At 43.5% G+C, this 72,089-nt stretch overlaps 2 protein-coding genes across 3 annotated transcripts in view; both read right to left on the reverse strand.

Moving 5' to 3' along the window:
* Positions 1–41,517: 41,517 nt before the first annotated feature.
* On the reverse strand, positions 41,518–46,116 carry LOC117521586 (glutamine synthetase). The gene is made up of 7 exons (XM_034182914.1): positions 45,999–46,116; positions 44,840–45,024; positions 44,543–44,704; positions 43,553–43,699; positions 42,514–42,641; positions 42,216–42,415; positions 41,518–42,127 (listed from the first exon to the last, which is right to left on the reverse strand). Exons 2-7 carry the CDS (start codon positions 45,003–45,005, stop codon positions 41,815–41,817), a joined length of 1,116 nt encoding a protein of 371 aa, XP_034038805.1. The 5' UTR covers positions 45,006–45,024; positions 45,999–46,116; the 3' UTR covers positions 41,518–41,814.
* Positions 46,117–69,470: 23,354 nt separating this feature from the next.
* The window catches only part of LOC117522457 (glutamine synthetase), a 10,221-nt gene continuing 7,602 nt past the window's right edge, over positions 69,471–72,089 (reverse strand). For both annotated transcript variants that reach the window (XM_034183868.1, XM_034183866.1), the window contains 4 exons: positions 71,461–71,607; positions 70,422–70,549; positions 70,124–70,323; positions 69,471–70,035 (listed from right to left, as the gene is read on the reverse strand). In XM_034183868.1, coding sequence (XP_034039759.1) covers positions 69,723–70,035; positions 70,124–70,323; positions 70,422–70,549; positions 71,461–71,607 — 788 coding nt within the window. In that variant the 3' untranslated portion in view covers positions 69,471–69,722. The remainder of the gene's footprint in view (positions 70,036–70,123; positions 70,324–70,421; positions 70,550–71,460; positions 71,608–72,089) is intronic.

Below are 72,089 nucleotides of genomic sequence, written 5' to 3' on the forward strand. Positions count from 1 at the left end.
TGTGTGTGTGTGTGTGTGTGTGTGTGTGTGTGTGTGTGTGTGTGTGTGTGTGTGTGTGAAGTGGATCTTTGAACATCTGTCCAGCAAATGTTTTGAGATCTGCTGACGCTTGTGATGTCTGGGTCATGATCCAAACAAGCCGACACCTGAGAAAACACAATCCCCATTGGACAAGATAATAAACAAGTCAACAACGTGTAAACACAGTTACTTAACAGTTTAGAGCTTCCCATCAGTGGGAAGCATAAACAAAATATTGTTGGGAAAAAACATGAAAAAGTAAGTAGGGGGCGTTATAATCACCATTTGTGATTTTGAGGGTATTCGAAGTGACTATAACAGAAAATATTTTATCATTATGTAACAGAGGTGATAAAACTGAAGAACTGATATGATTACGTGGAGGTCAGAGTTGCATGTTCCCGTCTCCTTCACCTGTTACTTGACGTGGTAAAAGGCAAACATCTATGAGAAAGGTCACACTCCGTCTGCCCGCTCTGTAATCTGAGGTATTTCTCCGTTTTGCTGACGGCGCTCTCACACAGACAGCTGCTCTGTGCGTTACTTCACAACCGACATTATCAATGTTGTGCGCACTTTATTTACTTTGTATTGACTTGCCACAAATAAGTCGTACAGCACGTTCAGAAGCCACATCAAGGTTAATGTTTCACTTCAGAGGAGAGTCCGAGCAGCTCAAAGGCAACTTTTAAACATCTGCAACCATGTTGATAATGAGGAGGAGGATTCGGTTTGTGCAGCCTTCAGTTTGTTAAAGAAGAAATTCTACTCGTTATCAGGGGACCACAGTTATTATCAAATTTACATGAACTGTACATTTTTTTGGTTGGCCTTGAAACGCAAACAATAATGTGAAGCGGCGCCAAGGTTACTGCAGAGTCCTAAAATGCAGAAAGAGGAGGTTATGTTTTACAACAAAATGAATACAGTTGTGGAATAAAAAACATCACATAAAGTCGGAAATGGGCAGCAAGAAGGTTGTGGGATTGCTTCCCAATTTGTCCAGTCAGTGTGGAGTTTGCATGTTCTCCCCGTGTTTCTGTGGGTTCCCCCCGCGTGCTCCGGCTTTCTTTCTCCCACTTCCAAAGACATGCAGGTTAGGTGAAATGTGAACTTTAAATTGACTGTAGATGTGCATGTGTTTGTCTCCCTTTAAGGCGTCCTCTGTTCATGGTATACCCTGCCTCACACACTATGACAGCTGGGATAGGCTCCAGCTCTCCCATGACCCTTGACTGGAGTAAACAGGTGTAGAAAATGAATGAATTAAATCAGAAATTTAAGGATTCTATCTTGATGATCCATAGCATACAGGTTAAAGTCCATGTGCCAAAATCTCAGAACTTCAAGGGTTTTATCTTGATGATCTATAATGTACAATCTGAAGCACACAGTGCCAAAAACTGAGAACTTCAAGGTATCAATCTTAACGATCCACATTGTACAGTCTAATGTGTGTAGTGCCAGAAACTCAGAATTTCAAGGGTTCTATCGTCACAAGCTGAATCGCATAGTGCCAGAAACTTAGAACTTCAAGGGATCTATCTTAACAACCCACAGCGTACAGTCTAATGTGCATAGTGCCAAAAACTCAGAACTTCAAGGGTTCTGTCTTGATGGTCCATAGTGTACAGTCTAAAGTGTATAGTGTCAAAAACTCAGAACTTCAAAGGTTTAATTGTAATGATCCACAGCTTAGTCTAAAGGACATAGTGCAAGTGAAATTGGGGCATGACCAATGGCACTGTGCTATTAACATAGTGTGTAATGTGAACACAAAATGAGGTGCAAGGCATGAAGTGGTTGTATTTAGTGTTTTTATTAGTCATGGGTGAGTTTTGGGTGTAACATGGATTAGATTGTCCTAGTCCAGTTGTTCATTTTTGATTAAGTTGGCCTGGTTCTCCAACTCCAACTCCAGCAGATCTTGCTAACCTGGGCAATGGCTGAACTGGTACAGCTTTAGATTTATGAAGGTTTGCAAAACATTAGGAGTCTTAAATAAGGACTCTTAACTGGAGACTCATCCTGTCTGGTATTCAAACTGGGATATAGACCAAAGGATGTATAGAAGATGTGACAATTCCAAGTAACTGTAACATCAGAAAGAAAGAACATGAGAAGATGGAGATGTACCAAGAGCTAAAGGAAGAACTAGAAAATATATGAAGGCCACAGTGGTTCCAGTGGTAACAGGAGCTGCTGGTGCTGTGACCCCCCCCCCCCCCCCCCCCAAAAAAAAAAAAACTGGGAGAAAGGATCCAGCAGATTCCAGGTCCAACTTGTGAGGTCTCTCTCTAGAAGAGTGCAGTTGTACAAACAGCTAACATACTACGCAAGACCCTCAAAATCCCATCTCTCTGGTAGAAGATCCAAGCTTGAGGGAAGCACACAAGCTAGATAGATAGATAGATAAACATGCTGTCAGCTTCAAAGATGACAGGAAATGCATCTGTCTAGTGGCTACTGCACCCCCACTTTTCTCTGACCTCACTAAAATCCTCACCCTCCCGCGTAGCGATCTTAACTGCAAACAGGTCACACATGGACATCAAGAACAGAGCCTTATGGGAAAATACGTCACTCCCTGCTGTTGTGCATCACAGTGTTTTCATTACCAGCTGTGGATTAGAAGAAAGCTGGATTGCCGTGAAGACAATCCTCGAGAAACAACATAACGGTTGTTTCGTTTTGCAGTTTTTTTCCCCCTCCGTGTCATTGACCTTATTCGCCTTTATTCTTGTTGTTGTTGTAGTACCTTGATTTGACTAGTGTTTGTGTGTTGGGTTTCCTGAGGACAATAACAGATTTTCTGGGATTAGTTCCTTGAAACAGACTAATGACAGAAGGAAATTTACTGCGGCTCCATCAGATACGCGATCAGCGTTTAATCTTATCGGAGCTCAAAGGGGTCGGCGCACTTTTGTGCAGTCACGTTCGAATCTCTTCATTAGATAAAGGCTTCAAACATTTGCTGGAGTGATTAATCCATTGTTGCTGACGTCATTCTGACATTTGCAGCAAATACAGCAAATAATATCGTCTTGAACTGAACGATGTTGGCAGACTGCAGCGTGTAGGCAAAAGATTTACAATCGTGCATGGCAGCATGCAACAGTGAGCACTTCGGGGTGTGTGTATAAGCATGTGTGTGCATGCAAGTGTGGGTTCAGCGTTTGTCTGTCTGAAATGGTTCGCTGACACGGCCACACTGTTGGCGATTACGTAAGAACAGCAACCCGTCTGTGTAGTTTGAGTCATCTGCTGATGGGAACAAAGATTGGCAAGATTAGCAGTATTTGTTTGCAGCAAATACTGATTCTGTCTTCTATTTAGACACCATCAAGGAAAGTCAAGTTGGGTCAGGTCTAGGTGCTGGAGCTGGCATGAGTACTGCTGCATCGTGCCATCAAACACAACACATCACAAGCACCCAAGGTCCTGGTTGGTCACCACACAGATTTGTTTGGCAGCTGACTATCAAGCACAACCAGGTGATATATATGTGTGTGTTCTGGGCCATTTCCAGTTATTAAAAGTATAGTCAAGTCAAGTTTATTTATATAGCACATTGACAACAAGCAAAGCTGCCCAAAGTGCTTCACAGGTACAGAATAAAATATATAAAGAATACAAAATCCAAACATGAATAAATGCAATAAAAATTCAATGCAAAAGTGCAACTCTGCCTAGGTAATGAAGGTGCAAAGAGATGAGTTTTCAGTGATGAATTAAAAACATTTAAGGAGGACGCAGCTCTAATATTAAAAGGAAGGCTATTCCACAATTTGGGAGCAGCTACAGAGAAGGCCCTGTCTCCTCTGGTTTTTAAACGTGCTCTTGGCACGTTTAGAAGCAGCTGATGCTTCTAAACGCTTTTCCACAAAATTGACTTTTCTCTTGGTGTCTAGTTTGTTAGTTTGTTGAGTCATAAAATGCCTTCATTTATATTGTGTATCACAAAATTACAGCTAATTTGAATTCAATTCAATTTACTCAACTTATAAAGCGCCAAATCGCAACAAAAGCCGCCTCAAGGCGCCTCACATAGAACAGTTCAATATAAAATTTTAAATAAATAAGTAAAATAAAAAAAATCAAATACATAATTAAAAACAAAAGTAAAAGAATAAAACAGATTTAAAAAAAAATCAAAGCAAGTTTTAAGTCTTGACTTAAAAATGTCCACGGACTCCGACTGCCTCACGGTCGCAGGAAGACTGTTCCACAGAGCAGGTGCATGATAATTAAAAGCTCTTTGACCTGCTGACTTCTTCTTCACACTGGGAACACAGAGTAGTCCCTCATCCTGCGACTGCAAAACTTGGGCCAGCACATAGGGCTTCAGCATATCGGCCAGATAAGACGGCGCCAGACCATGAACAACTTTATAAGTCAATAACAAAACCTTAAAATCTGTCTGGCTCCCTGTCAGGGAGCCAGTTACTGCTGGTATTTATTTTGGGAGGACTCCACAGCAAATACAGTGAGTTCACTCCATGAGAACTTACAGACAACATGAAGGAGGAAGTGCATGTGTGATTAAATATCAGAATTATACTACGGCACAAGACTCCCGGAGTTGTGCAAAATCATGGTTCAGAATAGGAAGTATGATTCAACTTTCCAAACGTCTTATGCATTAAAAAAAATTAAACTATAAAACCTGTTGTGAAGGTGTCGTAGCACGGACCCACAACAGGGGGCGCAAATGAACGGACAATGAGTAAGCCAAAAAGTAACAATTTAATGTTGTGATAATACACAACTAAATTCACAGAATTTGCACAGTCAATTAACACCAGGTGACGTGTGGGCAGGCTCGAAGATAGAAGACCCCCGACGAGAGAGAAGCCGCGTCCCACACGGCTTCCACCACCAACGGTCTGAAGAACACCGGAGCCGCCAAGTCCCGAGTCCCCAGGTGGCCTCTGTCTTCGGCTGTCGACCCTGGTACTGCTTTCCAATGGTAGTTGATTTCTCGGCGGGGAGGTGGAGTTGCCGTCCGGCTTATGTACTGGTGTAGATGAGTGACAGCTGGTGCGATGAGTGACAGCTGTCACTTCCTCTGGGTCTGGCGCCCTCTCGTGCTTGGAGCCCGCACTCCAAGCAGGACGCCCTCTGGTGGTGGTGGGCCAGCAGTACCTCCTCTTCAGCGGCCCACATAACAAAACCAAACCTTATTGTAATGGAAACTGTATATCACAAACTATTGAAGGTAAAATCCTTTATAAAGCTCCTCAGAAATCCAAAATAAATTCAAACGTCACCCAGTTGTTATAGAAAAGGGAAGGTTCTCTCACTTCTGCCACCCACAACAATCCGGTGCAATCCTGTGCACTAAACAATCACTGATAATAACCCCCCTGCTAAAGCCCAACCGATATATCGGCCGGCTGATATTATCGGCCTTTTCAAAGTACTCACTATTGGCCGAAATTTTGTCGATAGAACACCGATAATTTCTCACAGTTACTGAACAGTTACTGAAGTAATGTTTGTGTCGGCAATGTAAAATGTCCTTGCACCGTTTGTCCAGTAGATGCAGCTCTAACTCCATTCAACTGAGAGCTGGTTACACCCCTGCTTAAATGTGTTCATCACCGGCCCCCGTAGTTCGCTGTCATACTGCACTGATTGGCTGACAAATGCATACAAGTAAGTTTATAAGGATGTTGTTTGTAATAGCTTTGCGATTACATTCACCCCACATTTCTCCCATTTCAGTTCAACTCAGTTTGATTAACTCAGTTTATGTAGTAATGTGTCAAATGTGCTTCATTGCGTCAGCCACGTTTTTTATTAAGCCCACGTTGTGTAGACCTTATTTCTAGCATGAAAAACTTTCGTTTACTGCTAAGAGGTTGAAACATTCAGATTCACTGGTCGTCCGGAAGGGTTCTGGGAATTACTGCCATTTGCCATTAACCCTCTGGGGCCGATGCCGTTGTATACGACGGCTGGGACCAAGCATCACTAAATTGTAAATAACTTTTTAATGATATGAGAAAGAAACATACTTTTTTTTTTTTGCTGAAAAGTTAACTCAGCTGACTTTCGATCCACCATTGGCCATCTTGATACTCCTCATAGATGTTGTGTGATGACGTGCGCAGTGTGAGTGTCCAATCGGAATTGGTTCTCCATCACATGGTTCTCCGTCACAAAATCCAATTGTACAGCAGATTTACCGTATGGCAAAGATCATTTTCAGGAGTGATATCTTACTAGTTGGCCCGTTTGAATAGCCCCCTAACTGCGCCAATTGCATTTTTGCATTTTTTGAACTTGAAAATTCTTCTCTGTTATAACATTAATCAATATGAGGACAAAGCTTCAGCTTTTAGCTCATACCTTTTTTGTTAAGGGTCCAAAAAAGAACATTTTATTCATTTAAAAAAATAATAATAATAATATCAGCTGATTCATCAGCTATCGGCAAATCAGCCGATTTATCGATTATCGGCATTTTTTTCATCCAAATATCGTTATCGGAATCAGCCTCAAAAACTCCATATCGGTCGGGCTCTACCCCCTTCCTTTCCTGCTGCCTTCCTCTGTATGTTTAGTTGCACGTTTACCTGGTTGCACTGCACTTTATACTTATTTATACATATTTTAAATTGTTGTAAGTGTATTTTTTTTATGAAACTTTTTGTATTTTATGAGTATCTACTGGAGTTGCAAACCTAATTTTGTTGTTCTGTAATCAGTTCAGTGACAATAAAGGCTTTCTTTTCACTTCAGTTCAATCCGGTCAGGACGAAATGTGTACAGTAACCACTGTTAAACCGAACGCTCCATTTTAATACAATAATTAATTTATTGTAACTCAAACTTTGAAAAAAGTTAAAGTCACTCATTTCTATTAATTAAGCTAAATCAAAAATGAACTGTTGTCATAACAACTCAGTTCCTTTAAGTGCATTAAACGTTTTGGGGCATTTAAGTGTCGGTGATGTATTTCCAGTGCATTCCATTCACTCATTTTAATTGAGTTTATGTAACGGAGGCCAGCAGGTGTCGCTGTGCATATGTAGTTAGTAAACCTCACTCCCAACAGCACAAAAGGATTCTCTGCTCACAAGGCCAGAGCCCTGGGTTTTAGCCTTCTGGTTAGAGAGTCCGACTTCCATGATTGTTAGTTCACATCCCAAGGGGAGCGAATGGTCAGAGTCATAACAACACAACGCAGAGTCAACAAGTAAACCAAAGAATGCATCAAAAAATCTAATCCAAAATGTAATGCACATTTTTAGGCAGAAATTTGACACTTTTTTATTGAAAAACATAAACTAGATTTACATAAGTTTAATTAACTATAAATTGTTAAGTGACTAAAACTTTAACAATTAAATTTTTGAAAATTATTTTATTTAAGTTGACAAACTCAAATGGTTTAAGACAATCGGTTTCCTCAAATGGTTTGAGTTCAACTAACTCATTGAGTTTTACACGGTCCCGGTGCCACTTGGGGGCGTTTGGGGGCGACGCCCCCTCACGTCATCAACCTTGCCCCCTCGGATGTGAGAGTTATCAAAAATAAAAATAAAAAAGAAAGAAAAAGAAATACTGGAAAATATAGCACCTCGCAGTTTCGCTGATTTTTTTTAGTCCAATTTTGCATGTTTTTTTTTTTTTGTTTTTTTTTTACAGTGCATTGTGCTCTGCGTCCTCATCAAGCAGGCCGGTGTTCTGTCGAGATGACGGGACACCTGTTGCGGCACCGCGAAGGGAGAGTACGCGCATTGTGTTCTGAGTGTGTGCTTATAAGAATCTTCTCGCCCAGAAGAAAAAAGAGCGCCAACAACTACCCATAACTGTGTTCTTCACTAGCGAGGCCTTCAGCGGAGCGGCACCACGATGAAGAGGCGCGATCAGAGGAACTGTGAAATACTGGTCAGTCACTATTAATAATTTCTTATGTGTCCAACCTTGTAAGTTGATCATTAAAATTAAATTCATTAGTTGTAAAAGCCATCATAATTATTTATAGGAAAACGTTCTATTTTTATTTCTCAAACAAATGTTTGGGCCTGAAAACAGGTTGGTCTTATTTTTCTACTAAGGTTTGAACTTTGAGAGTGTTTACACACGAGAGAAAAGTGAGAAAATGTTAATGCCTGTTTGAGAAAAGTGTATAACGTGTGTAGTGAGGGGTTTTACAGCCTTAAAACGTCCATAATAATTGTAAAAAATAACGCTGTCTACTTCGCGGATTTCGCCTATTGCGGGCTATTTTCAGAACATAACTCCTGCGATAAACAAGGGACCACTGTATATCTACATGAAAGGTTTATCTTTGACCCGCTGTGTGACTGTCATGCCCAATTGCGCTGTGTTTGCACTTGTGATGGAGGGCTGTATGTGGGGTTAATCTACTGTCTCGTGTCGTTTCTCAGATCAGTTGTTAGTTTGGTTTTGTGGTATTCAGGAGATCACTTGACCGAGGGTCTATACGTTCAAATAATAATTAAAAAAATACTGTCATCACTCTTTACTCTTACTCAGTCAGTCTCTTACAATGGTGTAGCCTAAATACACGAGCTTTCTAGGAATGCACCCAATTCATCACGCACGCTCAGAGGCACGTCCCCTCCGGTGCACACTTTTTTTGGGGGGGGGGTGACCCCGCCCCCTGTGATAAGCTCATCGCCCCCTTAATATTTTTTTCTGGAGCCGGGCCTGGTTTTACAGTGATGGAACACCGGTGAAACACAGGTTTCTACGTAATTAAATTATTTCATTAAAGGTGCATAACAAAGGCTGGTGACTTACATCTTCATCAGAGTCCTTGGAAAGAATGGGTGGTGAAGCCCTTAATAAAAATCATCAACAGGTGTAATTGTACGTAAAGGGGGCGTTATGCTTGGTTTTTAATCTCTTCTCTCTTGTGTGTGGGCGGTTTTCCTCTAATGACGGATGTAAGGAGTGTAGCACCTTGGTAGATATGGGCGGATCATTAGATAGTCAAAGATGGGACGAAGCAGCTGTCAAGTCATTCTCAAGTTATCAATCTGCAAGTCCCAGGTCAAGTCTCAAGTCAGCTTGCAAACAATTGGTGGTCATTATGACTTGAGACTTGACTTGACACTTGCTGATTCATGACATGAGAGTGACTTGATGGTGACTTTGTCCCACCTCTGCAGGTAGTCAAGGTCCCCTTCACATAAAATCGCACATGTTGGTGATTTTTATTAAGGGCTTTTTCTTCAGGGTTTTTGAGATATACCTTTAAAAGGTATTTTTGGACCATGCTTTTCTTTACCTTTGACCTTTGATCAAATTACTCCAAAATCTAATCACCTCTAGATACACAGGGTAAACACTGTGACTGTAATTGGATATAACACAGCAGACCTGAGTGAGTTTTAGCTTTCCTGTCTAGCAGATATCCAGCAAAACTTCCATACCTTCCTGGTTCTTTCAAATAGGTTCTCTGGTGGTCCATGTTTACTAGCTGCACGTCACTGTGTTTCTTTTCCCAATTTATGCTTTTGTTTCAGTTTCACTCATATTTGAAGGCTGGCCATGCTTCTTTGGATTCATAAAGCTCACTCACTCACTCACTCACTCATCTTCAACTGCTTACTCCAATCGAGGGTCACGGGGGGGGGGGGCTACTGGAGCCGGGGTACACCCTGGACAGGACACCAGTCTGTCACAGGGTCACATATAGACAAACAAACACAGTCACACCCACGCACACATCTACGGACAACTTAAAGTTTCCAATCCTCCTAACCTGCATGTCTTTTGATGTGGGAGGAAGCCAGACTATCCGGAGGGAACTCATGCAAATTTGTTCCCATGACCTTCTTCCTATAAGTCAACAGCGCTAACCTCTAAGCCACACTGCTGCCCCTTCATGAAGCTTACACTAGCATATGTGTTATAGCAGCGCCCTTTGACTCTCAAATGGAATGATGGGAAACTGAGTTTCCCGTCATGCCAAAGAAGTCAATATTTGGACCCACAGTGTTATTTTTAAGTGTCTGCATTGGCTCATAAGCCACCATGGTAGCCATATGGTTACCACACAGAAGGCTCCCGTTTCAAGACCCGCTGTTCCTGTATGCCGTGTAATATGGAGTTGTGTCAGGAAAGGCAGCTGTTGTAAAACCTCTGCCAAATCAACAGGCAGATCCATTTCAGCTCTGCTGTAGTGACCCCAAGCAAAAGGGAGAACCTGAAAGATTCACTCTTTGTGACAACACTAACTTTTGAAAAAGTTAAATTTTTAACACCCTGATAGTGTTATGTGGATGATGTTTACAGTACATCTTGGGAAAAAGTAGTTTGAACAGTATATTTTATATGGCGCTCCAGAGGGAATGCTGTTGCTTTTAGTTAGAAGGTTACAGATTTGTTTCTCTTCATATCCAAGATCTGGATCAGTTGACCTGCCACTCTGGAGACCTGGGTTTGAATTCTGCTCATGCTACATGCTTTTGTCTTAGGACAAGACGTTTCACCTCATTACTGTTACTTTATAAGAGTTATGTGAAATATGGCAGTATTGATTTAATGACACTAGTGGACAGTATTAGTAAGACTGTTCAGTGTTAATTTTACAACATGAAAAGAACTCTAGGTGAGTGTTACACAATTAAGGCTTTCAAAAGTGTTTACGCTGAAAAGAATGGACACATACACTCAGTGGCCACTTTATTAGGTGCAGCTGTTCATTCACAAATGGCTAATCAGCCAATCACATGGTAGCAACTCAGTGCATTAAGGCATCTAGACGTGGTGAAGACGAGTTGCTAAAGTTCAAATCGGCCATCAGAATGGAGAAGAAAGGGGATTTAAGTGACTTTGAAGGTGGCGTGGTTATTGTTGCCAGATGGGCTGGTTTGTGTATTTCAGAAACTGCTGATCTACTGGGATTTTCACACACAACCATCTCTAGAGTTTAAAGCGAATGATCCAGAAAAGATAAGATATCCAGTGAGTGGTAGGTGTGTAGATGAAAATGCCTTGTTGATGTCAGAGGTCAGAGGGGAATGGGCAGACTGGTTGAATGGGTGACTGCGTGAGCCATCATGTCAGTGTGGACCAACATCTCTGAGGAGTGTTTCCAACACCTTGTTGAATCTATGCCACAAAGAATTACGGCGTTAATCGATGTAACACTGGAGATTTTGCTATGTAGTGATGTGAATCAACTCTGGTCTGGTCATCAGTGAGAAACCACTCTAACACTGTACAGTGTTAACGTAACACTGTGATAGCTGAAAATAACTGAAATATTTGACTCTGCGGTTCACGGCAAGGTCTCAAAGGACTGTCCTCTCTAGCAAGCAGTTGATGAGGTTCAGGCATCCGAATATGATGCCTGCTGTGTGCCTCCCCACTTCTGGGAGGAGACTCTGGGACAGACTCAGAACAAGCTGCAGGTATTACACATCTAATCTGGTAAAGCTTTAAACTCCCCCAGGAGGAATTGGAGTTACGTCACTTAGCGTGTCGCCATGGTGACTTCGCCCCAAATCAAAAACAGGCTCATCTTCAAGTCCCACATTACCTGAGCTCACAGGTTCCCAGTGCCGTCTGCAGGGATCAACATCACTGGATCATTTCCACCTCTACCTACCCGACCAACAGCTGATCAGGTACACCTGGGCTCTGTCAGCTGTTGATTAGCTGAACACACCTGAGGATGGTGACCAGGTGTGGGTGGAGCAAGAAGATATGTAAAAGCAACAGCGCTGTAGGATCCTGACCAGGGATACATCTGGATAATTGCTTCGGAAGGTTCCTAACTGAATGAAATGACAGCAGAGCTCTCAAGTCTCACTCATTCGGAGTGAGACTCACACTTAAAAGCGGTCCTGTCAGGTCTCATGCATTCGGCATGAGCCTCAACATGTTGTCAGTGCTCTCATGCTAATGCATGACATTTTAGAACATTTCACCACTATGACCTGCAAGATAAGATTCGGCGGAAAATTCCTTGAGCGTATCTCAACTTGAGAGCTCTGTGACATGGAAAACTGTGTGAAAAGTAGCAACCATGATAACAGTTAAGGCCCCCTGACACGAACATGTCTTCATTCACGCACAAGCACACACGTAGCCGTGATGATCCCACCCGCTGTGTTCACAGCTGGACGCCGTTCTTTGTTCTACCGGCTGCCACGCGCGCTGCGCTGGACGCTGTGTATATAAAATAATTATTTTGTGTCGGATTAATCATTTTCTCTGCAAACTGGCTGTTGAAAATGGCTGTAATCACTTCCTAAATCACAGTGGACCGCTCTGGCTTCAGCTGTTCACGCGCGTGCATGTACACACCTAACAAGCTGCAGAGAACATTTGAGCCATCTAAAAAGGTCATTATTTGTCATGTTTACATTGTCATGGCTTGGTAAAGCCCCTGTCACGGTGGCGTATTCATAGAGCTGCTCATTACAGCGTATCTAATCTACACTGTAATGAGCAGTTCTGCCCACTTCACGTGGAGTTTTTTCTCAATACGCAGCAGTATGTTGAGGGCCCACGTATAACGGAAGAAATTAAATATGTTTAATTTTCTTCAGTGTACAGCACAGCATGGAGCCTTCACGCGAGTACACGCAGCGCCATGCTACTGTCGCTATTGTGAGCCCGCCCACGCTTCAATCGGTACTGTACGCCATTTCACATCTCCCCCCCAAACCTCTTAAATCATTCTAAAATCAGTTTTAAGCAGAAACAAGGCCGTTTTAAGCAGAAACGAGGTGAAATTCTGTGACGCTTTGAAATGTCTGACGCGCAGTGAATGCATCAGCTAGCAGCTCATTTAGCAGCAGCACTCTGATCACTTCCACCGCCTTTTATGATGAAGTAATGCTGAATTTATGATATGATTGTTGTGTACAAAAGCTTCAGATATCTGTTGCTGAGATAGATGATGACTGGAGTGCAGTTTGAAGCAGAAACAACGTTTTGTTCCATGAACCGCATCATCAGGGGGACAGATTTTTGGGGGGACCAATCGATCTGCGACACCAGCTCATCAGACATTTCTTTGAAATATTCAAACAAGCAAACAAAAAATGCTGATTTTATTCTGCTCAAGAATGCCTGATATTCTTTCTTTCTGTTTTATCTTGGGAAAAGCTCAGCTACATACATGCGTGTGCGCACATGCAGGCACGCACAGCAGAGCCTGTTTACACAGATTAAAACCAATCAGCCTGGATAGTGAGTGGGTTCTAAAGCCCTCCAGCACCAAGAGTTTGCAGACTACAGTCCATTACTACAAACGTTATTTCAGTGCTTCCCACTCCATCTCCCTCCAGCATGCTCTCTCTCTCTCTCTCTCTCTCTCTCTCTCTCTCTCTCTCTCTCTCTCTCTCTCTCTCTCTCTCTCTCTCTCATCATTTCTTACACAGTGGTTGCTCATGCTCACCCAAGTGGAGTAGACTGAATTTAAGATGGGAAGTGAAATTTTAGTGCACTGATAAAATAAACATCTCAAAATAGGACTCAGATCGCTTCATTCATAAGAAAGATGCGCTGAAAAGAATGGTTTTGCTCAAGAAGAACGACACAACGCCAGTAACAGCTCAAATTCAAATAAGATGCAGAATTCTCTAAATGCTTCTAAAAGGTTCTTCAGTGCTTCCCTTCAAGCCTCCTATAGCAAAGGGTAAGTGTGACCATCTTTTATGAAAGCAAAGAGATGATGAAGCCCCATAATTCCTTGCAGCAGCAGCAGCAGCATGCAAAGTGATAAAGCATTTCCAAACTCAAACAATTAAACCAGAGGAAAATGAAGAACCCTATGGAAATAGACCATTGTTACATTCTGATTATGCATGTTGGAGAACAACCCAGGCAGAAAACAGGTCCATCACCGCCTCTTGAAGTTAACCATTTATCTGCTGGAGCCTGATCAAAGGGGGGTGGCTCTGGGAAGAGTCCTGGTGGATCTGAACTTCTTCCATTTGGAGATGATGGAGGCCAATGTACTCATTGGAATCTTCAAAGCAGCAAAAATGGTTCTGTACCCTTCCCCATCCCCTTTGTGCTTCGAGACAATCCTGTCTCGAAGGTCAACATACAATTCCTTTGACTTCATGCTTGGTTTGTGCTCTGACATGCGCTGTCAACTGTGGGACCTTATATGTAGACAGGTGTGTGCCTTTCCATATCATTAAGCTGTAGAAACATCTCAAGGATGATCGGTGGAAACAGGAGGCACCTGAGCTCAATTTTGAGCTTCATGGCAAAGACTGTGAATACTTGTGAATGTACATGTGATTTCTTTGTTGTTTTTTTAACAAATTTGTAAAAATTCATCTTCAGTTAAAAATCTTCTCAAGTGCTGTAAATGTGGTACCTACTAGCCACAAACTCCCATTTACAGGTACCTACTCCCATTTACTCTCTTTACCACACTCTCCGTTACTTTGAACAGTTGACCCCAAATATTTAAACTCATCTACTTTCTCCACTTCTACTCCTTGTAACTGCACTATTCCACTGGCCTCCCTCCCATTCACACACATGTACTCAGTCTTGCTTCTACTGACTTTCATTACCCTGCTCTCCAGAGCATATCTCCACCTGTCCAGACTAGACTCAACCTGCTCTCTACTCTCACTACAGATCACAATGTCATCTGCAAACATCATAGTGCATGAGGACTCCTGTCTGATCTCATCCGTCAACCTGTCCATCACCACTGCGAACAAGAAAGGACTCAGAGCTGATCCTTGGTGTAATCCCACCTCCACCTTGAATACGTCTGTCATTCTTACTGCGCATCTCACCACTGTCACACTATTCTTATACATGTCCTGCACTACTCTAACATACTTCTCTGCCACTCCAGACTTCCTCATACAATACCACAGCTCTTCTCTTGACACCCTATCATAAGTTTTTTCTAAGTCCACAAACACACAATGTAACTCTTTCTGGACTTCTCTATACTTCTCCAACAGTATTCTCAGAGCAAACATTGCATCTGTAGTGCTCTTTCTCAGCATGAAACCATATTGCTGCTCACAGAGCTTCACCTGTTTTCTAAGCCTAGCTTCTGCTACTCGTACCCATAACTTCATGCTGTGGCTGATCAACTTGATGCCTCTGTATTTACTGCAGCTCTGCACATCACCCTTATTCTTGAAAATAGGAACCAGCACGCTTTGTCTCCACTCCTCAGGCGTCCTTTCACTTTCCAAGATTTTATTAAACAATCTGGTTAGAAACTCCACTGCCATTTCTCCTGGACATTTCCATTCCTCCATTGGAATGTCATCTGGACCAACTGCCTTTCCACTCTTCATCCTCTTCATAGCAGCCCTCACTTCTTCCTTACTAATCTCTTGTACTTCCTGACTTACTCTCACCACACCATCCAGCCTATTCTTTCTGTAATTTTCTTCATTCATCAGCTCTTCAAAATATTCCCTCCACCTTCTCAGCACACACTCCTCACTTGTCAGTACATTACCATGTGCATCTTTTACCACCCTAACCTGCTGCACATCCTTTCCAGCTCTGTCCCTTTGTCTGGCCAATTGGTACAAGTCCTTTTCTCCTTCCTTACTATTCAACTTCTTGTACAGCTCGCAATATGCCTTTTCCTTTGCTTTGCCACTTCTCTTTTTGCCTTACGCCGCATCTCATTGTACTCCTGTCTACTTTCTTCATCTCTCTGAGAAGATCATGGGTTCAGATCCCTGCTTGACTGGAAAATCACTAAGGGTCCATGGGCAAGGCCTTTAATCCCCTGTTGCTCCCAGTGTGTAGTGAGCGCCTTGTATGGCAGCACCCTGACATTGGGGTGAATGTGAGACATAATTGTAAAGCGCTTTGAGCATCTGATGCAGATGGAAAAGCGCTATATAAATGCAGTCCATTTACAATTTACCATCTGTCCTTCCCCATTCCTGTCCTTGATACCATATCTACCCATTACTTCCTTATCACCTCTGTTCCCTTCACCAACTTGCCCATTGAAGTCCGCTCCTATCACCACTCTTTCGTGCTTGGGCACACTCTCCACCACCTCATCTAACACACTCCAGAAATCTTCTTTCTCCTTCATCTCACAACCTACCTGTGGGGCATATGCACTGATGATATTCATCATCACCCCTTCAATTTCCAACTTCACACACACATCACCCTGTCAGACACTCGCTTAACCTCCAACACACTTTTAACATACTCTTCCTTTAAAATGAAAATTTGTGTATTTAAGTAATTAGTGCAAACAAATAATTATGCACAGAAACAAGTTTTTTCTCAGTAATTTCTTTAATAATTTTTAGCACTAAATTGTTAGTCTGGACTCCTAATTTAAAAAAATGTATTTAAATTGGTGTCTAAGCCTTAATTAGTGGATTCGGGCCTCCCCAGCACCCCCTGTAATTTGAACCATGGTTCAGTCATGAAAGTGTGAATGCAGCAGAAAAACTGTCAATCAGATTGTGGTGTTTTTTCCATGCTCCCCTTTAAGCTGATTAGAAAACAGAAATTTCCACATAAAGCAGACTTGTGGGTGTGTGTGGCAACAGTTGTTTGCTGTGCGAAATAAATGACTTTCCCTGCAAATAAATCAGCAGGAAGTGAGCTTTGGGGGAGGGGCAGGGGTCAACTTTAAATTTTGGAGCCCTTCTGATATCTGTCCATTGTACGAAAGTTCTGTCAGCTGTTTTAGGCAGCACAAGTGTGAACAGCACCATGCTGTTTTCTCCAGCCAGAAGAGTTTGTTCAGAACAGGGTCGATAAGCCTTGACACTTGCACAAATTTGATTGTTGCACTGCCGCACAATTCATTGTGCCAATGCGTTCCGTTTTGTTCCACTTGATGCCACGCTAAAATAAAGTCTGTGCCATATCATTTCATAGCCGATTACACACTCTCAGGACTTGGCTAATGAAACCATTCTCTCATCGCTCCAAAAACCACAGAGAAATCTGCAAGTTATCTTGTGCATGTCATGTGGTGGAAAACGCATTTGTAAGCTTGTTTCAAAGGTAATTATTTAGAATATATATATATATATATATATATATATACGAGGTCTGTCCATAAAGTATAGGTCCTTTTTATTTTTTTAAAAACTATATGGATTTCATTCATATGTTTTTACGTCAGACATGCTTGAACCCTCGTGCGCATGCGTGAGTTTTTCCACGCCTGTCGGTGACGTCATTCGCCTGTGAGCACGCCTTGTGGGAGGAGTCGTCCAGCCCCTCGTCGGAATTCCTTTGTCTGAGAAGTTGCTGAGAGACTGGCGCTTTGTTTGATCAAAATTTTTTCTAAACCTGTGAGACACATCAAAGTGGACACGGTTCGAAAAATTAAGCTGGTTTTCAGTGAAAATTTTAAAGGCTGATGAGAGATTTTGAGGTGATACTGTCGCTTTAAAGACTTCCCACGGTGCTAGACGTCGCGCAGCGCTCTCAGGCGGCGTCATCAGCCTGTTTCAAGCTGAAAACCTCCACATTTCAGGCTCTATTGATCCAGGACGTCGTGGGAGAACAGAGAAGTTTCAGAAGAAGTCGGTTTCAGCATTTTATCCGGATATTCCACTGTTAAAGGAGATTTTTTTTAATGAAAGACGTGCGGACGGGTCCGCGCGTCGGCTCGCAGCCGCCGCGATGCTCCGCCACAGGAAAAACACCTCTGTTGGAAGCCTTAAGGACAAGTTGGAACATGTCCAGGTGTTAAACAATTTCTCCACTGAAAGCCATCAAAAGCCGCCTGGATTTTACAAATGGTTATCAACACGGAGGTGTTTTTCCTGTGCCGCCGCACCGCGCCGGCTGCGTCCCGACGCGCGGACCCGTCCGCACGTCTTTCATTAAAAAAATCTCCTTTAACAGTGGAATATCCGGATAAAATGCTGAAACCGACTTCTTCTGAAACTTCTCTGTTCTCTCACGACGTCCTGGATCAATAGAGCCTGAAATGTGGAGGTTTTCAGCTTGAAACAGGCTGATGACGCCGCCTGAGAGCGCAGCGCGACGTCTCGCACCGTGGGAAGTCCTTAAAGCGACAGTGTCACCTCAAAATCTCTCATCAGCCGTTAAAATTTTCACTGAAAACCAGCTTAATTTTTCGAACCATGTCCACTTCGATGTGTCTCACAGGTTTAGAAAAAAATTTGATCAAACAAAGCGCCAGTCTCTCAGCAACTTCTCAGACAAAGGAATTCCGACGAGGGGCTGGACGACTCCTCCCACAAGGAGTGCTCACAGGCGAATGACGTCACCGACAGGCATGGAAAAACTCACGCATGCGCACGAGGGTTCAAGCATGACTGACGTAAAAACATATGAATGAAATCCATATAGTTTTTGAAAAAAATAAAAAAGACCTATACTTTATGGACAGCCCTCGTATATATATATATATAGTAATGGATTAGTAAAACAGTTGCATTTTCATTCCTTATGAGTTTTATGAGTTAGATAATGTATCTGTAATGTTATGCTTATTATAGATGTAGCATCTCTTCATAATATAATTTCAGGTTCAGATGCCCTGCGCACGACAGGCAGTGACACGCAGTGTTTTCAAATAGGTTGTGCAATGTTCACAACTAGTTCACGCAAGTGGCACAAAATTATTGTGTGCCAGAAATTTTGAACATTTAAAAAAATTTTTTTGAAAATTTTCTTTTCGCACAGCCGTGCACTGTTCACGCACGTTTTACAACAGTTTACAACAAGTTTACTCAATGGCACGTAAATTAAAGGCACCTTGACACTTGCACAAATTTGATCTAAAAGTATCAAGATCAAAAAGTATTTTGACAGCATCAGGTTTTTTTTTGTTTTGTTTTTTTTTGCAATTTTGTTTCTGTTTACTAGCACAATAAGTACAGTGGGGTAAAAAAGTATTTAGTCAGGTCAGTCCCTGATTGTGCAAGTTCTCCTACTTAGAAAGATGAGAGAGGTCTGTAATTTTCATCATAGGTACACTTCAACTATGAGAGACAAAATGAGCAAAAAAAAAAATTCCAGGAAACCACATTGTAAGATTTTTAAAGAAAATAAGTATTTGGTCACCCACAAACAAGCAAGATTTCTGGCTCTCACAGATCTCTAACTTATTCTTTATGAAGCTCTTCCTGTTGTGAAAGTGTAGTGACACGGACCCACAACAGGGGGCGCAAATGAACGGACAATGGAAGAAGTCAAATATGAACACTTTACTGTTGTGAATGCCACAACTACACACAGCAGATTTTAGAATGAATACAAAGTCAATCAATCAAGGTGTCGTGTGGGCAGGCTCGACGATAGGAGACGTCCGTCTGGAGAAGAACTGGAACCACACGATTTCCTCCGCCACCGAACCAGGAGAATACTGGAGCCGCCAAGTCCCGAGTTCCCCAGGTGGCCACCATCTCCATGTGTCGGATCTGGTACTGCTGGCGAAGAGTAAAAACAGTCAGCAAGTTTGTCTTCTACTGGTCAGGTGGGAAAAACACCTCCAGCTTAACACCAGAAAACACAGTTCGTGAAGAGCCTGAAAAGTACTACTTAGCCGGTTTGGAGTGAGGGGTGAAGACGTCACGCCTCCATTAACCACAAACCCAGCTCCCAGCTGGCAGTAGTAGACAGGAACTCCTACAACACTCAGAAAAGAGAGAACTTGTGCGTACAGCACAGTCAAAAACGGCTGAGAATATTACCTCCTTGGTAGGACGATATCTCGGCGACGTGGTGGAGGTGTCATCCTGCTTTTATTAGGGGTGAGGAGCAGATGATTGGTGACAGCTGTCATAGCCGATGAGTGACAGCTGTCACCCCGGCCGCTCTTGTGGGGCGGCAGCGCCCTCTCGTGCTTGAAGCCCGCACTTCAGGCAGGGCGCCCTCTGGTGGTGGGCCAGCAGTACCTCCTCTTCTGGCGGCCCACACAACAGGACCCCCCCTCAACGGGCGCCTCCTGGCGCCCGACCAGGCTTGCCCGGGTGGCGACGGTAAAAATCGGCCAGGAGGGCCGGGTCCAGGATGAAGCTCCTCTTCACCCAGGAGCGTTCTTCGGGTCCATACCCCTCCCAGTCCACCAAATACTGGACCCCGGCCCATTCGACGGACATCCAGGAGCCGGCGTACAGTCCAAGCCGGCTCCCCGTCGATGATACGGGCAGGAGGCGGCGCCGGGCCGGGTGTACAGAGGGGTGAGGTGTGATGTGGTTTTAGTCTTGACACATGAAATACCGGATGGATCCGCAGTGAGGCCGGGAGTTGGAGCCTCAATGCGGTGGGACTGAGGACCTTGAGGATTTTATAGGGCCCAATGTACCTGTCCTTGAGTTTGGGGGAATCGACCTGGAGAGGGATGTCCCTCGTAGATAGCCACAACTCCTGCCCGGGCTGATATGCGGGGGCCGGGGACCGTCGACGGTCTGCATGGGTCTTCGCCCTCGTCCGGGCCCTCAACAAGGCCGAACGGGCGGTGCGCCACACCCAACGGCATCTCCGCAGGTGGGCCTGGACCGAGGGCACACCGACCTCTCCCTCCACCACAGGAAACAAAGGGGGCTGGTACCCCAGACACACCTCGAATGGGGAGAGGCCGGTGGCAGAGGACACTTGGCTGTTATGCGCATACTCGATCCAGGCCAGGTGTTCACTCCAAGCCGTCGGGTGTGCAGATGTAGTACAGCGCAGGGCCTGCTCCAGCTCTTGGTTAGCCCGTTCTGCCTGTCCGTTGGTCTGTGGGTGATACCCAGACGAGAGGCTCACGGTGGCCCCCAGCTCCTGGCAGCAACTCCTCCAAACCTGCGAGGAAAACTGGGGACCACGATCTGAGACGATGTCTGTTGGTATCCCATGCAGACGTACGGCATGGTGGACCAGGAGGTCCGCTGTCTCCTGGGCCGACGGGAGCTTCGAGAGGGCCACGAAGTGGTCCGCCTTGGAGAACCGGCCCACTATCGTGAGGATGGTGGTGTGCCCCCGGGACGGCGGGAGGCCCGTGACGAAATCCAGACCGATGTGGGACCAGGGGCGATGAGGCACAGGAAGCGGCTGAAGGAGTCCCTGTGCCTTTTGGTGGTCCGCTTTGCCCCTGGTGCAGGTTGTGCAGGCCTGGATGTATTCCCGGACGTCAGCCTCCAGGGACGCCCACCAGAAGCGCTGCCGGACCACTGCCACGGTCCTTGGCACCCCTGGGTGGCAGGAGAGCTTGGAACCGTGACAGAAGTCCAGGACGGCAGCCCTGGCCTCTGGTGGGACGTACAGTTTGTTCTTTGGCCCTGTTCCAGGGTCCGGGCTCTGTGCCAGGGCCTCCTGGACGGTCTTCTCCACGTCCCAGGTAAGGGTGGCCACGACAGCGGACTCCGGTACGATGGGTTCCGGTGGATCCGACAGCTCGGTTTTGACTTCATTTTCATGCACCCGGGACAAGGCATCCGACCTCTGGTTCTTGGTCCCGGGGCGGTAGGTGATCCGGAAGTCAAAACGGCCGAAGAACAGTGACCAGCAGGCTTGCCTGGGGTTCAGCCGCTTGGCGGTCCTGATATACTCCAGGTTCCAGTGGTCAGTAAAAACCGTGAATGGCACTGACGCTCCCTCCAACAGATGTCTCCACTCCTCAAGAGCCTCTTTCACCGCAAGGAGTTCTCGGTTGCCCACGTCATAGTTCCGTTCTGCTGGGATCAACCTGCAGGAAAAATAGGCACACGGATGAAGAACCTTATCGTTCTTTCCGCTCTGGGATAGCACGGCTCCTATCCCTGAGTCAGAGGCATCCACTTCAACCACAAACTGGCGACTGGGATCGGGCTGCACCAAGACGGGTGCAGTCGAGAAGCGCTGTTTCAACTCCCTGAACGGGGCATCGCACCGATCCGACCAGGTGAAGGGAATCTTTGGTGAGGTCAGGGCTGTCAGGGGGCTAACTACCTGACTATAGCCCTTAATGAACCTCCTGTAAAAATTTGCAAAGCCGAGGAACTGTTGCAGCTTCCTCCGGCTCGTAGGTTGGGGCCAGTCTCTCACCGCCGCGACCTTGGCCGGATCCGGGCCGACGGAGTTGGAGGAGATGATAAACCCCAGGAAGGACAAAGAGGTGCAGTGAAACTCACACTTCTCACCCTTCATAAACAGCCGGTTCTCCAACAACCGCTGCAGGACCTGACGTACATGCCGTACATGAGTCTCAGGGTCCGGAGAAAAAATGAGTATATCGTTCAGATATACGAAGACGAATCGGTGCAGGAAGTCCCGCAAGACGTCATTTACCAAAGCTTGGAACGTCGCGGGGGCGTTAGTGAGGCCGAACGGCATGACCAGGTACTCAAAATGACCTAACGGGGTGTTGAATGCCGTCTTCCACTCGTCTCCCTTCCGGACCCGAACCAGGTGATATGCGTTCCTAAGATTCAGCTTCGTGAATATTTTGGCTCCATGCAGGGGGGTAAACACTGAATCTAACAAAGGCAACGGGTATCGGTTGCAAACCGTGATCTCGTTCAGCCCCCGATAATCAATGCATGGATGAAGACCGCCATCTTTCTTGCCCACAAAAAAGAAACCTGCTCCCATCGGGGAGGTGGAGTTCCGGATCAGCCCGGCAGCTAAGGAGTCCCGGATGTAGGTCTCCATCGATTCGCGCTCAGGTCGTGAGAGGTTGTACAGCCTGCTGGATGGGAACTCCACGCCTGGAATCAAATCGATGGCACAATTGTACGGACGGTGCGGGGGAAGGGTGAGTGCCAGATCCTTGCTGAAAACGTCAGCAAGATCGTGGTACTCAACCGGCACCGCCGACAGATTGGGAGGGACTTTGACCTGCTCCTTAGCCTGGGAACTGGGAGGAACCAAGGATCCTAAACACACCCGATGGCAGGTCTCGCTCCACTGAACCACCATCCCGGATGGCCAATCAATCCGGGGATTGTGTTTTAACATCCATGGGAACCCCAGAATCACACGGGAGGTAGAGGGAGTCACAAAAAACTCTATCTCCTCCCGATGATTCCCTGACAACACCAGAGTTACTGGTAGTGTCCTGTGTGTGATTAAAGGGAGTAGGGTGCCATCCAGTGCTCGTACCTGCAATGGCGAAGGAAGCGCCACCAGAGGGAGCCCTACCTCCCTGGCCCATCTGCTGTCTAGCAGATTCCCTTCTGACCCTGTGTCTACCAGTGCTGGGGCCTGAAGGGTTAAATCCCCGCTAAGGATTGTAACTGGGAGTCATGTGGAAATATGTGTGTGTCCCACGTGAATTTCTTGGCCCACCCTAAGCCCAGTTTCTAGGGGCGGGCGTTGGTGTTTAACCGTTCGGGGCAGTCTCTCAATTGATGCTCAATTGAGCCACAGACAAAGCACGCCCCGCGGGGGAGCCTCCTCTGTCTATTCAGTGGTCTGAATGTGGCCCTGCTCGTGTCCATAGCTTCGTCAGCAGGGGGAGCTGTAGCCACACGGGGCGTAAAGGCCGTGGAGCGTGGGAAGGGCGGACCTTTTTCGGACCCGGAAGGAAGAGGGACGGCGCGTGCCCGGCCACGCCCCTCGTCTCGTTCCCGACGGCGTTCCTCCAACCGATTGTCTAACCGTATAACGAGGTCGATAAGCCCATCTAATTCCCGCGGTTAGTCCTTGGCCACCAGGTGCTCCTTCAGGACTGACGACAGTCCGTTTACGAAGGCAGTGTGGAGCGCAGCGTCATTCCAGCCGGACCTCGCAGCCGCAATGCGGAAGTCGACTGCATAAGCGGCTGCGCTGCGGCGTCCCTGTCTCATTGACAGCAGCACAGTTGAAGCGGTCTCTCCCCTGTTAGGGTGGTCAAACACGGTTTTGAACTCCCTCACAAACCCAGTGTACGTATGAAGGAGCCGTGAATTTTGCTCCCAAAGCGCCATAGCCCAAGTGCATGCCTCTCCTCGAAGCAGATTAATCACATAAGCTGCTTTACTAGCATCAGATGCGTACATGACGGGACGTTGTGCAAAGACGAGCGAACACTGCATAAGAAAGTCCGCGCATGTCTCTACACAACCCCCGTACAGCTCTGGGGGGCTTATGTATGCTTCAGGGGATGGTGGGAGGGGTCGTTGAACGACCAGTGGAACGTTTATATCCTGAACAGGGTCGGCAGGAGGAGGAGCTGCAGCAGTGCCCTGAGCGCTTGCTGCCACCTGTGCGGAGAGAGCCTCCACCCTGCGGTTCAGGAGGATGTTTTGCTCGGTCATCTGATCCAACCGAGCAGTAAAGGCGGTGAGGATGTGCTGCAACTCAGCAATCACGCCTCCTGTAGACGCCTGTGCACCCTGCTCTCCCATTGGCTGTTCAACTGCTGGGTGACGCCCCTCAGAGTCCATGACGCTGGCCGAGATATCCTGTTGTGAAAGTGTAGTGACACGGATCCACAACAGGGGGCGCAAATGAACGGACAATGGAAGAAGTCAAATATGAACACTTTACTGTTGTGAAAGCCACAACTACACAGCAGATTTTAGAATGAATACAAAGTCAAACAATCAAGGTGTCGTGTGGGCAGGCTCGACGATAGGAGACGTCCGTCTGGAGAAGAACCGGAACCACACGATTTCCTCCGCCACCGAACCAGGAGAATACTGGAGCCGCCAAGTCCCGAGTTCCCCAGGTGGCCACCGTCTCCGTGTGTCGGATCTGGTACTGCTGGCGAAGAGCAAAAACAGTCAGCAAGTTCGTCTTCTACTGGTCAGGTGGGAAAAACACCTCCACCTTAACACCAGAAAACACAGTTCGTGAAGAGCCTGAAAAGTACTACTTAGCCGGTTTGGAGTGAGGGGTGAAGACGTCACTCCTCCATTAACCACAAACCCAGCTCCCAGCTGGCAGTAGTAGACAGGAACTCCTACAACACTCAGAAAAGGGAGAACTTGTGCGTACGGCACAGTCAAAAACGGCTGAGAATATTACCTCCTTGGTAGGACGATATCTCGGCGACGTGGTGGAGGTGTCGTCCTGCTTTTATTAGGGGTGAGGAGCAGATGATTGGTGACAGCTGTCATAGCCGATGAGTGACAGCTGTCACCCCGGCCGCTCTTGTGGGGCGGCAGCGCCCTCTCGTGCCTGAAGCCCGCACTTCAGGCAGGGCGCCCTCTGGTGGTGGGCCAGCAGTACCTCCTCTTCTGGCGGCCCTCACAACACTTCTGTCCTCCACCTGTTACCTGTATTAATAGCATCTGTTGGAACTCGTTATCTGTATAAAAGACACCTGTCCACATCCTCAAACAGTCAGACTCCAAACTCAACCATGGTCAAGACCAAAGAGCGGTCAAAGGACACCAGGAAGAAAATTGTAGATGTGCACCAGGCTGGGAAGAGTCAATCTACAATAGTCAAGCAGGTTGGTGTGAATAAATCAACTGTGGGAGCAATTGTAATAAAATGGAAGACATACAAGACCATTGATAATCTCCCTCGATCTGGGGCTCCACACAAGATGTCATCCCGTGGGGTCAAAATGATCATGAGAACGGTGAACAAAAAACCCAGAACTACACGGAGGGACCTGATGAATGACCTGCAGAGAGCTGGGACCAAAGTAACAAAGGCTACACACTACGCAGAGAGGGACTCAAATCCTGCAGTGCCAGGCGTGTCCCCCTGCTTAAGCCAGTACATGTCCAGGCCCGTCTGAAGTTTGCCAGAGAGCATATGGATGATCCAGAAGAGGATTGGGAGAATATCATATGGACAGATGAAACCAAAATAGAACTTTTTAGTAAAAACTCAACCAGTCATGTTTGCAGGAAGAAGAATGCTGAGTTGCATCCCAAGAACACCATTCCTACTGTGAAGCATGGGGGTGGAAACATCATGCTTTGGGACTGTTTTTCTGCAAAGGGCACAGGACGACTGATCTGTGTTAACGAAAGAATGAACGGGGCCATGCATCATGAGATATTAAGCCAGAACCTCTTTCCTTCAGTTAGAGCATTGAAGATACAACATGGCTGGGTCTTCCAACATGACAATGATCCCAAACACACAGCTTGGGCAACAAAGAAGTGGCTCCATAAAAAGCATTTCAAGGTCCTGGAGTGGCCAAGCCAGTCTCCAGACCTCAACCCCATAGAAAATTTGTGAAGGGAGTTGAAAGTCCATGTTGGCCAGTGACAACCCCAAAGATCACTGCTACGGAGGAGATCTGCATGGAAGAATGGACCAAAATACCGCCTACAGTGTGTCTAAACCTGGTGAAGTCTTACAGGAAACATTTGACCTTTGTCATTGCCAACAAAGATTATGTTACAAAGTACTGAGTTGAACTTTTGTTATTGACCAAATACTTTTCCACCATAATTTACAAATAAATTCTTTAAAAATCCTACAATGTGATTTCCTGGGTTTTTTTTTCTCATTTTGTCTCTCATAGTTGAAGTGTACCTATGATGAAAATTACAGACCTCTCTCATCATTCTAAGTAGGAGAACTTGCACAATCAGGGACTGACTAAATACTTTTTTACCCCACTGTATGCAAACATAGTGTTGCACATTTGCGTTTTTAAACTTTAACATTTCTACAGCAACTCTCAGGGGTCAGGCAGTTGCATGTTTTGCTCTGCACAAGCACTTCCAGACTGGAGTTAATGCATTTTTGGCTTTTATCTGGATTAGTCAAATCCAATAAACCAATTTTAGCAAAACTTAATTAAAGTGTTGTTTCTAATAAGCAAAGAACCGACTTGGTTTTGCTTAAAAAATAAGGATCACAGGGAAGCTGAGTTTGATCTAAAAGTTATGTCATCTCTTTAATGAATACAAGGTCTATTAGAAAAGTATCCGACCTTATTATTTTTTTCAAAAACCATATGGATTTGAATCACGTGTAATTGTGTCAGACAAGCTTGAACCCTCGTGCACATGCGTGAGTTTTTCCACGCCTGTCGGATGCGTCATTCGCCTGTGAGCAGGCTTTGAGTGAGGAGTGGTCCACCCCCTCGGCGGATTTTCATTGTCAGGAAATGGCGGAATGATTTGGGCTTTTTTTCCATCAGAATGTTTTCAGAAACTGTTAGAGACTGGCAGCTGGAAACCATTAGAAAAATTTATCTGGCTTTCTGTGAAAATTTTACGGGCTTCACAGAGAATAAGGATTCTTACTACAGCTTTAAGGACAGCTTTAAGGACGGCTTTAAGGACGCTCGGCGCGCCGCGCTCCGTGCAGCCATCGAGAGCCACAAACCACCGGATCATTTCTAAACGGATGGCTCTGTGGAGCCGGACCGTCGTGTGCACTTTCTCTGGTTATCACAAGAGCTGGACATCAACCATTTTCCGGCAGATTTCACTTTTAACAAGAGATTTTGTCATGGAAAGCCAAGCGGAGGCTTCGCGCGTCACGACCGATTTGCTGATGGAGCGAGACAAAGGAACACCTCCGTTTTGGTCTCACAGGACGGCTTTGAGATGGCGTTCAGACAGCTGTCGGTGGTTTTTCCATCGAGTGATTATCCGAGAAATTGTGGATGTGCCTGGACATGCCAGAACATGTCCTGTGAGGCTTCATCACAGCGTTGCTTTGCGCCATGTGGCACCGCCGCGACGCGCGGAATTCCTCCGCACGTCTGCCTCAATGTGCCGAAAAAGTGTTGATGTCCATGTCTTTTCACAATTCCTGTGCTAGTCAGACGACGTCCCGGATAAAACACAGCGTCCAGTTTGGAAATGAACGGCACATTCCACTGTTACAGGAGTTTTTGTCATGGAAAGAGGAGCGGAGGCTTCGCGCGTCGCGGCGTTGCCGCATGGCGCACAGCAACGCCGTGATGAACCCCCCCCCCATACCTGGACATCACACAATCTGACATCAACATGGCATTTTTGTCCACACAACTGCTGCTCACTGGATATCTTCTCTTTTACAGACCATTCTCTGTAAACCCAAGAGAAGTTTCTGCATGAAAATCCCAGTAGATCGAAGTCACTTAAATCACCTTACTTAACCAATCTAATGCTCAATTTGAACTTCACCAAGTCTAAATGCCTGAGTTGCTGCCATGTGATTGGCTGATTAGCTGTTTGTGTTAACAAGCAATTGAACTGGTGTACCTAATAAAGTGGCCGGTGGTAACATGCTGGATTTTTACCATGTGGCATGCAAAAAGAACTATAACTTGCATACAGAAATTTTTCCTTTTTTTTTTTTGGGCTGCCAAATAAATAAATAAATATTTCCAGTTTATATCTGCCTGCAAGAAGTAAAGCTCAGCTAACAGTGCTTGTGGTGCAGCTGTGCATTCAGAACTGTGTCACTGTGTCACATGTAATGGAGTGACCAATCACAGTGCAAGAGTCAACAAACGATCAAGCATCAGTCTGAACACAGCAGAGCGCTCAGACAATCAAGATACTAGAGGTGGGCGATACCGGGAATTTTGGTATTGATCCGATACCAAGTAAATATTGGCCCAGTATCGCCGATATCGATACCGATATCGATACAGATATCGATACTTTTTCATATTTAAGCTTCGTAGATCCAAAGGATCCAAAAGACCAAGGATAGAATTTCGCCAAACATTATACGTGACAACAAAATACTTTATTATCGCAATCAACTTTTTTGTTGAAAAAATATCACTCAACACAACTTAAAACAAAATCTCCTGAGGTAGAGGGCTGACAAACCACAATACAGGGGTGCGCTGCTCTGTGTTGTGTGACACAGTGCAGTGCTGCTCTTACAGAGAGTAGACTTTGATGAATCTGCATGCACAGCAGTCAGTGCATGCGGGAGAAAAAAAAGCTTGAGTATCGATCTTTTTACACAAGGATCCTTCAATATCAATACCAGCGCTGGTATCGATATTATCGATATTAGGATCGATCCGCCCACCTCTACAAGATACTTCTAGTCACAACGCTGTAACAGCCTGCAAGAAAGTGTGCAAATGTGCAGCTGATGGAAAAGTGCAGCAGCTTGTTGGTCTCTATGGACACGACTATGTGCACACATGCAGGCCAGAGAGCGACGGTGCGCAAACATGATCGATAAGCGCACGTGAGAGTTACTTACAGAATCCATGCTCCAAGGTCGCATCTGTGTAAACATTATCACAAACACAAAGGTCTGGAGGCGAAAACCATTTCTATGATTTTCTCGCTTCTCACGTTCATGATCTTTTTCAGGGTTTTAGTTTGTTTGAAGGTTTTCATAAATGAGCTCTTAGCATTTTCTGCATGAGTGCATTAAAACTTCCAAGCAAAAAATCTGTTTCATCCAACATCATCACATTTTTTGTTGTATTTCTGTTTACCAGCACTATGGCGTTCCAGTGAAACAAACAAGACGCATATGTAGCGTAGAATGTTAGCTTCAATTTAAGGGGTTCACTAGAAGGGTGTGGTCACAGATATGAGGCATTACTGCGCAGTAATGCGCCACTCGCCAGCGCATCTGGATCATTTTTCCATACTTCCAGTAATTCCCCTTTTAAGGTACAGTACTTGCATGTAGTATCATGTGTTACATATCAAAATGTTCAGAACAAACTTATCCTTTAAAATGTAAGACATATATCATTCTTGAACACTGTGTCAAAGAAATGATTTGGCTCTAAAAGTGAAAATGATAAATAAATAAATACATTTTAAAAAGCTGAAAAATTCTGCCACCTCTGACTATGACTGTGGCAACTGTGTGCTGTGATGGAAGTTGTAGTTAAAAGTTAAAAATTTTCAACTTTTGCTTCTTAACCATACAGTGAGAAGGACAAATCGGATGTTTTATCTTTAATGATGAGGAAAGACACAGCGAGACATGGATTATCTGGTTTTAATCAGGTAAATGTGTCTAATTTGTGTGATATTACAGAGAGGAATTAATCTATAACTTCAGAAAAAGTAATGTTTTCAAGTTGCCATCAGGGCTTCTTGCTTTAATTATGATGCTGTGTAAAATGCTAAAACTGTTGTATTTTTCCATTAAGTAAATTATTGTCCATGTCGATAGTCATTAAAAATGACGGCTCCTTACGTTGTCGCCTACAGTCAGCTGCTGCAGACGACAGGAATAATGACAGTTCTGTCTGTTTTTCTTCCACCAACATGTGAACGCAGAATAAAACAAATAAAACTCCATTAATTTTTTTTTTTAGGTGATCTGGATCAGGATTTCACTTTGTGGACTTTTAAGGATTACGTCAAATCTACTGCACTGATTCTTATGAAATTTTCACCACAGATAGATATTAGGTCATGGAAGACTCTATTCAATTTTGGAGGTGATCCGTATTCAGGTTCTGGATCAAGATTTCACTTTATATACATTTTGAAGGATTATGTCAAAACTATTTCACAGGTTCTCACCAAATTTTCATCACAGATAGATATTAAGCCACAGAAGACTCCACTGAATTTGGGAGGTGATCCGGATCCGGATTGACAGACATCAGAAACATCAGTAATCTCAGATTGCTATTGTTTTTGCTGTCACTCATCACTGCCCACTTCTTGAAATATTATTATTATTATTATTATTATTATTATTATTTTGCATGGTTTTTTGTACATTCATGCATGTAGTAGGCTCACAGTTTCCATCACTCTGTCATACTTCCTCTGGTGTTGCATCAAAGCAAAATTCCCTTCTGTAAAATGAAGAACCAGATCCGGTTTCACAACAGCAGAGGCCAAGAGAGGAGATTCACGTGCCCTGGAGGCAAACCCACAACCTTCACAAATGTTGCTCACTTTGCTTCTATCCAGTCAAGAATTTTCTTCAAAAAAAGTGAAAATTTTCCGCAGTAACTGCACAATCTAAGCTTATGACTGCGTGTAGGCACAGCATGATTGCGCAGTACCATTTCAGAAACCCCATTTCATAATTGTTTTTTTTTTTATCCCTCCTTACATAACATGAATCAGCCTTTTTTGTCACTTGCTGTTCTCCCACTCGGCACAAGAACGATCAAGCTTGTACATTCCGGTGGTTGTTATGGCAACAGAGAGCAGTATTCCTCTCCATCCGGTGTGTCGTCGCTGCTGGGAGTTTTCTGAGGCAGGAGGTTATTCGAATTCTGCATGCAAATCACCCTCCTCAGCTCCCAGGCGAGTGGGGAGAGAGCGAAGAAGTGTCGTTTTCAAACTCTGTATCCCCGACATTGTTAAGAAGGAGATGAAAAACAAAGAAGCCACAATTCAAAACAGACTCAGAATGTGACTCAACTCAGAGTGTGTTGTGCATTACATTTATTTTATTTTCATGTTAGCTGCTTGTGTAGCCAAAAAGATCTGCAAGACGATAATAGATAACAGATGATAATATTTAAACTGAAAAAATAACAACGAACACATTGTTCTGTCCTTTTGAAACTTGTCCACCATAATATGACCACAGTTAGCGTGCTGGGGATCATTTTGATCTTTGGGCAAAGTTTGAGTTGGTGTTTGAGTACATTCTTTTCCTTCGGTGTTTGTACTTGTGGTTTTGTGACGTTGTTACATGGGTATGTGAGGAAATTTAATTTTGTTTGTTTTTCCATACCACTGCCAAGGACTTCGTGTTTGGTTAAGGCCCTGTCACATCTTGAAGATTTAGCCAGCATATGTTAACCGTATAAAAAAACACTGGCATAAGTCCAATAAGTTAAGGGTAAGTTTTTTCTAAGTTAAAAGCAAGTTGACACACATTGAAACAAGTATATATACATAAGTTGAGCTCCTCAAAAAATTTTGGGCATGCTGAAAATTTTCACCGAGTATCAGCGTGTGACTCACACGTCCAGCACATGTGGGACATAAATTGTAGGTAAGTTATGTGATTGTTGGCAAACATTTCTTGGAATTTTCTCTTAAGTCTAAATCCATCCACTATCCGTCCACCGATTGGTTGAAAGCTGCAGTCCGTATGCAGAACAACTGTTTCATTCACACACGGAGTATCTGACCTGTTCATTTCAGTCCAGTTCACCATCACAGACAGACATGAATCCACATAAAGCTCCTCATTTTTTAAAATGACCTCGGAAAATCCTTTAATTCGTGGCTGGAAACGCAGCGTTTTAAAGCAAGTCTCTCTGTGGTTTTTCCTGCTGCAGATGCGTTTCTCATGCTGGTGTCACACTCTGAACACACGGAAGCACTGAGATGATTTAAACTTTTAAAGCACCGTCGCTGTGGTGTGATCATCAGATGACCTGATCGATCGATCAGGGTGATCACGCCTGATTAATGCGCTGCTTAAACATGTTGCTACCTGGGATCTGTCTACATTGGTGAGATATATATATCGGGATCTGTTACTATACAAGTAATGAATGCTTTTTCATTCGTGCAATGGAAAGAATATTTCATTCGGTGAAAGATGATATATTTCATTGAAGGAGGGGTATTTGTTTTATATAATGCCTAAAATAGATCCTTGTCATTTGATATTTTATTAATTTATAAACAACAGAAAAGGGACATTTTAGTGTGCGTCAATGGTACTTTGAGGTCAAGCGGTTCCAAACAGTCCAACTCAAACTTTAAATAGCAATCCAGTCCAAAATTGTTCGTGGACAGACTGCCGTCTGCTTTCCTCAGTCCTGCGAAAAGTTGCAACAGAAATTTGTCGAGCTCTTCATCCGACAGCGGTTCAACTTCAGCTAAAGACATTCCAGCGAATACTGCAAAGGCCTCCAGATGGCTTACTGGATTTGTTTTTTTTTTGTGTGTGTGTGTGTGTGTGTGTGTGTGTGTGTGTGTGTGTGTGTGTGTGTGTGTGTGTGTGTGTGTGTGTGTTAGAAGAATGAGCACCGCCAATAAGCTAATTCAAATCTTCGTCTGTCACCAAAACAAACTCCACCATGTTTGTTTTTAAACTAAGCACCGTCACTGTGTCAAGGTGGTTGTGGCGTGCAATGGTGAAAAACGTATGGAACCAAAATTGCACAGCAAATGGAACAAAATGGCAAATGGGATGAATGATCCATGTCATAGAAATTAGACATACAAACCACCAATCAAATGACAAGGATCTATTTAGGCGTTATATAAAGTGGAATATACATTCAGGCAGAAGTGACATGAACTAATTTGTTGGCATACATACAATAATGTTACCGAGCCTTGGTGGAGGAATTATGGTTTTATGGTCAAAATGAAATACAAAAATAAATGAATTAAAAAAAGGGTGTACGAGTATGAGAAAACAAAAAGGCAAAAGCAGACGTGTGTCCCCTTTACATCAGTGTGTTTTGCAAAACAACCTGGATGTAATTAAACAGCTCTGTGTTCTGCACTACATGTCTGTTTCTTCAAAGAGTAACATGAGTTAATTTAAGGTGAATAATAGTCTAAACATGAAGTAAGAGTATCAGCTCAGACTGGGACATAACTTTCCTGCAGAACAGGATAGAAACAGGATCCTCTTTTATTATATTGGGTGGCTAGTTTTGTCAGTAAACCAATCAGTGAGTTGAATAACTTCAGTTGGAAAAGCAGCATGAATGTAGGTGAAAGGTCTCAGAGAGAACACCAAGCGCGCTCCCCCCCGAAGGTCAGCAAGTGCGCCAGAAGATAAATGTTTATGTCCCATGGGATGTGTTTTGACGCTCTGGCTGACAAACCTGTCCTGAAAAACACATTTTGTATCAGTGCTAATTATAGTCTCTTTGCTGTTATTTGGAGGTTTACACCTTTTTGTGACAGTTTTGTACTTATTATTTCAACAATGCACATTTTGTATTATTGTTACTTTACAAACATATGCCTTTTCTAATTTAATGTTGTGTGTTACCTACGACCTGGTTAGCTCTGTGGCCTTGGCCACATGAAAACGCAACTTTCCTTGTACAATCTTTGTCTTTGTCATTTTCAAAAAGTGTCTGACCTTGAGAACTTTTTTCCATTGTGGTCCTGATTTGTAAGAAAAAAGATAACCCCAGCTACTGTGGACAGGTGTGTCCAGCTCATTAACCATGCGTGCACGCAGGTCAGCAGTTGAGCCACAGCTTCTGGAATCCCTCGGCTGCTTCCAGAAGTGTGGTCTCTCTCTGATCATTTCTGTGATCTTGGCGTGCTCTCAGAGCTGAATGTCAGATCCTCATTTTGTCTCCAATCACTCGCAATATAGCTTCATCCCTCGTCAACCCTTCACAAAGCTATCTTATGATTCTCGCACCTTATGAGTTGCAGTGACTATATTCAGAGGGCTTTGCAATGGCCACAATGGCTCTGGGAGTATTTGGCGAGGACTTTTGTCACCTCACCAACATCTAACTGTTCAAAATTCAGGTGACATGCGAGTGACACCCTGCGACTCATGCGAGAGGATGGCGCCACCATGCGAAATCTCGCTAAATCCCTCACAACTGCCGTTCGTAAGCTGTCACAGCCCAGTGAGGGACCCTAAGTCATGATGGAGGATGCCACGAGTGTAACTTATGTCATCATTTTGGATCAATCAGAGCACTGAATTTCAACACAAGTTTCCAAACAAATTTTTACAAAATTGTGTACCAAAATGGCGGCACACTCAGATGCACCAGCTCATGGCTCTTCCTTTCAGTACTTTCTTTTGTATTTTATTTTTGTTTGTTTGCGGACCCTATGTGCGTTTGCTTTAGCGTTCCACCACTACAACCGCCAGGACCTTGTGGACATCGGTTACTGACACAAGGTGGCAGTTTCGAGAGACTTGCACTACAACCACAACATCCCAGATGAACCTGCGAGCTCACTAGGTTCCCCGTGGATTGTTATCAGGTCTGGAAGGTGGCGCAAGCGGTGGAAGGAAAGGAAGCAAGAGCGTGGCTGCAGGTCCGGCCTTCTGCTAATGCTTAGGAACCACCTGTACAAGCCACCTCTGCCGAGCCAGTATTTTACCAACGCCAGATCCATCGCTCACAAAATGGATGACCTGAAATTACAACTTGCGGGAAATCACTACGTTTGAGACTGTTGTGTCCTAATCATCACGGAGACCTGGCTTACCCAAGGATCCCTGATGCTAGCATGCAGCTAGCTGGCCGCTCTCTGCACTGCTGGTCACACTAAGGACTCGGGTAAGAGCAGAGGTGGAGGGCTCTGTATTTACATGAGTGAGGATTGATGCAACAATACCATGATCATCGAGAAGCACTATTCCCCCGACACAGAGTGCATGTTTGTTAGATGCCGGCCTTGTTTTCTCCCAAGAGAGCTAACAGTTGTGATCGTCACCCCTGTTTACATCCCACCGGATAATAATGCTAACAAGGCACACTCTCTCCTGCTGAAGGCCATAAATGAACAGGTCCGCCCTGATGGCGTTCACATTATTGCCGGGGACTTTAACAAAACCAATTTAAAGACGTCTTTTTTGGACTGCGTTTAAAAAATGTGACAACATCTTGAATGGATGCTATGAATTGAAAACCCATACTTTAAAGGGACCAAGTGTGGGAGGGGACCAAGTGTGGACCAAACCCATGCCTAAACGTGCACCGTCGCGTTACATGCGCGACATGGATCATATGCGGCTTGACGTGGATCATATGTGGTGACACAAGTCATTCGAGGCTGGATGGGGCTCAAATGACAGGTTGGTCGTGGCTCACTAGAGGCTGATACCTGGCACATGTGAGGTATAGAGAAGCACATAGAGGCGCCTTAGTAACGGATACGTGATGGCTTAAAACGTGGATTAATTCTTCAAATAATCGCTGACACACCATTGCGTTTCTCATTATTCATGGCTTATTATTCGGTGGGACCGAGGCTTAACATTAAGCACAGTTACAGAGCCATGCCTCTCCTCCACTTTGGCCAGTCAGGAAATCTCTCCCTGCTGTTCACCCCTGCATAGACCCCCCACAGATGCACATCCAGGTCCATCACAAACACTATAACAACTTGGCCTGAGAATGCACTCCGTGAACTTCAGGACTGCCTCCAACACACGGGCTGGGACCTATTTGAACACCAGGACCTGGAAACATTCACAGCAACAGTACTGGACTACAAGTTCTGTATGGGAACTGTATCTGTGGACAAAATCATCTGGGTTTTTGCAAACCAGAAGCCCTGGATCCAGGTCCGCTCACTCCTCAAAGCCTGTGACTCTGCCTTCAGGTCAGGCAACGGAGCTCTTTACAGTGAGGTTTGAGCTGACCTGGAAAAAAAAAAGGAATTAAAAAACCCAAAGCGGACTAAGAGGAGCAAGAGTTCCCCTTCACCAGTAACAGACCATGGGAGGTGTAGCAGGGTCTACAAAGTTTCTGTGTAGGCTATCAGTTGTCCAGGTGGTTTCCATAGTAGAGAAGCTTGAATCTTCGACTGGACTGGGTTGCTTGACGCGAGGACGTTTCGCTTCAAATCGCAGAAGCTTCCTCAGCTAAAATTCTTGCTCTGGTGGTCTGACTTGTGTCTTGACTCTTGTAGAGAAGAATAATCAAGAAGTCACAAAAGCTGGAGTTTTAAACCTAACCAGAGCCCTCCTACCGAGAGGCAGACTGCTATAGGCTAGTGACTAAACAATAGCTCTAATTAGCACCTATTGTGCTCTAGTTGTAGCAGGGTCTACAAAGCATCACCAGTTTCATAGGCTGTGATGTGACTTCAGGAGACCTGAGTATGTCACTAGCAGAGGAGCTCAACTGCTTCTTTGTTCAGTTTGATTCAACACAGTGACACTTATCTGCTCACACCCCCACTAGGTTCCACACACACACACACACAGACACACACCCCACTTACTGCAGGGGAGTACAATGTGAGGAAGGCTGCTGGCCCAGACGGAGTACCTGGCAAAGCGCTCAGAGAATGTGCCCACCAGCTGTCCGGCATCATCCCTGTACCTAAAAAGTCACCCACAACCAGCCTCAGTGACTACCACCCTGTAGCTCTCACACCTGTAATAATGAAGCACTTTGAGAGACTGGTTCTCCAGCACATCAAAGACCCCCCCACTCGACTCCTACCAGTTTGCATACCAGGCAAACAGATCCACAGAGGACGCAATTGCCATAGCTCTGCATGTTGTGCTTGGCCACCTGGAACAACAGCAGAGCAGACCAGCAATTTTGGAATACTAAATAATTACTAAATACTAAATAAATTGGACAACTCAAGTGTAATCTGTGACAATGACATTACATTAAAAACAATGCAAATCAGAAATTTTATGGAAATTTAAGTCCCACTGTATTCTGCACTTTTTGTGCTCCGTTATAAAACAAAGTGCCAGGCTCATAAGAAACCTGTTTGAAGTTTAGGGCTTGAGCCATTGTCCTAATTACTGCTTTTCTGTGTTTAGCCAGTATGATCCAGACAGAACAGTTTTGTTGAATGTGAAGGGGAAAAAAAGTATGCTGTTATGATGTAGCACTTTTGGGAACATTATCCTCAGACTACTGCTACAAAACACCAACAGTCTGACAATCACAAGTTTCCAGTAACCTCCCACTGGGAACCATAATTGCTGCTTTTATCTGTGTCAGGCTGAAAGACTGGTTGGTGAGAGGAAAGCAGGGCCACAGGGACTAGACTTTGACCCCCTTTCAGACTGGGGTTGGCAATCTGGCTGGAGCCAGATAATTTATTTTTTTTTCTGAATCTGAAGGGCACATATCAAAGTTAAGCGAGATTGCTTTCCATATGACCAGGATCTGCCAAGGTCTGAACACAAAAATGTGGCTAGACTCTGGCTAGCTTGTAGATCATGTCAAACTTCTTCACTACGTTTGTGTGTCCACAGCATCCTCTCCGCTGTGGTGGTTCTCAGTTCGGCTGCAACAGTGATGACAGCAAACAACCTTCTTTCTCTCTGGTGTCTTCTCGCCAAGAAAATCCACCAGGTGGTGTTCGCTTCTATGTGTCACACACGTCCAGATCACACCCTCGCACTGGCATGTCCACATCCAGATGCAAACACCGCCACACTCTCACTGCCACACACATCTCTTTCAGCTTGAGCCGGATTGAGTTTGGTCACATGTGTAAAATGAGCCGGATCTGAAAAACAGGTCTGAACACTATCTGGCTAGAAGGTGAGCCAGAATTGCCAACCCAGTCTGAACAGGGCTCTAGAGGAATTAGAATTTTAGTGTACTTAGTATGGCCAACTTAGTGAACGAATTAGGGGTGCAATGAGCCATAACTAAAAGGAGGGTGAGGTTAGCGAGACAGGTTAAAGGTTAATCCTAGAGCCATGATTTACAAGGACACAAATGTGGATCTTTTAACCCTGGCTAGATCACCTTGGTGCAAACTTAACCTTTTAGTGGTGCCCCAACTTCACTCAGCAATGCTAAAACACAATGCATATGTTATAAATTGGCTAGAATGCTACCATATCGTTCGACATTAAAGCCTTGCAGGAACAAGGCATCCACTAATTAGCCAAGGCCAAATTCACCTGCTATGAAAATACGAACATCAGTCACTGATGTCAGGTCAGTGTTGTTACCGACGGAATTCCAAAGAATTTACACTCACGGGCAGTTTCAACTCAGTGTAGCTGAAAGTTTTATGTTAAGGCTCTGGCCATGTTAGCTACAAGCGACAGAGGCAGTGCAGCAACATGCCATTCATTTTCAGAGTGGGCGCTTTGCAGTGGCACAAGACAGCGGCTGCTCTGCCGGTGAGGCCAAAATAGATTTAAAGTCTATTTTATGTAAATGCAAAGTGACAAACACAGCGACTGGCAATCCGAGTGAATAGACAGCGTGATGCCAGCTGATTGGTCGCTCAAAATAATCCAAGACGGCGGAATAATTTTGTCGCTAATGTGACTGTACCACAAGTTTTAGCTTAAGTCAGTTTGGTATTTACCAAAATTGTGTCACTTCAGCTGCTCCTGTTATTGTTCAGGGTCGCCACAGCAGATATAGCCAGATCTGCATTGGTATTTGGCACAAGTTTTACACAGATGCCCTTCCTGATGCAACTCCTGGAGAAACGCACACAGCCGTTGGTGTTCCGAAGAGGTCTCTCATCTAAGTACTAACCAGATGCTGTGCAGCTTAGCTTCTAAGATCTGTCAGGACCAGGCTGACACAGAGCAGACTGGCTGCAGTATTTATTCAATATTCAAAAATGGCCAAAATCTTAAGTGATTGCCACTTTTCTACATTACGTGGCAGTCTGACCTAAATGTCCACCTTAGGTATAATTTGTAAATCTGCTCCTTATTGTTTTAAAGATTGAGGCAAAAAAAAAAAAAAAAAAATATATATATATATATATATATATTATATATACACAACCCGGGCAATAATTATGGAATCACCGGCCTCGGAGGATGTTCATTCAGTTGTTTAATTTTGTAGAAAAAAAGCAGATCACAGACATGACACAAAACGAAAGTAATTTCAAATGGCAACTTTCTGGCTTTAAGAAACACTATAAGAAAGCAAGAAAAAAAGATTGTGGCAGTCAGTAACGGTACTTTTTTAGACCAAGCAGAGGAAAAAAATATGGACTCACTCAATTCTGAGGAATAAATTATGGAATCACCCTGTAAATTTTATCCCAAAAACTAACACTGCATCAAATCAGATCTGCTCGTTAGTCTGCATCTAAAAAGGAGTGATCACACCTTGGAGAGCTGTTGCACCATGTGGACTGACATGAATCATGGCTCCAACACGAGAGATGTTCAATTGAAACAAAGGAGAGGATTATCAAACTCTTAAAAGAGGGTAAATCATCACGCAATGTTGCAAAAGATGTTGGTTGTTTCACAGTCAGCTGTGTCAAAACTCTGGACCAAATACAAACAACATGGGAATGTTGTTAAGGCAAACATACTGGTAGACGAAGGAACAATATGTCTCAAAATCGAAAATGCACAACAAAACAAACTGAGGAATGAATGGGAGGAAACTGGAGTCAACGTCTGTGACCGAACTGTAGAAACCGCCTAAAGGACATGGGATTTACATACAGAAAAGCTAAACGAAAGCCATCACTAACACCTAACAGAAAAAAAAACAAGGTTACAATGGGCTAGGGAAAAGCAATCGCGGACTGTGGATGACTGGATGAAAGTCATATTCAGTGATGAATCTTAAATCTGCATTGGGCAAGGTGATGATGCAGGAACTTTTGTTTGGTGCCGTTCCAATGAGATTTATAAAGATGACTGCCTGAAGAGAACATGTAAATTTCCACAGTCATTGATGATATGGGGCTGCATGTCAGGGTAAAGGCACTGGAGAGATGGCTGTCATTACATCATCAATAAATGCACAAGTTTACATTGATATTTTGGACACTTTTCTTATCCCATCAATTGAAAGGATGTTTGGGGATGATGAAATCATTTTTCAAGATGATAATGCATCTTGCCATAGAGCAAAAACTGAAAACATTCCTTGCAAAAGACACATAGGATCAATGTCATGGCCTGCAAATAGTCCGGATCTTAATCCAATTGAAAATCTTTGGTGGAAGTTGAAGGAAAATTGTCCATGACAAGGCTCCAACCTCCAAAGCTGATCTGGCAACAGCAATCAGAGAAAATTGGAGCCAGATTAATGAGTACGGTTTGTCACTCATTAAGTCCATGCCTCAGAGACTGCAAGCTGTTATAAAAGCAGAGGTGGTTGCAACAAAATACTAATGATGTGTTGGAGCGTTTTTTCATGACTCCATAATTTTTTCTTCAGAATTGAGTGATTCCGTAATTTTTTCCGTCTGCTTGGTCTAAAAAAGTAACCGTTACTGTCACAATTTTTTTTTCCTGATTTCTTAAAGCCAGAAAGTTGCCATTTGAAATGACTTTAGTTTTGTGTCATGTCTGATCTTTTTTTTTCTACAAAATTAAACAACTGAATGAACATCCTCCGAGGCCGGTGATTCCATAATTTTTTGCCAGGGGTTTGTCTATCTCTCCTCCTGGATGAATATGTAGCACACTACTATTGGGTGATTTTTGTCTAAGAGGAGGTCAAATGATGCCTTACACATCTCGTTACGGAAAGGAAGCCCATGTTAATAAATCAAGCAGATAACCACCATCATGGTACCAATTAGTGATAACCAAGACCATCAGGTTTCTTGCGTGAGTTCATACAAAGACTCGGGTATGTCGACATAATCCATTGCACGGCTTTAGGTCACAGTCCAACAACATTTGGACTAGTTTGAACTTGATGCCTAAAGATAGTTAACATGGAATGTGTGACCATGATTAACAGAACTTAAGTGCAAATGTCTTTCTAGGCAGGAGAATCTGTTAAACCAGAGAGACAGAAACACACGTGCTGCATTCGTTTAAAGTAAAGACACAAGACAGGCATGTTGTGATAAAATAAGTTTTAAATGTATCAAAAAAAAACAAAAAAAAACGATACACATCAGATCCTCTAAGCTGATGTTTGAACAAGTCAGGTGCATTACAAGAGCATAGTTAACAAAAAGGATAAAACTCCTTGAGGAACTCTACAAATGGCACATGGACAGCTCCACCACAATGAACATCTGGGTACAAACAAGATGATTCAATGTGTTAAAATCTGAATACAAACATTGCCATTTAAAAACAAAACATCATTAAGATCATCAAATTAGTAACACTGAAGACTGGAAGAGGCAAGTTAAGAAATTAAACCATACACAATTCTTGTTTTGTTTTTAAAGTTACTTTCCAGCCTTAGCAGCACTACGCTTCAGTTCATTTTAGTCACTGAGACAAAAAAGGAAAATCCAGCACAGAATATGTACAGTGTTACAAAAGGCCAGTCCCATCAGAAGGCAAGAGTAACGATACCCTGCTATTACCAGCTCACCGCTACCAAGGACAAGACTGCCTTGTTTTAAGTTGACCAGCCAACTTGAAGCCATTAGAATGCAGGTTAAATCATCTCAGTAGGAGAAGAGGAAACACTGTACTAGTTTAAAGAAAAGAATGTCAGGAGGGGAGTGGCATTCAGTAATCTAAAGGTTTATCTCCTTCCTCGCTCAGCAAACATGTGCGGATCAGGGCCTCCGTTACACCATATGGGTCGCAGTTGGCAGATGGTCTGCGGTCCTCAAAGTAGCCCTTCTTCTCCTGCCCGACATTACGGGGAATGCGAATGCTGGCGCCACGGTTGGCCACACCTGCAGAGAACTCGTGGATGTTTGAGGTTTCGTGATGACCGGTGAGACGGCGGGCGTTGTCCAGCCCCCCTTTAGGGTCATAAGCACGAATATGGTATTCGTGCCTCTTCCCGAGCTTCTCAATCGCATCTTCAATGGCTCTGAAAACATAAACAGGGTGCCCGTCAGAGCTGATGTGATTAAAGCAACAATGCTCACAAATCAAACCACTGATGAACTGGCACTCACTTTAATCCACCATCTTCCCTCATCTCTTTCGTGCTGAAGTTTGTATGGCAGCCAGCACCATTCCAGTTTCCGGGGATGGGCTTAGGGTCAAATGTGGCGACCACGCCAAAATCTTCACACACACGGTGCAGGATAAAACGTGCCGCCCAGAGATGATCGCCCATGTTGATACCCTCACAAGGTCCAACCTGAAACTCCCACTGTCCAGAAAGAGAAACAAAAGTAAGTTATGAGTTCCAAATTTTAAAGCCTGTTCATTACATTTAAAAGATATTTTAGGATGTTTTTCCATATTTACCTGTGCAGGCATTACTTCTGCATTTGTGCCACAAATCTGGACTCCAGCGTAGAGACAGGCTCTGTAATGGGCCTCCACTATGTCTCTGCCATAGGCTTTGTCTGCTCCCACACCACAGTAATAGGGACCTGTACAATACAAACTAGTTAAAACCACCCAGTCGACAATCATTTCATCCAAGCAACACAACACTGACATTCACAAGTAAGGCCATATGCTTATATAAACCAGGACTAAAAACAAGCAAACTTAAATTTTGGCTAATTCAACAAATACATAAACACAATGATAGCATTTATCATTTTAAGATAATAATGAGATGAGATTTATTTAATAAGACACATTTAAAGTTTTGTTCTCCTTGGCAGATTTTTAGTGGAGTCTTTTGGTAGATATGTGACACTGTTCACCTTCAAAAGCACTTAATACCATGATCCTAAAAGCTGTCAACCAATGACAGATGTTTACAACTGATCACCAATCTTTTATGACAATTTTGGATTAATGACTGCACGTTGACAAATATTTGCCATTTTGAGCATCCTTCCTCAATCATGTAAAGTATATTATCCCAAGCTTTCAATATTTCTGTAGAATAAGACTGTAAAGTTGATCACGGCACCATGACTCTTGAGATGGCACCCATGAAGGAACCCAGCTTGTCGAGATCCTGAATTTTTCTTCCAAAGCCTTGGCTGAATTGTTTTGATTCCATCCACCATAAATAGGTGGCGCCAGTTATTCAGACATGCATTTAACCCCTAGTTGTGCCAAACAGTCTTTTAAAGTTTGAAAAGTAATGTCATATGTAACGTTCTGACCAACTCAAAATTTAAAACTAAGTTGCATCATTTTAAAGTAACTACATGGAGTTTAGACATTTTTATTATTTACAGGAGACATAACTGACTGAACACATACTGGTAGACAAGATGGAATATGTACCTTTTGGGAAAAATAGAGTTTGAATGCTTTTTATCCCAGCTGTACCAAAACATACGGCCTCATTCGCATATGAGTTTCTGGACTTGTTCTTTACCTTGTGGTCCAGGAAATCCATTCGATGGCCAGCCGAAAGGGTGTCCATCTGTGCCAAGAATTGTGTACTCTTGCTCCATGCCAAACCAAGGATGCTGGTCCTTGACCATGTTCATCACCTTGTTACACCTCATTCGAAGATTTGTTTCTGCAAATAAAATTTTTAAATTTAAAGAGTGACATCAGTAAAGAGAGGAACTGGTCCAATCTATTCAGTATCTCTTCTCATTTTCTATAAAAATTATGTAAAAGCAATTCTTTTGGTTTCACTTTTGCTTAGAGTAGCCCCAGTGAATCCAGTATGAACCCACATGTTGATTTGGCAGTTTAATACCGGATGGCTTCAGATGTACAAAGGGAATGGAACACTGGAGGCCTTGAACCAGACCTTCTACCATTTAACAATTCACTGACTGTAATACTGTAATGTGTGCACATTGTCCAACACAAAGTAATATGTCAGATTGTCTTGCTGAAGCCAATGTTTTCCACCAATTAGTGCTTTATAGTCACAAAAAGAAGCAAATTAACACATTCAAATGACTTAACAAAACCAGTCAAAAGCCAAAGATATGAATTCATAGTGATGAAACAGAAAAAGCAGCAAATTCAACTGACAAGCTAAAATTGGTCTTATTTTTAAATTTAACATTGTAATACAGTTACAACAACTAATCCACTATTGAATTAATTGCTACTTTTGTAACAGATTAATAATTTTCCACAATCTACTAATCAATTAACTGAGAAAATCTGACGAGTTGCCCTACTATGCAAGCAATAACTTCAGACATGAATTTTAAGATTAATTTCAATGTACCAAAACATTTCAGCAGTGTGAGATATTACTTCTAGAGTTGGTCTACCTTAAAAATATTGTTTTGCAATTGTGGCAGGGGATTCAACTTTGCAGAAGAACATTTAGCAAATTTTAACTATTTTACCACATTTTTGTTAACCATGAAGACTTCAGACCAAGACATGCTGGTACCTGATGGTTTGCGGTTGTACTTCAGCACTTCACAGAAGACAAGCTTGTTGGGATCTTCGCGAAAGGGATCACGGAACATGGCAGCAGGAACCAAGTACATGTCGCTGTTGGAGCCCTCAGCCTGGTACGTGCTGGAACCGTCAAAGTTCCATTCCGGAAGATCTACACAACAAAGGACAGCTGTGCTTCATACTACACGACTGCTAGGAGTTACATGCAATACATAACATGTTACATATCCTAGAAAATATTTTTGCAAGAGTCAAGAACAAGATATTACTTAAAGGCTGAGTGTACCTTCAACACTTTTGGGTTCATAATCCAGCGTTCTGGTTTTACATCTGAGTCCCTCTCCTGTTCCATCAACCCAAATGTACATAGCTTGGACTTTATTCCCCTGAGGGAGTTCCATGTAATGCTTCTTGACAGCTTTACTCAAGCTGGCACTTGCAGATGTGGCCATTTTTGCTACTGTAACACACCTGAAAAAGACAACAGGTTGTGAGACCAGTGTTTTCATTTGATTCCAGGCCGCCTAACCAGGACGGGAGGTTACTGCGTGATTGTTCCGGTCTTCCAGAAGAAGAAAATGTAATTTTCCATTCTTTTCCCTCCCCCACTTTGTAAACAAAGGAAGGTGGCCTCCACTGGTGTTAAACCAGATTCTGTGACCCAGCAGATTTTGAGACCCGATTAAGATTCTTGCCTCTGTAGATAATTACAGATTATCTTTTAACATTTAGGCATTTTAGAGTGTTTAAAAACTATGTGGGATCATACAACTTGAAAACAGCATAAACTAGCTAAACTATCAGTCTTAACTATTTAACCCGCGTGTCCCAGAAAACGACAAAACAATATATTTTCTTTGTCAGAGTGGATCATGCTGTTCTGAACTGTAAAGTCTTTGCTCCACCTCTTAATGTGATCTTCCATAACAGAGTAAAGTAATTTTCGATACTCAACTAGCGGAAACAAATTCTACTCTGAGCACAAAATCTACCGGGTTACATAATTCCGTGGAACACCAGTTAGCCGCGGATTTGGCCTACAAAGGCTGGATGAGCTGGAAATGCAAGTTTCCCCTCTCAAACGAAGAAGGAAAAAAAACAAACCATATCAAAGTACACCACTACTACACGAAAAGGGGGGGAACTGTTGCAAAACCACGTCAGCAAAGCTCTCTGCTGGTGTCGCCATGGCTACAACGAGTTACCGAGGCAACGTTACATCATTGGCGCGTTCATTCCATGCGGCACATCACTAATGAACAACAAAAAGATGGAATTAAACTTCACATTCCTGCAGACTATGGCTCGGATTCTACCACATAATTAATATAATGAAATTACAAAAAAAAGCTTCCACATTATTGTAGTCTCTAACAACGAAAATAAAAACCCGGCGGCGCGTGCGGACAGAATTCAAGCGCGAGGAGACACGAAACCATATTTACCTGGACAAACGAGAAAATAAAAACCGAAGGGCAGCCACCTACAAAGGACTACAGAACTCTACAGCAATAATGCCTTTCTAATTCTCCGGTCCTGAAATTCGGCATCAGCGCATTTATAAGACGAGGAACTGGGCTGTTATTGGTCGAGGCGGTTCCTTCCACGCCCTCGTGCCAGAAGCGCGTGCGTCACCCTCCGACCTCTTCGTCCTTGCACGCGGGCGCTTTCTAAGAAATCGCAATTCGATCTTTCAGAGTAATCGCAGTTCATAGAGAGAGGCAATGTCCTTTATTGCCATCGTGTATTGCAATGTATTGCGTGTATCTGCATTAAACATAATACAGCAAACTTCAGAGGCAACGTCACCGTGCCCCCCCCTTTTTTTTTTACTTGTTGCACGAGACAGACTCTCAGCTAAGGGCGCTACCACGTGGGAACTATGAGTTACTGCGCTTTTTTAAAGTAGGAATTTTATTTTTCTACAATAAGCATTATTGTGCCATATATACCTATACACTTCTGATATTATGACTCTAATGCTGTTTTCTTTCTGCCTATGAATGATCCATCCCCAAAATGCAATAAGCAGAATCTTTCTAGGAATGTCATGACCTTTTTTTGTGACTTTCCAAGCACACAGTGTACTGAGTGAAGTAATTGGTAACATATTACCGTTGATATTAAAAGTTGTGCAGAAAACATGTCAAGGAATTGTTTATTTTACCCCCAGCGCTTGCACCATTCTGCTTGACATAACATTACCACAGGTCTTCATTCCAGCAGCTATCAGACTCTGACCCCACCTATAATAAAACATATAACACCACAGTAAAATGCTGCTCTATAACACCACCTTAGATACAGTGAAGGTGCTGTTCCCATCACATCACATCACTACCACCATTTTTTACACCTTTTTCATGCTGCCACACTGTATTTTATAACTCTGTTTTTACATTTGCACCTGTTATATTTCCCCGTGCAGTGTCATTACTCCAGTCATTCATTCATTTTCTGTACCCATTTACTCCATTGAGGGGCTGGAATCTGACCCAACAGTCACACAGCATGAGGCAGGGCGCATGACGCCAGTCTGTCGCACGGCCACATACAGACAGACAAGCACATTTACACTCACATGTACACCTATGCCCAAATTAAGTGTCCAGTTCACATAACCTGCATGTCTTTGGAAGATGGAGGAAGCCAGAGCACCTGGAGGGAACGCACGCAAACATGGGAAGAGCATGCAAACTCCATACAGAAAGGATAACTTGGCCCCATGACCTTTTGCAGTGCTAACCACTAAGCCACCATGCCACGTGTCATTACAAGTAGAATTACTTTCTTAGTGCAATTAATTCTTGCAGCTTTCAATGGGCAGCACGGTGGCTTCGTGGTTAGCACTGTTACCTCACACCAAGAAGGTCATGGGATTGGTTCCCACCTATGGCCTTTCTGTGTGGAGTTTGCATGTTCTCCCTGTGTTTGCGTGGGGTTCCCTTTGGGTTCTCTGGCTTCTTCTCACATCCAAACACATGCAGGTTAGTGGACTGTAAACTTTATAATTGTCCAGGTCTCCCTCATAAAAGAGATCTCAAACTCTAACTGGTTAAATAAATAAATTACTTATGTATTTTCTCCTTTTTTGTATGATTTGCATCCTGCTGCCTACCTCTTTTTTGGCTATGCTGCTGTAACAAGTGAACTTCCCAGTATTGGGAACATTAAAGTCTTATCTTATCTTATCTTAGTGTATTTTAGTTTTATTTGGCCAGTTCTGCCCCTTCTCAGATTACGAAAACTTGATCTTTCTCACATACTTCTTTCACATACTTACTTTCTCACACATCAGATCTCATTATATTGTTTTTCAGAGTGGCTCTACAGCTCCACCTGGTGGAACAACAGCTTCAGCGTGGTAAAGGAGGTGGGTAAATTTTGCACAATAGGAGGAAAGGTATTACCCAAACCCCTTACGAAGGAAGAATACGCTACAGAATGAATACAAACTACAGAACCAGTATGATCAAAAGACAAACATTCTAGCAGTAATCAAAGGAGGTTTTGGAATTGCATGTTAAAAGATGACAAAGCTCGAAGAGCATGCGGTCAACTTGTAAGTATTCTGACACGGACAGTATTTTCCTCTGTGCACCACCACAGCAAAGCTGAGATGAAACAATGAATGAATGGATTATTCTGCACACACACAAATTCCGAAAGAATCAATCAATCAATCAATTTTTTTATATAGCGCCAAATCACAACAAACAGTTGCCCCAAGGCGCTTTATATTGTAAGGCAAGGCCATACAATAATTATGTAAAACCCCAACGGTCAAAACGACCCCCTGTGAGCAAGCACTTGGCTACAGTGGGAAGGAAAAACTCCCTTTTAACAGGAAGAAACCTCCAGCAGAACCAGGCTCAGGGAGGGCAGTCTTCTGCTGGGACTGGTTGGGGCTGAGGGAGAGAACCAGGAAAAAGACATGCTGTGGAGGGGAGCAGAGATCGATCACTAATGATTAAATGCAGAGTGGTGCATACAGAGCAAAAAGAGAAAGAAACAGTGCATCATGGGAACCCCCCAGCAGTCTACGTCTATAGCAGCATAACTAAGGGATGGTTCAGGGTCACCTGATCCAGCCCTAACTATAAGCTTTAGCAAAAAGGAAAGTTTTAAGCCTAATCTTAAAAGTAGAGAGGGTGTCTGCCTCCCTGATCTGAATTGGGAGCTGGTTCCACAGGAGAGGAGCCTGAAAGCTGAAGGCTCTGCCTCCCATTCTACTCTTACAAACCCTAGGAACTACAAGTAAGCCTGCAGTCTGAGAGCGAAGCGCTCTATTGGGGTGATATGGTACTACGAGGTCCCTAAGATAAGATGGGACCTGATTATTCAAAACCTTATAAGTAAGAAGAAGAATTTTAAATTCTATTCTAGAATTAACAGGAAGCCAATGAAGAGAGGCCAATATGGGTGAGATATGCTCTCTCCTTCTAGTCCCCGTCAGTACTCTAGCTGCAGCATTTTGAATTAACTGAAGGCTTTTTACGGAACTTTTAGGACAACCTGATAATAATGAATTACAATAGTCCAGCCTAGAGGAAATAAATGCATGAATTAGTTTTTCAGCATCACTCTGAGACAAGACCTTTCTGATTTTAGAGATATTGCGTAAATGCAAAAAAGCAGTCCTACATATTTGTTTAATATGCGCTTTGAATGACATATCCTGATCAAAAATGACTCCAAGATTTCTCACAGTATTACTAGAGGTCAGGGTAATGCCATCCACAGTAAGGATCTGGTTAGACACCATGTTTCTAAGATTTGTGGGGCCAAGTACAATAACTTCAGTTTTATCTGAGTTTAAAAGCAGGAAATTAGAGGTCATCCATGTCTTTATGTCTGTAAGACAATCCTGCAGTTTAGCTAATTGGTGTGTGTTGTCTGGCTTCATGGATAGATAAAGCTGGGTATCATCTGCGTAACAATGAAAATTTAAGCAATACCGTCTAATAATACTGCCTAAGGGAAGCATATATAAAGTGAATAAAATTGGTCCTAGCACAGAACCTTGTGGAACTCCATAATTAACTTTAGTCTGTGAAGAAGATTCCCCATTTACATGAACAAATTGTAATCTATTAGACAAATGATTCAAACCACCGCAGCGCAGTGCCTTTAATACCTATGGCATGCTCTAATCTCTGTAATAAAATTTTATGGTCAACAGTATCAAAAGCAGCACTGAGGTCTAACAGAACAAGCACAGAGATGAGTCCACTGTCCGAGGCCATAAGAAGATCATTTGTAACCTTCACTAATGCTGTTTCTGTACTATGATGAATTCTAAAACCTGACTGAAACTCTTCAAATAGACCATTCCTCTGCAGATGATCAGTTAGCTGTTTTACAACTACCCTTTCAAGAATTTTTGAGAGAAAAGGAAGGTTGGAGATTGGCCTATAATTAGCTAAGATAACTGGGTCAAGTGATGGCTTTTTAAGTAATGGTTTAATTACTGCCACCTTAAAAGCCTGTGGTACATAGCCAACTAACAAAGATAGATTGATCATATTTAAGATCGAAGCATTAAATAATGGTAGGGCTTCCTTGAGCAGCCTGGTAGGAATGGGGTCTAATAACATGTTGATGGTTTGGATGAAGTAACTAATGAAAATAACTCAGACAGAACAATCGGAGAGAAAGAGTCTAACCAAATACCGGCATCACTGAAAGCAGCCAAAGATAACGATACGTCTTTGGGATGGTTATGAGTAATTTTTTCTCTAATAGTTAAAATTTTGTTAGCAAAGAAAGTCATGAACTCATTACTAGTTAAAGTTAATGGAATACTCAGCTCAATAGAGCTCTGACTCTTTGTCAGCCTGGCTACAGTGCTGAAAAGAAACCTGGGGTTGTTCTTATTTTCTTCAATTAGTGATGAGTAGAAAGATGTCCTAGCTTTACGGAGGGCTTTTTTATAGAGCAACAGACTCTTTTTCCAGGCTAAGTGAAGATCTTCTAAATTAGTGAGACGCCATTTCCTCTCCAACTTACGGGTTATCTGCTTTAAGCTACGAGTTTGAGAGTTATACCATGGAGTCAGACACTTCTGATTTAAAGCTCTCTTTTTCAGAGGAGCTACAGCATCCAAAGCTGTCTTCAATGAGGATGTAAAACTATTGACGAGATACTCTATCTCCCTTACAGAGTTTAGGTAGCTACTCTGCACTGTGTTGACCGATGGCAGGTCTCGCTCCACTGAACCACCATCCCGGATGGCCAATCAATCCGGGGATTGTGTTTTAACATCCATGGGAACCCAGAATCACACGGGAGGTAGAGGGAGTCACAAAAAAACTCTATCTCCTCCCGATGATTCCCTGACAACACCAGAGTTACTGGTAGTGTCCTGTGTGTGATTAAAGGGAGTAGGGTGCCATCCAGTGCTCGTACCTGCAATGGCGAAGGAAGCGCCACCAGAGGGAGCCCTACCTCCCTGGCCCATCTGCTGTCTAGCAGATTCCCTTCTGACCCTGTGTCTACCAGTGCTGGGGCCTGAAGGGTTAAATCCCCGCTAAGGATTGTAACTGGGAGTCATGTGGAAATGTGTGTGTCCCACGTGAATTTCTTGGCCCACCCTAAGCCCAGTTTCTAGGGGCGGGCGTTGGTGTTTAACCGTTCGGGGCAGTCTCTCAATTGATGCTCAATTGAGCCACAGACAAAGCACGCCCGCGGGGGAGCCTCCTCTGTCTATTCAGTGGTCTGAATGTGGCCCTGCTCGTGTCCATAGCTTCGTCAGCAGGGGGAGCTGTAGCCACACGGGGCGTAAAGGCCGTGGAGCGTGGGAAGGGCGGACCTTTTTCGGACCCGGAAGGAAGAGGGACGGCGCGTGCCCGGCCACGCCCCTCGTCTCGTTCCCGACGGCGTTCCTCCAACCGATTGTCTAACCGTTATAACGAGGTCGATAAGCCCATCTAATTCCCGCGGTTAGTCCTTGGCCACCAGGTGCTCCTTCAGGACTGACGACAGTCCGTTACGAAGGCAGTGGGAGCGCAGCGTCATTCCAGCCGGACCTCGCAGCCGCAATGCGGAAGTCGACTGCATAAGCGGCTGCGCTGCGGCGTCCCTGTCTCATTGACAGCAGCACAGTTGAAGCGGTCTCTCCCTGTTAGGGTGGTCAAACACGGTTTTGAACTCCCTCACAAACCCAGTGTACGTATGAAGGAGCCGTGAATTTTGCTCCCAAAGCGCCATAGCCCAAGTGCATGCCTCTCCTCGAAGCAGATTAATCACATAAGTGCTTTACTAGCATCAGATGCGTACATGACGGGACGTTGTGCAAAGACGAGCGAACACTGCATAAGAAAGTCCGCGCATGTCTCTACACAACCCCGTACAGCTCTGGGGGGCTTATGTATGCTTCAGGGGATGGTGGGAGGGGTCGTTGAACGACCAGTGGAACGTTTATATCCTGAACAGGGTCGGCAGGAGGAGGAGCTGCAGCAGTGCCCTGAGCGCTTGCTGCCACCTGTGCGGAGAGAGCCTCCACCCTGCGGTTCAGGAGGATGTTTTGCTCGGTCATCTGATCCAACCGAGCAGTAAAGGCGGTGAGGATGTGCTGCAATCAGCAATCACGCCTCCTAGACGCCTGTGCACCCTGCTCTCCCATTGGCTGTTCAACTGCTGGGTGACGCCCCTCAGAGTCCATGACGCTGGCCGAGATATCCTGTTGTGAAAGTGTAGTGACACGGATCCACAACAGGGGGCGCAAATGAACGGACAATGGAAGAAGTCAAATATGAACACTTTACTGTTGTGAAAGCCACAACTACACAGCAGATTTTAGAATGAATACAAAGTCAACAATCAAGGTGTCGTGTGGGCAGGCTCGACGATAGGAGACGTCCGTCTGGAGAAGAACCGGAACCACACGATTTCCTCCGCCACCGAACCAGGAGAATACTGGAGCCGCCAAGTCCCGAGTTCCCCAGGTGGCCACCGTCTCCGTGGTCGGATCTGGTACTGCTGGCGAAGAGCAAAAACAGTCAGCAAGTTCGTCTTCTACTGGTCAGGTGGGAAAAACACCTCCACCTTAACACCAGAAAACACAGTTCGTGAAGAGCCTGAAAAGTACTACTTAGCCGGTTTGGAGTGAGGGGTGAAGACGTCACTCCTCCATTAACCACAAACCCAGCTCCCAGCTGGCAGTAGTAGACAGGAACTCCTACAACACTCAGAAAAGGGAGAACTTGTGCGTACGGCACAGTCAAAAACGGCTGAGAATATTACCTCCTTGGTAGGACGATATCTCGGCGACGTGGTGGAGGTGTCGTCCTGCTTTTATTAGGGGTGAGGAGCAGATGATTGGTGACAGCTGTCATAGCCGATGAGTGACAGCTGTCACCCCGGCCGCTCTTGTGGGGCGGCAGCGCCTCTCGTGCCTGAAGCCCGCACTTCAGGCAGGGCGCCCTCTGGTGGTGGGCCAGCAGTACCTCCTCTTCTGGCGGCCCTCACAACACTTCTGTCCTCCACCTGTTACCTGTTAATAGCATCTGTGGAACTCGTTATCTGTATAAAAGACACCTGTCCACATCCTCAAACAGTCAGACTCCAAACTCAACCATGGTCAAGACCAAAGAGCGGTCAAAGGACACCAGGAAGAAAATTGTAGATGTGCACCAGGCTGGGAAGAGTCAATCTACAATAGTCAAGCAGGTTGGTGTGAATAAATCAACTGTGGGAGCAATTGTAATAAAATGGAAGACATACAAGACCATTGATAATCTCCCTCGATCTGGGGCTCCACACAAGATGTCATCCCGTGGGGTCAAAATGATCATGAGAACGGTGAACAAAAAACCCAGAACTACACGGAGGGACCTGATGAATGACCTGCAGAGAGCTGGGACCAAAGTAACAAAGGCTACACACTACGCAGAGAGGGACTCAAATCCTGCAGTGCCAGGCGTGTCCCCCTGCTTAAGCCAGTACATGTCCAGGCCCGTCTGAAGTTTGCCAGAGAGCATATGGATGATCCAGAAGAGGATTGGGAGAATATCATATGGACAGATGAAACCAAAATAGAACTTTTTAGTAAAAACTCAACCAGTCATGTTTGCAGGAAGAAGAATGCTGAGTTGCATCCCAAGAACACCATTCCTACTGTGAAGCATGGGGGTGGAAACATCATGCTTTGGGACTGTTTTTCTGCAAAGGGCACAGGACGACTGATCTGTGTTAACGAAAGAATGAACGGGGCCATGCATCATGAGATATTAAGCCAGAACCTCTTTCCTTCAGTTAGAGCATTGAAGATACAACATGGCTGGGTCTTCCAACATGACAATGATCCCAAACACACAGCTTGGGCAACAAAGAAGTGGCTCCATAAAAAGCATTTCAAGGTCCTGGAGTGGCCAAGCCAGTCTCCAGACCTCAAACCCCATAGAAAATTTGTGAAGGGAGTTGAAAGTCCATGTTGGCCAGTGACAACCCCAAAGATCACTGCTACGGAGGAGATCTGCATGGAAGAATGGACCAAAATACCGCCTACAGTGTGTCTAAACCTGGTGAAGTCTTACAGGAAACATTTGACCTTTGTCATTGCCAACAAGATTATGTTACAAAGTACTGAGTTGAACTTTTGTTATTGACCAAATACTTTTCCACCATAATTTACAAATAAATTCTTTAAAAATCCTACAATGTGATTTCCTGGGTTTTTTTTTTCTCATTTTGTCTCTCATAGTTGAAGTGTACCTATGATGAAAATTACAGACCTCTCTCATCATTCTAAGTAGGAGAACTTGCACAATCAGGGACTGACTAAATACTTTTTTACCCCACTGTATGCAAACATAGTGTTGCACATTTGCGTTTTTAAACTTTAACATTTCTACAGCAACTCTCAGGGGTCAGGCAGTTGCATGTTTTGCTCTGCACAAGCACTTCCAGACTGGAGTTAATGCATTTTTGGCTTTTATCTGGATTAGTCAAATCCAATAAACCATTTTAGCAAAACTTAATTAAAGTGTTGTTTCTAATAAGCAAAGAACCGACTTGGTTTTGCTTAAAAAATAAGGATCACAGGGAAGCTGAGTTTGATCTAAAAGTTATGTCATCTCTTTAATGAATACAAGGTCTATTAGAAAAGTATCCGACCTTATTATTTTTTTCAAAAACCATATGGATTTGAATCACGTGTAATTGTGTCAGACAAGCTTGAACCCTCGTGCACATGCGTGAGTTTTTTCCACGCCTGTCGGATGCGTCATTCGCCTGTGAGCAGGCTTTGAGTGAGGAGTGGTCCACCCCCTCGGCGGATTTCATTGTCAGGAAATGGCGGAATGATTTGGGCTTTTTTTTCCATCAGAATGTTTTCAGAAACTGTTAGAGACTGGCAGCTGGAAACCATTAGAAAAATTTATCTGGCTTTCTGTGAAAATTTTACGGGCTTCACAGAGAATAAGGATTCTTACTACAGCTTTAAGGACAGCTTTAAGGACGGCTTTAAGGACGCTCGGCGCGCCGCGCTCCGTGCAGCCATCGAGAGCCACAAACCACCGGATCATTTCTAAACGGATGGCTCTGTGGAGCCGGACCGTCGTGTGCACTTTCTCTGGTTATCACAAGAGCTGGACATCAACCATTTTCCGGCAGATTTCACTTTTAACAAGAGATTTTGTCATGGAAAGCCAAGCGGAGGCTTCGCGCGTCACGATCCGATTTTGCTGATGGAGCGAGACAAAGGAACACCTCCGTTTTGGTCTCACAGGACGGCTTTGAGATGGCGTTCAGACAGCTGTCGGTGGTTTTTCCATCGAGTGATTATCCGAGAAATTGTGGATGTGCCTGGACATGCCAGAACATGTCCTGTGAGGCTTCATCACAGCGTTGCTTTGCGCCATGTGGCACCGCCGCGACGCGCGGAATTCCTCCGCACGTCTGCCTCAATGTGCCGAAAAAGTGTGATGTCCATGTCTTTTCACAATTCCTGTGCTAGTCAGACGACGTCCCGGATAAAACACAGCGTCCAGTTTGGAAATGAACGGCACATTCCACTGTTACAGGAGTTTTTGTCATGGAAAGAGGAGCGGAGGCTTCGCGCGTCGCGGCGTTGCCGCATGGCGCACAGCAACGCCGTGATGAACCCCCCCCCCATACCTGGACATCACACAATCTGACATCAACATGGCATTTTTGTCCACACAACTGCTGCTCACTGGATATCTTCTCTTTTACAGACCATTCTCTGTAAACCCAAGAGAAGTTTCTGCATGAAAATCCCAGTAGATCGAAGTCACTTAAATCACCTTACTTAACCAATCTAATGCTCAATTTGAACTTCACCAAGTCTAAATGCCTGAGTTGCTGCCATGTGATTGGCTGATTAGCTGTTTGTGTTAACAAGCAATTGAACTGGTGTACCTAATAAAGTGGCCGGTGGGTAACATGCCTGGATTTTTACCATGTGGCATGCAAAAAGAACTATAACTTGCATACAGAAATTTTTCCTTTTTTTTTTTTTGGGCTGCCAAATAAATAAATAAATATTTCCAGTTTATATCTGCCTGCAAGAAGTAAAGCTCAGCTAACAGTGCTTGTGGTGCAGCTGTGCATTCAGAACTGTGTCACTGTGTCACATGTAATGGAGTGACCAATCACAGTGCAAGAGTCAACAAACGATCAAGCATCAGTCTGAACACAGCAGAGCGCTCAGACAATCAAGATACTAGAGGTGGGCGATACCGGGAATTTTGGTATTGATCCGATACCAAGTAAATATTGGCCCAGTATCGCCGATATCGATACCGATATCGATACAGATATCGATACTTTTTCATATTAAGCTTCGTAGATCCAAAGGATCCAAAAGACCAAGGATAGAATTTCGCCAAACATTATACGTGACAACAAAATACTTTATTATCGCAATCAACTTTTTTGTTGAAAAAATATCACTCAACACAACTTAAAACAAAATCTCCTGAGGTAGAGGGCTGACAAACCACAATACAGGGGTGCGCTGCTCTGTGTTGTGTGACACAGTGCAGTGCTGCTCTTACAGAGAGTAGACTTTGATGAATCTGCATGCACAGCAGTCAGTGCATGCGGGAGAAAAAAAAAGCTTGAGTATCGATCTTTTTACACAAGGATCCTTCAATATCAATACCAGCGCTGGTATCGATATTATCGATATTAGGATCGATCCGCCCACCTCTACAAGATACTTCTAGTCACAACGCTGTAACAGCCTGCAAGAAAGTGTGCAAATGTGCAGCTGATGGAAAAGTGCAGCAGCTTGTTGGTCTCTATGGACACGACTATGTGCACACATGCAGGCCAGAGAGCGACGGTGCGCAAACATGATCGATAAGCGCACGTGAGAGTTACTTACAGAATCCATGCTCCAAGGTCGCATCTGTGTAAACATTATCACAAACACAAAGGTCTGGAGGCGAAAACCATTTCTATGATTTTCTCGCTTCTCACGTTCATGATCTTTTTCAGGGTTTTAGTTTGTTTGAAGGTTTTCATAAATGAGCTCTTAGCATTTTCTGCATGAGTGCATTAAAACTTCAAGCAAAAAATCTGTTTCATCCAACATCATCACATTTTTTGTTGTATTTCTGTTTACCAGCACTATGGCGTTCCAGTGAAACAAACAAGACGCCTATGTAGGTAGGAATGTTAGCTTCAATTTAAGGGGTTCACTAGAAGGGTGTGGTCACAGATATGAGGCATTACTGCGCAGTAATGCGCCATCGCCAGCGCATCTGGATCATTTTTCCATACTTCAGTAAATTCCCCTTTTAAGGTTACAGTACTTGCATGTAGTATCATGTGTTACATATCAAAAGTTCAGAACAAACTTATCCTTTAAATGTAAGGACATATATCATTCTTGAAACACTGTGTCAAAGAAATGATTTGGCTCTAAAAGTGAAAATGATAAATAAATAAATACATTTTAAAAAGCTGCAAAATTCTGCCACCTCTGACTATGACTGTGGCAACTGTGTGCTGTGATGGAAGTTGTAGTTAAAAGTTAAAATTTTCAACTTTTGCTTCTTAACCATACAGTGAGAAGGACAAATCGGATGTTTTATCTTTAATGATGAGGAAAGACACAGCGAGACATGGATTATCTGGTTTTAATCAGGTAAATGTGTCTAATTTGTGTGATATTACAGAGAGGAATTAATCTATAACTTCAGAAAAAGTAATGTTTTCAAGTTGCCATCAGGGCTTCTTGCTTTAATTATGATGCTGGTGTAACATGCTAAAACTGTGTATTTTTCCATTAAGTAAATTAGTGTCCATGTCGATAGTCATTAAAAATGACGGCTCCTTACGTTGTCGCCTACAGTCAGCTGCTGCAGACGACAGGAATAATGACAGTTCTGTCTGTTTTTCTTCCACCAACATGTGAACGCAGAATAAAACAAATAAAACTCCATTAATTTTTTTTTTAGGTGATCTGGATCAGGATTTCACTTTGTGGACTTTTAAGGATTACGTCAAATCTACTGCACTGATTCTTATGAAATTTTCACCACAGATAGATATTAGGTCATGGAAGACTCTATTCAATTTTGGAGGTGATCCGTATTCAGGTTCTGGATCAAGATTTCACTTTATATACATTTTGAAGGATTATGTCAAAACTATTTCACAGGTTCTCACCAAATTTTCATCACAGATAGATATTAAGCCACAGAAGACTCCACTGAATTTGGGAGGTGATCCGGATCCGGATTGACAGACATCAGAAACATCAGTAATCTCAGATTGCTATTGTTTTTGCTGTCACTCATCACTGCCCACTCTTGAAATATTATTATTATTATTATTATTATTATTATTATTTTGCATGGTTTTTTGTACATTCATGCATGTAGTAGGCTCACAGTTTCCATCACTCTGTCATACTTCCTCTGGTGTTGCATCAAAGCAAAATTCCCTTCTGTAAAATGAAGAACCAGATCCGGTTTCACAACAGCAGAGGCCAAGAGAGGAGATTCACGTGCCCTGGAGGCAAACCCACAACCTTCACAAATGTTGCTCACTTGCTTCTATCCAGTCAAGAATTTTCTTCAAAAAAAGTGAAAATTTTCCGCAGTAACTGCACAATCTAAGCTTATGACTGCGTGTAGGCACAGCATGATTGCGCAGTACCATTTCAGAAAACCCCATTTCATAATTGTTTTTTTTTTATCCCTCCTTACATAACATGAATCAGCCTTTTTTGTCACTTGCTGTTCTCCCACTCGGCACAAGAACGATCAAGCTTGTACATTCCGGTGGTTGTTATGGCAACAGAGAGCAGTATTCCTCTCCATCCGGTGTGTCGTCGCTGCTGGGAGTTTTCTGAGGCAGGAGGTTATTCGAATTCTGCATGCAATCACCCTCCTCAGCTCCCAGGCGAGTGGGGAGAGAGCGAAGAAGTGTCGTTTTCAAACTCTGTATCCCCGACATTGTTAAGAAGGAGATGAAAAACAAAGAAGCCACAATTCAAAACAGACTCAGAATGTGACTCAACTCAGAGTGTGTTGTGCATTACATTTATTTTATTTTCATGTTAGCTGCTTGTGTAGCCAAAAAGATCTGCAAGACGATAATAGATAACAGATGATAATATTTAAACTGAAAAAATAACAACGAACACATTGTTCTGTCCTTTTGAAACTTGTCCACCATAATATGACCACAGTTAGCGTGCTGGGGATCATTTTGATCTTTGGGCAAAGTTTGAGTTGGTGTTTGAGTACATTCTTTTCCTTCGGTGTTTGTACTTGTGGTTTTGTGACGTTGTTACATGGGTATGTGAGGAAATTTAATTTTGTTTGTTTTTCCATACCACTGCCAAGGACTTCGTGTTTGGTTAAGGCCCTGTCACATCTTGAAGATTTAGCCAGCATATGTTAACCGTATAAAAAAACACTGGCATAAGTCCAATAAGTTAAGGGTAAGTTTTTTCTAAGTTAAAAGCAAGTTGACACACATTGAAACAAGTATATATACATAAGTTGAGCTCCTCAAAAAATTTTGGGCATGCTGAAAATTTTCACCGAGTATCAGCGTGTGACTCACACGTCCAGCACATGTGGGACATAAATTGTAGGTAAGTTATGTGATTGTTGGCAAACATTTCTTGGAATTTTCTCTTAAGTCTAAATCCATCCACTATCCGTCCACCGATTGGTTGAAAGCTGCAGTCCGTATGCAGAACAACTGTTTCATTCACACACGGAGTATCTGACCTGTTCATTTCAGTCCAGTTCACCATCACAGACAGACATGAATCCACATAAAGCTCCTCATTTTTTTAAAATGACCTCGGAAAATCCTTTAATTCGTGGCTGGAAACGCAGCGTTTTAAAGCAAGTCTCTCTGTGGTTTTTCCTGCTGCAGATGCGTTTCTCATGCTGGTGTCACACTCTGAACACACGGAAGCACTGAGATGATTTAAACTTTTAAAGCACCGTCGCTGTGGTGTGATCATCAGATGACCTGATCGATCGATCAGGGTGATCACGCCTGATTAATGCGCTGCTTAAACATGTTGCTACCTGGGATCTGTCTACATTGGTGAGATATATATATCGGGATCTGTTACTATACAAGTAATGAATGCTTTTTCATTCGTGCAATGGAAAGAATATTTCATTCGGTGAAAGATGATATATTTCATTGAAGGAGGGGTATTTGTTTTATATAATGCCTAAAATAGATCCTTGTCATTGATATTTTATTAATTTATAAACAACAGAAAAGGGACATTTTAGTGTGCGTCAATGGTACTTTGAGGTCAAGCGGTTCCAAACAGTCCAACTCAAACTTTAAATAGCAATCCAGTCCAAAATTGTTCGTGGACAGACTGCCGTCTGCTTTCCTCAGTCCTGCGAAAAGTTGCAACAGAAATTTGTCGAGCTCTTCATCCGACAGCGGTTCAACTTCAGCTAAAGACATTCCAGCGAATACTGCAAAGGCCTCCAGATGGCTTACTGGATTTGTTTTTTTTTGTGTGTGTGTGTGTGTGTGTGTGTGTGTGTGTGTGTGTGTGTGTGTGTGTGTGTGTGTGTGTGTGTGTGTGTGTTAGAAGAATGAGCACCGCCAATAAGCTAATTCAAATCTTCGTCTGTCACCAAAACAAACTCCACCATGTTTGTTTTTAAACTAAGCACCGTCACTGTGTCAAGGTGGTTGTGGCGTGCAATGGTGAAAAACGTATGGAACCAAAATTGCACAGCAAATGGAACAAAATGGCAAATGGGATGAATGATCCATGTCATAGAAAATTAGACATACAAACCACCCAATCAAATGACAAGGATCTATTTAGGCGTTATATAAAGTGGAATATACATTCAGGCAGAAGTGACATGAACTAATTTGTTGGCATACATACAATAATGTTACCGAGCCTTGGTGGAGGAATTATGGTTTTATGGTCAAAATGAAATACAAAAATAAATGAATTAAAAAAGGGTGTACGAGTATGAGAAAACAAAAAGGCAAAAGCAGACGTGTGTCCCCTTTACATCAGTGTGTTTTGCAAAACAACCTGGATGTAATTAAACAGCTCTGTGTTCTGCACTACATGTCTGTTTCTTCAAAGAGTAACATGAGTTAATTTAAGGTGAATAATAGTCTAAACATGAAGTAAGAGTATCAGCTCAGACTGGGACATAACTTTCCTGCAGAACAGGATAGAAACAGGATCCTCTTTTATTATATTGGGTGGCTAGTTTTGTCAGTAAACCAATCAGTGAGTTGAATAACTTCAGTTGGAAAAGCAGCATGAATGTAGGTGAAAGGTCTCAGAGAGAACACCAAGCGCGCTCCCCCCCGAAGGTCAGCAAGTGCGCCAGAAGATAAATGTTTATGTCCCATGGATGTGTTTTGACGCTCTGGCTGACAAACCTGTCCTGAAAAACACATTTTGTATCAGTGCTAATTATAGTCTCTTTGCTGTTATTTGGAGGTTTACACCTTTTTGTGACAGTTTTGTACTTATTATTTCAACAATGCACATTTTGTATTATTGTTACTTACAAACATATGCCTTTTCTAATTTAATGTTGTGTGTTACCTACGACCTGGTTAGCTCTGTGGCCTTGGCCACATGAAAACGCAACTTTCCTTGTACAATCTTTGTCTTTGTCATTTTCAAAAAGTGTCTGACCTTGAGAACTTTTTTCCATTGTGGTCCTGATTTGTAAGAAAAAAGATAACCCCAGCTACTGTGGACAGGTGTGTCCAGCTCATTAACCATGCGTGCACGCAGGTCAGCAGTTGAGCCACAGCTTCTGGAATCCCTCGGCTGCTTCCAGAAGTGTGGTCTCTCTCTGATCATTTCTGTGATCTTGGCGTGCTCTCAGAGCTGAATGTCAGATCCTCATTTTGTCTCCAATCACTCGCAATATAGCTTCATCCCTCGTCAACCCTTCACAAAGCTATCTTATGATTCTCGCACCTTATGAGTTGCAGTGACTATATTCAGAGGGCTTTGCAATGGCCACAATGGCTCTGGGAGTATTTGGCGAGGACTTTTGTCACCTCACCAACATCTAACTGTTCAAAATTCAGGTGACATGCGAGTGACACCCTGCGACTCATGCGAGAGGATGGCGCCACCATGCGAAATCTCGCTAAATCCCTCACAACTGCCGTTCGTAAGCTGTCACAGCCCAGTGAGGGACCCTAAGTCATGATGGAGGATGCCACGAGTGTAACTTATGTCATCATTTTGGATCAATCAGAGCACTGAATTTCAACACAAGTTTCCAAACAAATTTTTACAAATTGTGTACCAAAATGGCGGCACACCTCAGATGCACCAGCTCATGGCTCTTCCTTTCAGTACTTTCTTTTGTATTTTATTTTTGTTTGTTTGCGGACCCTATGTGCGTTTGCTTTAGCGTTCCACCACTACAACCGCCAGGACCTTGTGGACATCGGTTACTGACACAAGGTGGCAGTTTCGAGAGACTTGCACTACAACCACAACATCCCAGATGAACCTGCGAGCTCACTAGGTTCCCCGTGGATTGTTATCAGGTCTGGAAGGTGGCGCAAGCGGTGGAAGGAAAGGAAGCAAGAGCGTGGCTGCAGGTCCGGCCTTCTGCTAATGCTTAGGAACCACCTGTACAAGCCACCTCTGCCGAGCCAGTATTTTACCAACGCCAGATCCATCGCTCACAAAATGGATGACCTGAAATTACAACTTGCGGGAAATCACTACGTTTGAGACTGTTGTGTCCTAATCATCACGGAGACCTGGCTTACCCAAGGATCCCTGATGCTAGCATGCAGCTAGCTGGCCGCTCTCTGCACTGCTGGTCACACTAAGGACTCGGGTAAGAGCAGAGGTGGAGGGCTCTGTATTTACATGAGTGAGGATTGATGCAACAATACCATGATCATCGAGAAGCACTATTCCCCCGACACAGAGTGCATGTTTGTTAGATGCCGGCCTTGTTTTCTCCCAAGAGAGCTAACAGTTGTGATCGTCACCCCTGTTTACATCCCACCGGATATAATGCTAACAAGGCACACTCTCTCCTGCTGAAGGCCATAAATGAACAGGTCCGCCCTGATGGCGTTCACATTATTGCCGGGGACTTTAACAAAACCAATTTAAAGACGTCTTTTTTGGACTGCGTTTAAAAAATGTGACAACATCTTGAATGGATGCTATGAATTGAAAACCCATACTTTAAAGGGACCAAGTGTGGGAGGGGACCAAGTGTGGACCAAACCCATGCCTAAACGTGCACCGTCGCGTTACATGCGCGACATGGATCATATGCGGCTTGACGTGGATCATATGTGGTGACACAAGTCATTCGAGGCTGGATGGGGCTCAAATGACAGGTTGGTCGTGGCTCACTAGAGGCTGATACCTGGCACATGTGAGGTATAGAGAAGCACATAGAGGCGCCTTAGTAACGGATACGTGATGGCTTAAAACGTGGATTAATTCTTCAAATAATCGCTGACACACCATTGCGTTTCTCATTATTCATGGCTTATTATTCGGTGGGACCGAGGCTTAACATTAAGCACAGTTACAGAGCCATGCCTCTCCTCCACTTTGGCCAGTCAGGAAATCTCTCCCTGCTGTTCACCCCTGCATAGACCCCCCACAGATGCACATCCAGGTCCATCACAAACACTATAACAACTTGGCCTGAGAATGCACTCCGTGAACTTCAGGACTGCCTCCAACACACGGGCTGGGACCTATTTGAACACCAGGACCTGGAAACATTCACAGCAACAGTACTGGACTACAAGTTCTGTATGGGAACTGTATCTGTGGACAAAATCATCTGGGTTTTTGCAAACCAGAAGCCCTGGATCCAGGTCCGCTCACTCCTCAAAGCCTGTGACTCTGCCTTCAGGTCAGGCAACGGAGCTCTTTACAGTGAGGTTTGAGCTGACCTGGAAAAAAAAAGGAATTAAAAACCCAAAGCGGACTAAGAGGAGCAAGAGTTCCCCTTCACCAGTAACAGACCATGGGAGGTGTAGCAGGGTCTACAAAGTTTCTGTGTAGGCTATCAGTTGTCCAGGTGGTTTCCATAGTAGAGAAGCTTGAATCTTCGACTGGACTGGGTTGCTTGACGCGAGGACGTTTCGCTTCAAATCGCAGAAGCTTCCTCAGCTAAAATTCTTGCTCTGGTGGTCTGACTTGTGTCTTGACTCTTGTAGAGAAGAATAATCAAGAAGTCACAAAAGCTGGAGTTTTAAACCTAACCAGAGCCCTCCTACCGAGAGGCAGACTGCTATAGGCTAGTGACTAAACAATAGCTCTAATTAGCACCTATTGTGCTCTAGTTGTAGCAGGGTCTACAAAGCATCACCAGTTTCATAGGCTGTGATGTGACTTCAGGAGACCTGAGTATGTCACTAGCAGAGGAGCTCAACTGCTTCTTTGTTCAGTTTGATTCAACACAGTGACACTTATCTGCTCACACCCCCACTAGGTTCCACACACACACACACACAGACACACACCCCACTTACTGCAGGGGAGTACAATGTGAGGAAGGCTGCTGGCCCAGACGGAGTACCTGGCAAAGCGCTCAGAGAATGTGCCCACCAGCTGTCCGGCATCATCCCTGTACCTAAAAGTCACCCACAACCAGCCTCAGTGACTACCACCCTGTAGCTCTCACACCTGTAATAATGAAGCACTTTGAGAGACTGGTTCTCCAGCACATCAAAGACCCCCCCACTCGACTCCTACCAGTTTGCATACCAGGCAAACAGATCCACAGAGGACGCAATTGCCATAGCTCTGCATGTTGTGCTTGGCCACCTGGAACAACAGCAGAGCAGACCAGCAATTTTGGAATACTAAATAATTACTAAATACTAAATAAATTGGACAACTCAAGTGTAATCTGTGACAATGACATTACATTAAAAACAATGCAAATCAGAAATTTTATGGAAATTTAAGTCCCACTGTATTCTGCACTTTTTGTGCTCCGTTATAAAACAAAGTGCCAGGCTCATAAGAAACCTGTTTGAAGTTTAGGGCTTGAGCCATTGTCCTAATTACTGCTTTTCTGTGTTTAGCCAGTATGATCCAGACAGAACAGTTTTGTTGAATGTGAAGGGGAAAAAAAAGTATGCTGTTTATGATGTAGCACTTTTGGGAACATTATCCTCAGACTACTGCTACAAACACCAACAGTCTGACAATCACAAGTTTCCAGTAACCTCCCACTGGGAACCATAATTGCTGCTTTTATCTGTGTCAGGCTGAAAGACTGGTTGGTGAGAGAAAGCAGGGCCACAGGGACTAGACTTTGACCCCCTTTCAGACTGGGGTTGGCAATCTGGCTGGAGCCAGATAATTTATTTTTTTTTCTGAATCTGAAGGGCACATATCAAAGTTAAGCGAGATTGCTTTCCATATGACCAGGATCTGCCAAGGTCTGAACACAAAAATGTGGCTAGACTCTGGCTAGCTTGTAGATCATGTCAAACTTCTTCACTACGTTTGTGTGTCCACAGCATCCTCTCCGCTGTGGTGGTTCTCAGTTCGGCTGCAACAGTGATGACAGCAAACAACCTTCTTTCTCTCTGGTGTCTTCTCGCCAAGAAAATCCACCAGGTGTGTTCGCTTCTATGTGTCACACACGTCCAGATCACACCCTCGCACTGGCATGTCCACATCCAGATGCAAACACCGCCACACTCTCACTGCCACACACATCTCTTTCAGCTTGAGCCGGATTGAGTTTGGTCACATGTGTAAAATGAGCCGGATCTGAAAAACAGGTCTGAACACTATCTGGCTAGAAGGTGAGCCAGATTGCCAACCCCAGTCTGAACAGGGCTCTAGAGGAATTAGAATTTTAGTGTACTTAGTATGGCCAACTTAGTGAACGAATTAGGGGTGCAATGAGCCATAACTAAAAGGAGGGTGAGGTTAGCGAGACAGGTTAAAGGTTAATCCTAGAGCCATGATTTACAAGGACACAAATGTGGATCTTTTAACCCTGGCTAGATCACCTTGGTGCAAACTTAACCTTTTAGTGGTGCCCCAACTTCACTCAGCAATGCTAAAACACAATGCATATGTTATAAATTGGCTAGAATGCTACCATATCGTTCGACATTAAAGCCTTGCAGGAACAAGGCATCCACTAATTAGCCAAGGCCAAATTCACCTGCTATGAAAATACGAACATCAGTCACTGATGTCAGGTCAGTGTTGTTACCGACGGAATTCCAAAGAATTTACACTCACGGGCAGTTTCAACTCAGTGTAGCTGAAAGTTTTATGTTAAGGCTCTGGCCATGTTAGCTACAAGCGACAGAGGCAGTGCAGCAACATGCCATTCATTTTCAGAGTGGGCGCTTTGCAGTGGCACAAGACAGCGGCTGCTCTGCCGGTGAGGCCAAAATAGATTTAAAGTCTATTTTATGTAAATGCAAAGTGACAAAACACAGCGACTGGCAATCCGAGTGAATAGACAGCGTGATGCCAGCTGATTGGTCGCTCAAAATAATCCAAGACGGCGGAATAATTTTGTCGCTAATGTGACTGTACCACAAGTTTTAGCTTAAGTCAGTTTGGTATTTACCAAAATTGTTGTCACTTCAGCTGCTCCTGTTATTGTTCAGGGTCGCCACAGCAGATATAGCCAGATCTGCATTGGTATTTGGCACAAGTTTTACACCAGATGCCCTTCCTGATGCAACTCCTGGAGAAACGCACACAGCCGTTGGTGTTCCGAAGAGGTCTCTCATCTAAGTACTAACCAGATGCTGTGCAGCTTAGCTTCTAAGATCTGTCAGGACCAGGCTGACACAGAGCAGACTGGCTGCAGTATTTATTCAATATTCAAAAATGGCCAAAATCTTAAGTGATTGCCACTTTTCTACATTACGTGGCAGTCTGACCTAAATGTCCACCTTAGGTATAATTTGTAAATCTGCTCCTTTATGTTTTAAAGATTGAGGCAAAAAAAAAAAAAAAAATATATATATATATATATATATATATATATATATACACAACCCCGGGCAATAATTATGGAATCACCGGCCTCGGAGGATGTTCATTCAGTTGTTTAATTTTGTAGAAAAAAAGCAGATCACAGACATGACACAAAACGAAAGTAATTTCAAATGGCAACTTTCTGGCTTTAAGAAACACTATAAGAAATCAAGAAAAAAAGATTGTGGCAGTCAGTAACGGTTACTTTTTTAGACCAAGCAGAGGAAAAAAATATGGACTCACTCAATTCTGAGGAATAAATTATGGAATCACCCTGTAAATTTTCATCCCAAAAACTAACACCTGCATCAAATCAGATCTGCTCGTTAGTCTGCATCTAAAAAGGAGTGATCACACCTTGGAGAGCTGTTGCACCATGTGGACTGACATGAATCATGGCTCCAACACGAGAGATGTCAATTGAAACAAAGGAGAGGATTATCAAACTCTTAAAAGAGGGTAAATCATCACGCAATGTTGCAAAAGATGTTGGTTGTTCACAGTCAGCTGTGTCAAAACTCTGGACCAAATACAAACAACATGGGAATGTTGTTAAAGGCAAACATACTGGTAGACGAAGGAACAATATGTCTCAAAAATCGAAAATGCACAACAAAACAAATGAGGAATGAATGGGAGGAAACTGGAGTCAACGTCTGTGACCGAACTGTAAGAAACCGCCTAAAGGAAATGGGATTTACATACAGAAAAGCTAAACGAAAGCCATCACTAACACCTAAACAGAAAAAAAACAAGGTTACAATGGGCTAGGGAAAAGCAATCGCGGACTGTGGATGACTGGATGAAAGTCATATTCAGTGATGAATCTTAAATCTGCATTGGGCAAGGTGATGATGCAGGAACTTTTGTTTGGTGCCGTTCCAATGAGATTTATAAAGATGACTGCCTGAAGAGAACATGTAAATTTCCACAGTCATTGATGATATGGGGCTGCATGTCAGGTAAAGGCACTGGAGAGATGGCTGTCATTACATCATCAATAAATGCACAAGTTTACATTGATATTTTGGACACTTTTCTTATCCCATCAATTGAAAGGATGTTTGGGGATGATGAAATCATTTTTCAAGATGATAATGCATCTTGCCATAGAGCAAAAACTGAAAACATTCCTTGCAAAAAGACACATAGGATCAATGTCATGGCCTGCAAATAGTCCGGATCTTAATCCAATTGAAAATCTTTGGTGGAAGTTGAAGAAAATTGTCCATGACAAGGCTCCAACCTCCAAAGCTGATCTGGCAACAGCAATCAGAGAAAATTGGAGCCAGATTAATGAGTACGGTTTGTCACTCATTAAGTCCATGCCTCAGAGACTGCAAGCTGTTATAAAAGCCAGAGGTGGTGCAACAAAATACTAATGATGTGTTGGAGCGTTTTTTCATGACTCCATAATTTTTTCTTCAGAATTGAGTGATTCCGTAATTTTTTCCGTCTGCTTGGTCTAAAAAAGTAACCGTTACTGTCACAATTTTTTTTTCCTGATTTCTTAAAGCCAGAAAGTTGCCATTTGAAATGACTTTAGTTTTGTGTCATGTCTGATCTTTTTTTTTTCTACAAAATTAAACAACTGAATGAACATCCTCCGAGGCCGGTGATTCCATAATTTTTGCCAGGGGTTGTCTATCTTCTCCTCCTGGATGAAATATGTAGCACACTACTATTGGGTGATTTTTGTCTAAGAGGAGTCAAATGATGCCTTACACATCTCGTTACGGAAAGGAAGCCCATGTTAATAAATCAAGCAGATAACCACCATCATGGTACCAATTAGTGATAACCAAGACCATCAGGTTTCTTGCGTGAGTTCATACAAAGACTCGGGTATGTCGACATAAATCCATTGCACGGCTTTAGGTCACAGTCCAACAACATTTGGACTAGTTTTGAACTTGATGCTAAAGATAGTTAACATGGAATGTGTGACCATGATTAACAGAACTTAAGTGCAAATGTCTTTCTAGGCAGGAGAATCTGTTAAACCAGAGAGACAGAAACACACGTGCTGCATTCGTTTAAAGTAAAGACACAAGACAGGCATGTTGTGATAAAATAAGTTTTAAATGTATCAAAAAAAAACAAAAAAAAAACGATACACATCAGATCCTCTAAGCTGATGTTTGAACAAGTCAGGTGCATTACAAGAGCATAGTTAACAAAAAGGATAAAACTCCTTGAGGAACTCTACAAATGGCACATGGACAGCTCCACCACAATGAACATCTGGGTACAAACAAGATGATTCAATGTGTTAAAATCTGAATACAAACATTGCCATTTAAAAACAAAACATCATTAAGATCATCAAATTAGTAACACTGAAGACTGGAAGAGGCAAGTTAAGAAATTAAACCATACACAATTCTTGTTTTGTTTTTAAAGTTACTTTCCAGCCTTAGCAGCACTACGCTTCAGTTCATTTTAGTCACTGAGACAAAAAAGGAAAATCCAGCACAGAATATGTACAGTGTTACAAAAGGCCAGTCCCATCAGAAGGCAAGAGTAACGATACCCTGCTATTACCAGCTCACCGCTACCAAGGACAAGACTGCCTTGTTTTAAGTTGACCAGCCAACTTGAAGCCATTAGAATGCAGGTTAAATCATCTCAGTAGGAGAAGAGGAAACACTGTACTAGTTTAAAGAAAAGAATGTCAGGAGGGGAGTGGCATTCAGTAATCTAAAGGTTTATCTCCTTCCTCGCTCAGCAAACATGTGCGGATCAGGGCCTCCGTTACACCATATGGGTCGCAGTTGGCAGATGGTCTGCGGTCCTCAAAGTAGCCCTTCTTCTCCTGCCCGACATTACGGGGAATGCGAATGCTGGCGCCACGGTTGGCCACACCTGCAGAGAACTCGTGGATGTTTGAGGTTTCGTGATGACCGGTGAGACGGCGGGCGTTGTCCAGCCCCCCTTTAGGGTCATAAGCACGAATATGGTATTCGTGCCTCTTCCCGAGCTTCTCAATCGCATCTTCAATGGCTCTGAAAACATAAACAGGGTGCCCGTCAGAGCTGATGTGATTAAAGCAACAATGCTCACAAATCAAACCACTGATGAACTGGCACTCACTTTAATCCACCATCTTCCCTCATCTCTTTCGTGCTGAAGTTTGTATGGCAGCCAGCACCATTCCAGTTTCCGGGGATGGGCTTAGGGTCAAATGTGGCGACCACGCCAAAATCTTCACACACACGGTGCAGGATAAAACGTGCCGCCCAGAGATGATCGCCCATGTTGATACCCTCACAAGGTCCAACCTGAAACTCCCACTGTCCAGAAAGAGAAACAAAAGTAAGTTATGAGTTCCAAATTTTAAAGCCTGTTCATTACATTTAAAAGATATTTTAGGATGTTTTTCCATATTTACCTGTGCAGGCATTACTTCTGCATTTGTGCCACAAATCTGGACTCCAGCGTAGAGACAGGCTCTGTAATGGGCCTCCACTATGTCTCTGCCATAGGCTTTGTCTGCTCCCACACCACAGTAATAGGGACCTGTACAATACAAACTAGTTAAAACCACCCAGTCGACAATCATTTCATCCAAGCAACACAACACTGACATTCACAAGTAAGGCCATATGCTTATATAAACCAGGACTAAAAACAAGCAAACTTAAATTTTGGCTAATTCAACAAATACATAAACACAATGATAGCATTTATCATTTTAAGATAATAATGAGATGAGATTTATTTAATAAGACACATTTAAAGTTTTGTTCTCCTTGGCAGATTTTTAGTGGAGTCTTTTGGTAGATATGTGACACTGTTCACCTTCAAAAGCACTTAATACCATGATCCTAAAAGCTGTCAACCAATGACAGATGTTTACAACTGATCACCAATCTTTTATGACAATTTTGGATTAATGACTGCACGTTGACAAATATTTGCCATTTTGAGCATCCTTCCTCAATCATGTAAAGTATATTATCCCAAGCTTTCAATATTTCTGTAGAATAAGACTGTAAAGTTGATCACGGCACCATGACTCTTGAGATGGCACCCATGAAGGAACCCAGCTTGTCGAGATCCTGAATTTTTCTTCCAAAGCCTTGGCTGAATTGTTTTGATTCCATCCACCATAAATAGGTGGCGCCAGTTATTCAGACATGCATTTAACCCCTAGTTGTGCCAAACAGTCTTTTAAAGTTTGAAAAGTAATGTCATATGTAACGTTCTGACCAACTCAAAATTTAAAACTAAGTTGCATCATTTTAAAGTAACTACATGGAGTTTAGACATTTTTATTATTTACAGGAGACATAACTGACTGAACACATACTGGTAGACAAGATGGAATATGTACCTTTTGGGAAAAATAGAGTTTGAATGCTTTTTATCCCAGCTGTACCAAAACATACGGCCTCATTCGCATATGAGTTTCTGGACTTGTTCTTTACCTTGTGGTCCAGGAAATCCATTCGATGGCCAGCCGAAAGGGTGTCCATCTGTGCCAAGAATTGTGTACTCTTGCTCCATGCCAAACCAAGGATGCTGGTCCTTGACCATGTTCATCACCTTGTTACACCTCATTCGAAGATTTGTTTCTGCAAATAAAATTTTTTAAATTTAAAGAGTGACATCAGTAAAGAGATGAACTGGTCCAATCTATTCAGTATCTCTTCTCATTTTCTATAAAAATTATGTAAAAGCAATTCTTTTGGTTTCACTTTTGCTTAGAGTAGCCCCAGTGAATCCAGTATGAACCCACATGTTGATTTGGCAGTTTAATACCGGATGGCTTCAGATGTACAAAGGGAATGGAACACTGGAGGCCTTGAACCAGACCTTCTACCATTTAACAATTCACTGACTGTAATACTGTAATGTGTGCACATTGTCCAACACAAAGTAATATGTCAGATTGTCTTGCTGAAGCCAATGTTTTCCACCAATTAGTGCTTTATAGTCACAAAAAGAAGCAAATTAACACATTCAAATGACTTAACAAAACCAGTCAAAAGCCAAAGATATGAATTCATAGTGATGAAACAGAAAAAGCAGCAAATTCAACTGACAAGCTAAAATT

The sequence above is a fragment of the Thalassophryne amazonica genome, chromosome 12 (genome assembly GCF_902500255.1).
Source record: "Thalassophryne amazonica chromosome 12, fThaAma1.1, whole genome shotgun sequence".
Taxonomy (NCBI): domain Eukaryota; kingdom Metazoa; phylum Chordata; class Actinopteri; order Batrachoidiformes; family Batrachoididae; genus Thalassophryne; species Thalassophryne amazonica.

Bases quoted from the DNA above. Each gene is read 5' to 3' on its own strand.
- LOC117521586 (XM_034182914.1), bottom strand. From the start codon at position 45,005: ATGGCCACATCTGCAAGTGCCAGCTTGAGTAAAGCTGTCAAGAAGCAT. The intron at 44,705-44,839 runs GTACACTCAGCC...TTTGTTGTGTAG, and splicing joins TGAACCCAAAAGTGTTGAAG to ATCTTCCGGAATGGAACTTT. The intron at 42,642-43,552 runs GTAAAGAACAAG...TGTATTGTACAG, and splicing joins TGGATTTCCTGGACCACAAG to GTCCCTATTACTGTGGTGTG.